Source organism: Plecotus auritus (genome assembly GCF_963455305.1).
Source record: "Plecotus auritus genome assembly, chromosome: X".
In the NCBI taxonomy this organism is placed as follows: domain Eukaryota; kingdom Metazoa; phylum Chordata; class Mammalia; order Chiroptera; family Vespertilionidae; genus Plecotus; species Plecotus auritus.
Window position 1 is genome coordinate 142,719,846 of NC_137784.1, and position 72,089 is coordinate 142,791,934.

The 72,089-nt window shown below is 46.9% G+C and overlaps 1 protein-coding gene across 1 annotated transcript; it reads left to right on the plus strand.

The window, feature by feature from the left end:
- Positions 1-47,569: 47,569 nt before the first annotated feature.
- PPP1R2C (PPP1R2 family member C) lies at positions 47,570-48,217 on the plus strand (the record flags this gene model as incomplete). Its single annotated transcript, XM_080653224.1, has 1 exon — positions 47,570-48,217. One exon carries the CDS (start codon positions 47,570-47,572, stop codon positions 48,215-48,217), a length of 648 nt encoding a protein of 215 aa, XP_080509350.1.
- Positions 48,218-72,089: the final 23,872 nt, after the last annotated feature.

Below are 72,089 nucleotides of genomic sequence, written 5' to 3' on the forward strand. Positions count from 1 at the left end.
AAACATTTGGCTACTATGTCTTCAAATACTTTTTCTATCCTCTCCTTCTGAGACTGCTATTATGTATATGTTGGTATGATAGATGGTTTCCTCAGGTCACTGAGGCTCTGTTTATTTTTCTTTATTATTTTCTCTAGACCTGAGAGAATAATACCAATTGACCTATTTCCAAGTTCACCGATTCTTTCTTCTGCCTGCTCAGATCTGATGCTGAGCCACTCTAATGAATTTTTCATTTCAGTGATTTTACTCTTCAACTCCAGAATTTCTACTCCGTTCCTTCTTAAAATTTCTACCTTTTAATCAATATTCTCTATATGATGAGACATCATTTCTTTACTTTCATTTAGTTTTTTAGACATGGTTTCCTTTAGCTCTTTGAACATATTTAAAATAGCTCATTTAGAATCATTACCTAGTAAGTCAAATATTTGGGCTTCCTCAAAAATATTTTCTATGGATTGATTGTTTTTCTTGTGTAACGTTTTGGGTCATGTTTTCTTGTTACTTTGCACATCTTATAATTTATTTTTGTTAAAAACTGGACATTTTAAGTAATATAATGTGGTAATTTTGAAAATCAGATTTACCCTTCCCTAGGGTTTATTGTTTTATTTTTGTTTGTTTTTGATTTTTTTAGTGAATTTTCTGAACTAATTCTGAAAACTCTGTGTCTTTGTCAATATATGGCCATTGAAATCTCTATTTGGTTGCCTGAATAGTCAGCTACTATTTGGATATAGATTTTCTTAAATGCCTGTGACCAGTAAATCTCTCCCAGTCTTTGCTGAGGATCTCTGTGTATGTTTCAGGGTATGCCTTCAACACTTACCAGACAGTTTAAAACTTTGCTTTAGCTTTCACTTTCTACTTGCATAGCATCTCAAGGTCAGCCAGAGGTGAGAGCTTAGACCCTCCTTAGATCCTTTCTGTCCATGTGCACAACCCTGGGTATCCAAACAGGCTTAGGCATTTGCCTGAACTTACAGATTTCTAGGAATGTATCAGAGCTTTGGAAAGCCCTTACAGAATTTCATTCTCCAGTTTTTGCTTTTAAGAGTTTTGGTTAGTCTATTGTTTGCCTCAGTTCTTGTCCACTGCCTCAGGCAGCCATGAAGTTCAGTGATGGTCTGTAATTGCTTTTTGATAAATGTCTTTGGGGGATAAGGCTTTTCACAGTGGGCAAGCTCCAAGTCAGATAAGATACAGACAGCTTGCAAATATGGTTTTCTAGGGAACCACCAGGCACTTCACTAATTGACAATTTTGGGGACTCATGTTTTGAAAGAGCTTCAGCCATGCTTTACTCTTTCCTGTAGCTGCCAATCTTTTTTTATGAATGGATGAAACTTTATTAGCTTATCAGAAAAACACAATTCTCCATCCACACATAAAATAAATCAATCCTGGATAGATCGCCAATCTGAATTTTAAAGCTATATGATTTTTTTTATTTATTTTTATTGTTGGCAGTATTACAGATGTCCCCCATTTCCAACCTTATTTTTTATCATCAATGTGAGTTATTATTTTTGAAGGTCATCATGCTTCTAGAAAGCAGAGAATGAGACCAGGACAAGTTAAATGCCTCAAAATTTGCTGTTCTTACAAAGATTTACCAGCTGTTTTTCTTGAAGAAACATTCCCAGGATGTTGCAATCCTTTAGTAATTATACTCTTCAACTCCAGAATTTCTACTTCGTTCCTTCTTAAAATTTCTACCTTTTAATCAATATTCTCTATATGATGAGACATCATTTCTATACTTTCATTTAGTTCTTTAGACATGGTTTCCTTTAGCTCCTTGAACATATTTAAAATAGCTCATTTAGAGTCATTACCTAGTAAGTCAAATATTTGGGCTTCCTCAAAAATACTTTCTATGGATTGATTGTTTTTCCTGTGTAATGTTTTGTTAATTTCCAGAGTTCTGAAAAGCCAATTCTGATGATTTCTCAAGATTTCTCACTGCTTTTATGGAGAAGAAAAAATTTGGAGGCTTTACTTTGCCATTTTCATTTTAAAACTGGAAATTTGCATAATACCCTTAATCTTCCATTTCTTAACCAGTATCTGTTATCTGAGCAATGATAAACTTAGAAAATTCTTTCATCCTTTTAATTTCCTTTCTTCACTTTTACCACTCAGTTTTAGTTAATTATATTATATTTTTTGTTTACCAATTATGTTTAAATATGCTTATGCTTCTGTGACTTCATTTGCAACTTTAAATTATCTCCTTGGACTCCTAGCAATTACAGATGAAGCAATTAGATATGTGTAATACTTTTTATTTTCTTTTTCCTTCCGCAATCAATTTTGGCTAGTTATATTGTCTTAATTTGTGTTCCCTCAGAGGCAAACAATACAATGGTGACTGAAGCATAGCTTCTTTATTTGTGAAGGGCAAGAAATACTGGTAGGAAAGTAAGGAACTGAAAAGAAAAGACAAAGCAACAAATAAAAGGAGCATTATGCTAGCTATTTCTGTGGGTGGCTGAACCTTAATGTTGTGAAAAATTTCTGGGAAAGATTGTAACACACATAACTCAGGGTTGTTTCTCCAAGGATCAAGGGATCTGAAGTATTTATTCACCAACTCCCATCAATTTTTTTGTTGAGGGCTTCTCCTTGGGAGATTTTAACTCCTTGCTACTTCTTTTACGCTGCCTCCAAGAAAAATACACATATCAGGTAGAACAAATTGAAGTGATAAAGCTGCAATGATACAGATGTGGCGCTGAAAGAATTTCCTTCATATTATATTATTTCTCGATTATTATTTTATGTATTTTTTACATTGTATTTTGTGCTTTCTTCCCCACATGTGTGGCTCAGTTGGTTTGAACATCATCTCATGCACCAGAAGGTCGCAGGTTTGCTTCCTGGTCAGGATGATGCCATTGTAATTAACCCAGTTATTAATGTATTAACAGGAAAGGATCAAAGGGAAGTCCAGCTAATATAGGCATGCCATTTGTCCAGTTTTGTCAGAAAGCTGAGGTTTAACACTCTCCAGGTCTGTTCCCCACAGATCCGAGATGAAGGGACTGTACAAAGAAAGACTAGATGTGTGCCCAGTAAGGACTGAATGACATAGGAAAGGTGATTATTGATTAGTCACACCTGGGAGCAGGTCATTGACCAGAGTGGGCTTGGCCACTAAAAGGGTGTGAAATCTGAGATACCTGAGCTCCTGAACGAAGGGAGTTCTCTCATTGGGCCTCTTTGCTCTCTTGGGACTCTTGTTGCAGGGGGCGTGTTCCCCTACATTTGCCCACATGGCCACATGGACCCCCAAACACAATGGACTAATGGACTGGAACTAGCCTGATGCTTTGCAGGACCCACTCCACCATGGAATGGAAACTCTGGACACTGACTTTGCCTCTCACTCTGCTGAATCCCTAGCTGCACGTTGTCCAGGACTGATTTAAGGGAAATGGGACTTTGCAAATCGAGGGATATAACTCTATGCAAATAAAAGTTACTCATTCTCCTGTGCAAGCCTTAGAAAATTTTTTTTCTCAAAAACAGATCCAGAGACAGAGAAGCATCGATCAGACCGTCAAACCTCAGAGGGAAGGCAGGGGAGGGAGGGGGAAGGGGGAGAGAGCAACCAAAGGACTTGTATGCATGCATATTAGCATAACCAATGGCACAGACACTAGGGGGGTGAGGGCATGAGTGGAGGGGGGTGGGGGGGCAATAGGGGGATGAGGACACATATGTAACACCTTAATTAATAAAGAAAAAAAGGTATCAGAAAAACCACTCCGACTGACAATGGAAAAATTCCACCTGTGCAGTTCTCCAATAAAAGGGCACATGCCTAGGATGTGGGTTTGTTCCCCATCTTGTGGGTTTTGCTCCCTGGTCAGGATGCATACAGGAGGCAACTGATCAATGTATCTCTCACACATCAATGTTTCTCTCTTTCCCTTCTTCTCTTTCTAAAAATCAATTAAAATACCTTTAAAATAATATTAAGGAATTTCTCCCTATGATTTCCTTGTTAATCTCTTTATTGTCTTAAATTTGTTCTCCATTCGTTTTCTCAGGGCATGCTCAAGGCAATGATTTTGCCTCAGTTACTGCAAATTCAAAACTATTTGTTTTTATTCTTTTGTACTTTAAGCATAATTTGATTAAACAGAATATTTTTGGCTCACATTGCTATACATTCACCTAGATTGTGGTAGTTTGTTATGGCAGCCCTGAAAGGCAGCCACAGCCTTTCCTCACCGGTTCCAGATGAGGTTTTAAAGTTAATTTATTTACTTTCTCTTTTGTAGACTGCATACAACATTTACACTGTGTATTATACAAGACTGAGATTCTAATTTCTCTTGGGTAACTTTTACATGCAGCCCCAGGTGGATGACTACATTCCTTGCAAATTTTCAAAGCTGTGGGGTAGAAAGTATAGATGTGCACACACACAATGTGCACAAACATACAAAATCCAGCATAATATCCTCTTATCTATGGTATGGCCTTTTACTAATGTTACCACCTCTGTAGCTATGCTTTCACAAGCTCTTAAGAACAAATTTAGTAAAATTAATAAATCCTATCAAATAAAAGAGTAATATGGTATTGATCATCACTCCATGACGTCCACAGCCAATCATGAGGGAATATGCAAATTAGTGGGACAAAGATGACAGCGGCCACCGGCCAGCTGGAGTGGGCAACAGGCTTGGACTTCCTCCATCGATGGAGGAAGCCAAGCTTCCCACCCACCTGGGCTGGCTGCTGAAGGAGGGGCCTGTGGATGGCAGCCATGGAGCAGGCTGGAACAAGCGGGAGGCTTGAGTTGCCTGGGCCGGCCACCAAGGGAGGGGCCTACAAACAGCCTTCAGCCCCTCACACAGGCTGGCCAGGCACCCCAGTGGGGACCCCCACCATGAAGGGGGTGTGGCCAGCCTGAAAATGGCCCTCAACCCCTTACCCAGGCTGGCCATGACCCTGTGGGGTGAGGGTCCCCACTGGGGGGCGTGGCCAGCCTGCAGACAGCCATCAGCCCCTCACTCAGGCTGGTCAGGCACCCACTGGGAACCCTCACCATGGAGGGGGTGTGGCCAGCCTGAAAACGAACCTTAGTCCTTTACCCAGGCTGGCCAGGCACCCCAGCGGGGACCCCCACCCTGAAGGGGGTGTGGCCAGCCTGAAAACAGCCCTCAGCCCCTCATCCAGGCTGGCCACACACCCCAGTGGGGACCTCCACCCCAAAGGGGGCATGGCTGGCCTGCAAACCACCACAGGCCCCTCGTCCAGGCCACCCTGCCCTCCAAGGGAACCCTCATCCTGATCCGGGACACCCTTTAGGGCAAACCAGCCAGCCCCCACCCATGCACCAGACCTCTATCTATACTAATAAAAGGGTACTATGCTAATTAGACTGAGAGATCTTCCAGGAGACCTGGACATTCTTCTGGACAAAGTCATGGTGGCGAGGCTGAGGTAGAGGTGGTTAGGGGCCAAGAGGGGAGAGCAGTTGTGGGTGATCAGGCCAGGATGGGATGGCAGTTGGAGGTGAGCAGATTGGCAGGGGGAGCCAGTTGGGGGCAAGCAGGCCATCAGTGGGGTCACTTGGGAGTGATCAGGCCATTGGCGGTAAGCAGGCTGGCAAGGGGGAAGTTGGGGGTGAGCAGGCTGCCAGGGGGGTTAGTTGAGGGTGAGCAGGGTGGTGGGTGGGGGCAGTTGGGGGTGAGCAGGCCAGTGGGGGGAGGGCAGTTGGGGGCAAGCAAGCCAGCAGGCAGAGTGGTTAGGGGCAATCAGGCAGGCAGGCAGGTGAGCGGTTAGGAGCCAGTAGTCCCGGATTGTGAGAGGGATGTCCGACTGCCAGTTTAGGCTTGATCCCACAGGATCCCACAGGGATCGGGCCTAAACCAGCAGTCAGATATCCCCCAAGGGGTCCCAGATTAGAGAGGGTGCAGGCCAGGCTGAGGGACACCCTCCCCCCCCCCCCGTGCATGAATTTCGTGCACCGGGCCACTAGTATAGAAAATAAGAGAAATTAAAGTTGAACTGCAAGGAAAATGTTTAAGAAAATATTACTAATGTTGAAACTATAAAATAAGAACTAGAAAATAAATGTAATTAAAATAGAATAAATTTTTAAATAGAGATGATTCTAATAAAGATTAATGTTAAGACTACTAAAAAAGGAAAAAAGGTACAGATTTAAAACAAAAGCCTAAAACTAGTGTGATATACACTAATCAGAAAGAATATATGCATCTCTATGTTCATAGCAATGTTATTTACAATAACCAAGATTTTGAAACAGCCCAAGCCCATCAATTGAAGAGTGGATAAAGAAGCTGTGGTACATCTACACAATGGGATACTACTTGGACATAAAAATGAAAGAAATCTTACCTTTTGTGACAGCATGGATACACTCGAAGAGTATTATGCTGAGTGAAATAAGTTAGTCAGAGAGAGACAAGTACCATATGACTTCAGTCGTATGTGGAATCTAATTGAACAAAATACTAACAAAATAGAAATAGACTCATAGATATAGAGAACAGACCAATTGCTTTCAGAGAGGAGAGGGGTAGGGGGGCTGGGTTGGAAAAGTGAAGGGATTAAGCAACGAAAAAAATCTCAGACACAGACAACAGTGTGGCGATTACCAGAGGGAAAGGGGGTGGGGGAGGTAGACGAGGGTAAAGGGGGATAAATGGTGATGGAAGGAGACTTGACTTGGGGTGATGAACACACAGTACAATATACAGATGATGTATTGTAGCATTGTACACCTGAAACCTTTATAATTTTATTAACCACTGTAACCTCAATAAATTCAATAATTTTTAAAATTTAAAACCAAAAAAGAAAAGAAGTATCTGTCCTAGTAGATCATTGTGATCTGCACCCCTGACACACCACACACAAACCACACCCACACCACACATCACAACACCACACTCATCCTCCCCTACACTCCCCTCCCCTTCCTTCCCCTCCCTTCCCCTCCCCTCCCCTCCCCTCCATTCCATTCCATTCCATTCCATTCCATTCCATTCCATTCCATTCCATTCCATTCCATTCCATTCTCTCTTTACAGTGCTGCCTCCTCTTCAGCACATCCTAGTGCACTGGTCGGCAAACTGCAGCTCGCGAGCCACATGCTCCTCTTGGGCCCCTTGAGTGTGGCTCTTCCACAAAATACCATGGTCTATTTTGAAGAAGTGGCGTTAGAAGAAGTTTAAGTTTAAAAAATGTGGCTCTCAAAAGAAATTTCAATTGTTGTTCTGTTGATATTTGGCTCTGTGGACTAATGAGTTTGCCGACCACTGGGCTAATATATAAAAACACTGGGTCCGTCACATCCACAACGACCGGAGGCTCAACCAACTGGAAGTCAGTCCTGTAGTCAGCGCTGGGTCACCATGCCTGCAGCCATAGCAGTCAGTGCTGGGTCTCCACGGCAACCCAGCGCTGACTGCAGGAGTGACTTCCAGTTGGCTGAGCCTCCGGTCGTTGTGGATATGAGGGACCCAGGGTTTTTACATATTAGCCCAGTGGTCGGCAAACTCATTAGTCCATAGAGCCAAATATCAACAGTACAACGATTGAAATTTCTTTGGAGAGTCACATTTTTTAAACTTAAACTTCTTCTAACGCCATTTCTTCAACATAGACTCACCCAGGCCGTGGTATTTTGTGGAAGAGCCACACTCAAGGGGCCAAAGACCCGCATGTGGCTCGCGAGCTGCAGTTTGCTGACCACTGTATTAAAATAAGGAAATACTCAATACATAACTATATTTCTTATATTTCATTTGACATGATGCCTTTTTGGGAAAGGGACCTCAGTAATGAATGCTAACTTCTCTTGCTTAAGCTGCTGCTACACCAACCAATCATAGAACAGAAAGACTGGTCTAGCTTTAAAAAGTCCTGAGTGTTAGATTGCTGTAAAATAACCTCCAATGCATCATACCAGCCTGAATTCATGGACTTGTGCGGTCTCCTGTAACACTGAATGAAGGTTGGCCTTTTACATTGCTTGGGCCAATAGAACATGACAGAAACAATGCTGCCCAAGCTCTGGACTAAGGCCCTATGAGGTCTTACAGCTTCTTATTTTGCTCTCTTGGAAACCTAATACAATCATGCCGCAGAAAGTCTGAGATGAAAAGCCATGTGGAAAGAGGCCTAGCCCTCCCAGCTATTTTAAACAGAACTCAGATCTCACTAGCCCAGGGGTGGGCAAACTTTTTCACTCGAGGGCCACAATGGGTTCTTAAACTGGACCGGAGGGCCGGAACAAAAGCATGGATGGAGTGTCTGTGTGAACTAATATAAATTCAAAGTAAAGGAGCGGAGGGGAGAGCAAGAGAACCCTCCGCTCTTTCGGCTCCGCGGGCCGGATAGAACAGCCGAACGGGCCGGGTCCGGCCCGCAGGCCGTAGTTTGCCCACGGCTGCACCAGCCCTATCTGCTCAATATAGCTACATAAGTGATTCCAGGCAAAATTAACATAAGAACCAGCCAACCAATCCATGGACTAATGAATGTGATTTGTTGTTTCAAGCCATTACATACTGGAGTGGTTTGTTATGCAGCAGTAGATAACTGATACAGTTATTTTTTAAATATATTTTATTGATTTTTTACAGAGAGGAAGGGAGAGGGATAGAGAGTGAGAAACATTGATGAGAGAGAAACACCGATCAGCTGCCTCCTGCACACCTCCCACTGGGGATGTGCCTGCAACCAAGGTACATGCCCTTGACCGGAATAGAACCCGGGACCCTTCAGTCCGAAGGCCGACGCTCTATCCTCTAAGCCAAACTGGTTAGGGCTGATACAGTTATTTTTTGTGAGGGTTTTAGGTGTTTTGAGCTGGCTTCCCTTACAAGGGTGAACTAAATGCATTTCTACTCACAGACTTCTGCATGGGTCTATAGTTAAAACAAAAGTTGGTACCAAGTTTTTCATTTGCGCCTGCAAGGCAAAGTTTTACAGTGATGAATGGTTCGCAGATCTAGTTATATTAGTATGTACAGAGTCTGAAAGTGCAGCAGAAGACATTACCTGCTTTTTAAAAATATATTTTTATTGATTTCAGAGAGGAAGGGAGAGGGACAGAGAGATAGAAACATCCATGATGAGAGAGAGTCATGGATCGGCTGCCTCCTGCACGCCCCCTACTGGGAATCAAGCCCACAACCAGGCATGTGCCCTGACCGGGAATCAAACCGTGACCTCCTGGTTCATAGGTCGACGCTCAACCACTGAGCCACACAGGCTGGGCATGCCCTGTGTTTTTAGGAGCAGCTGGCAAGATGCCTAGTGAGAAAAAGAGAATACAAACTCTTCTGCAACTCTAGGTAACTCTAGCCATGTTTGATTATTTCATTTTCCAATGGCAATATTCCAGCTGTGCTCCAGTGTCTCTGCAGCTTATGCCTGGGTTCAAATGGAAAGTATTCCTTATTTCTCTTCTTTATCATTTCCTTACCCAAGTTGCTTGGTTTTCCTGCCCAATTGATCATTGACTACGCCTCAGGTGAAGTACTTCTTGCTTAGGGTGTTATTTATCCTATTTATCACACTGAAAGTTAGTGAGAAAAGTCTCATTTTAGAACAGCCATGGGCAAACTACGGCCCGCGGGCCGGATCCGGCCTGTTCGGCTGTTCTATCTGGCCCGTGGAGCCAAAAGAGCGGAGGGTTCTCTTGCTCTCCCCTCCGCTCCTTTACTTTGAATTTATATTAGTTCACACAGACACTCCATCCATGCTTTTGCTCCTGCCCTCCGGTCCAGTTTAAGAACCCATTGTGGCCCTCGAGTCAAAAAGTTTGCCCACCCCTGTTTTAGAAACACAGCCACTGAAATGAGAGCCTCCCCATGTAAAGAAGCAGAATAGTGTAATGGAGAAGCATATAGAATCTGGAGCCAGATGGCTTGGTTTTGAATCCTAGGTCTTTGAATTTTTCCTGGCCTTGGATAGATTATTTACCAATTCTCTGCTTTATCTTTCTTATCTGTCAGATGGGTATAATAATAGTCATACATACCTGAGAGATGTTAAAATGGTAATGTAAGATTGGCACTTAGTTTCTATAGAAATTTCGCTGTTAGTATTATTTTTATTATTATGAAAGAAGCACTGAATATAATAGACAGAGGACAAGGGTTTTAAACCCATATTTTTTTTTTGTTAAATATATTTTATTTATATTTCACAGAGAGGAAGGGAGAGGGATAGAGAGCTAGAAACATCGATGAGAGAGAAACATCGATCAGCTGCCTCCTGTACACCTCCCACTGGGGATGTGCCCGCAACCAAGGTACATGCCCTTGACCGGAATCGAACCCGGGACCTTTCAGTCCGCAGGCCAACGCTCTATCCACTGAGCCAAACTGGTTTCAGCTAAACCCATATTTTTGACAAACTAAACACTTGACCTTGGGTAAAGTACTATGTCTCTGAGGCCTCAGTTTTTTCATCTGTGAAATGAATACTAGTGAGGATTCTTTCATCTCTAAAATTCAATAAATCTATTATCTGTGAAAAGAAAGGCTAACTTTGGCCTCTTAGACCATGACCACTGAGAGTAATATATTTATTCTCCTTGCCCAGAAGTGACCAGAGAAAATTTGAAGCATGGTGTTGTTTTATACATAAATCAATGGCTCATTTTGCTTGGAAATATAGTAGTTTCAATTGTAAACAAGGGTATTTCTCACCTGGGATCTGATGAATAATGAAAGATAGAAACTGAGGATTAAATAACCACCTAGATAAGGAGGAGCCAAATGCTCAAATACTTTTCACTGGTTTTAGGAGGATTTCCTAAAGGATATTCCAAGATCAAGGAAGCCAGTGCATGTACGTAGCTGGGAAGGAAGACCAGAAAACCATGTTTGTTACTGGCCAACAGCAAGATGGAGGAAAAGAGATGTGCTGATGACAACTGATCATCATATTTATAAAAATTCATGCACTGGAAGGGGGTCCCTCAGCCTGGCCTGCCCCCTCTCAGTCAGGGAGCCCCCAGGGGCAGGAGGCAACCCGGTGATCAGGGGAAGGTGACGCCCCCATCACACCTCTGCTGCTGCCACTGCCGGCAGTGCAAGCCTTGGGCGACGCTGGTTACCTGATAGATGTGCTGATGACAACTACGGCCCGCGGGCCACATGCGGCCTGCCGAGGACATTAAGCAGTAATGGCTGAGTAGAGTCAAATTATTGTCATTTAGTGTTTGATCATCGCTAAAAAAATGATACTACTTTTCTTCCTGGAAAGTTTTTCACATTTATCTTTGTGCCTCATAGGCAACATTGTGAAATAGATATTTGCATTTAGCCTTTTGTCATCTTGTCATACTTGTAACCTAAGGTTAAGATAATATTATTGCTATATAACCAAGATCATTATTTTCCTTTCCTTCTTTAAATTACCCCCTCCCCCCACCTTCCCCCAAGTTCAGAGATCAGATTCATTTCAAGTATTACATATCTATTTTTAGAACTTTTGTTACAAACTAACCCCCCATTTGTAGGAGCCATGGTTCTTGATAAGCTTCCAATAATATACAAAGAAACCATCAGACACATACACTCTTATGAAAGGTCTTAAAAGGCCTCGTTTTACCTTACTATAGGACTATTAAAAGTCATACAAGATGCATGTTAGTTTTGACCAGAAAAAAGTATTACTACAGAATAGAAATAATCAAAAGAATGATCGTCTTTCACCATTCTTCTTCTTCTATAACCCAAAACACCCCAAAGCCTTTCTTTTGCTAAAAAATGGCAAATGACCACAAGCTATTGTCTTCTCCCTCAAGAAATTCTATTCAAATAATAACAAAACTATTGAAGCAGGATGAACCTTTAACAATAAAAATGTGGAATTCCGTTCATTATCAGATAAAGGATGTCAACATATTTCTAAAATACAAAAAGAGAATAGAAAAATAGCACATGAAGTAAAGAGGAGAAAACTGAGCCCAAGACTTTCTACACAGGGATGGGATACAGGGTAAGGAAGGAGGAATAACTGACTTAGAAAAGCCAAAATTGGAGTTTAGCATGGAAGCTGCAGTCATGATAGGTGCAGGAGTAAGAAGTGATGATAAAAGCAAGAACTATACATGTAATGGTTGGTTACCTCAGTCTCTCCCCAACAAATGCATTAAAACAGCATACAATATGTTGCACATTCCCCATTTTTCAAAATATAAAGAAAGGCTCTCCAAGTAAAAGAAATCAAAATATCTGGGCTACATTATGGCATCTATGATTGATTAGGGTGGCTCAGAAGACAGCCTTCCAATTTTGAAGTTTGGGAAATCTTGGCATAACAGTCACCTCCCTGACTGCACCCCATCTGATAATTTTAGAAGAAGATGAAAACTTAAAAGAAAATCAGTGTTCACAAAGAGATTTGTGGCAGTTTTGCATACATGAAACAAGAAGAGGATACAAGGGTAAAAGGAATGATCCACAATCAACAAATATGTCTTTGAAATTAAAAATATGATTACTGCAATATCAAGTTTAATAAAAAATTGTTGAGGTTCAGAAATAGCCTGTCAAAGAAAGACAAAGATCGCATGATTTCACTTATATATGGAATCTAATGAACAAAATAGATCCAGAGACATGGACCAGACTGATGATTCTCAGAGGGAGGGGGGATGCAGGAAGAAATTTACCAAAGAGCTTATATGCATACTAGAGGCCAAGTGCACGAAAATTTGTGCACTTTGGGGAGTCCCTTAGCCTGGCCTGCACCCTCTCGCAGTCTGGGACCCCTTGGGGGATGTCCACCTGCTGGCTTAGGCCCACTCCCCTGGGGATCGTGCCTAGTAGTCAGACATCCCTCTGGCAGCCCAGGGCATCTGCAGTTGGACATCCTTAAAGGCTCCCTCCACCTCCGCTGTGCTCGCAGCCATCAGCTAGGCTTGGGGCTGAGTGGAGCTACCCCTGTGGGAGCGCACTGACCACCAGGGGGAAGCTCCTACATTGAGTGTCTGCCCTCTGTGCTGGCCTGGTGGTCAGTCTGCATCATAGCGACCAGTCATTCCCACTTGTTCTGCTATTACGGTCAATTTGCATATTACCCTTTTATTATATAGGACTAGTGGCCCAGTGCATGAAAATTTGTGCCCAGGGAAGGGGGTGTCCCTCAGCCTGGCCTGCACCCTCTCCAAACTGGGACCCCTTGAAGGATGTCCTACTGCTGGTTTACAGGGATTGGGCTTAAACCCGCAGTCGGACATCCCTCTCACAATCCAGGACTGCTGGCTCCTAACCGCTCACCTGCCTGCCTGCCTGATTGCCCCTAACCACTCTGCCTGCCGGCCTGCTCGCCCCCAATTGCCCCCCATGCCAGTGTGCTTGCCCCCAACTGCCCCCCCTGCTGGCCTGCTTGCCCCCCACTGCCCCCTGTGCTGGCCTGTTTGCCCCCACCTCCCCTCCCCACTGGCCTGCTTGCCCCCAACTGCCCCCCTGCTGGCCTGCTCACTCTAAACTGTGCCCCCCCTCCTGCTGTCTTGATCACCCACAACTGACCCCCACTGATGGCCTGCTCACCCTCAACTGGCCTCCCTGCTGGTCTGCTCACTCCCAACTGCTTCCCCCCACTGGCCTGATCACCTACAACGGCCCCCCCACCAGCCTGATCACCCCAAACTGCTGTCCCATCCTGGCCTGATCACCCACAACTTCCCTCCCCTCTTGGCCTCTAACTGCCTCTACCTTGGCCCCACCATCATGGCTTTGTCCAGAAGAACATCCAGAAGGTCTCCTGGAAGGTCTCCCAGTCTAATTAGCATATTACCCTTTTATTAGTATAAATAGAGGCCTGGTGCACTGGTGGGAGCTGGCTGGTTTGCCCTGAAGGGTGTCCCGGATCAGGGTGGGAGTTCCCGTGGGGTGTGGGGCAGCCTGGGCAAGGGGCCTGTGGTGGTTTGCAGGCTGGCCATGCCCCCATGGGGTGAGGGTCCCCACTGGGGGGGCATGGCTAGCCTGGGTGATGGGCTAAGGACTGTTTTCAAGCTGGACACACCCCCTTCAGGGTGGAGGTGGTCACTGGAGTGCCTGGCCAGCCTGGGTGAGGGGCTGATGGTTGTTTGCAGGCTGGCCAGGCCCCCAGTGGGGACTCTTACTCCATGGGGGCGTGGCCAGCCTGGGTAAGGGGCTGAGGGCTGTTTTCAGGCTGGCCATGCCCCCCCGGTGAACCAGGCTCCCAGCCCCTTTTTTTTTCCCAGCCCCTCCTTGAGCGGATGCCAGGGAGGGCTGGAAGCCTGGGTCGCCCCGGCAACCCAGACCCTCAACTACTCCTTCAGCGGTGGCCAGGGCGGGCTGGACGCTTGGTTTCCTCCATCGCCAGGAGCAACCTAAGCCTCCTGCTCACTCCAGCTTTGTGGCCACTACCATCTTTGTTGGGTTAATTTGCATAGTTGCTCCTGATTGGCTGGTGGGTGTAGTGGACAGATGGTCAATTTGCATGCATCTCTTTTATTAGTGTAGATATTCATAACCCATGGACACAGACAGTGAAGTGCAGTGAATGCCTGGGGCAGGTGGGAGCCAAGCAGAGTAGGAAAAGAAGGGGGAAAATAAGGGGATATCTATAATATCCTCAACAATAAAAATAAATTAAAAAAATTAAAAAGTATTTACCTTTTCAAGGCTTTATGTTTTGCCAATGTCCTTAGTAGATTGTTATGTAATTTGTACAATTTTCAATTTAAATAATATGCTATGTATCAATTATATCTATATACTAGTAATGCTGGAAAATAAAAATAAATTAAGAAAAGAAATTTTCCCAGAACATTAACCAAAAGACAAAGTGCATACAATTATGAAAAAATATTAAATATATAGAGAAACAGTTTCTTAAGTTTCAGAAATATATACCAAAGAAACTGCAAAGAAGAAATTTAGTGACTAAATAAGAAACTTTCCAAAACCTGAGGAGAGAGATGATTCTTTAATTAGAAGGTCCACCACGTGAGATTTAAAAACACTGTAATATTTGAATACACTGATTATAAAGAAAACAGCTCTAAAACTTTCCAGAGAGATAAAGAAAATAGTAATTTCTATGGGCTTGAGAATCATCTTAACACTAACATATTGGATGTCAGAGGAGAAAGGACCAGTCTTTTAAAAAATACCATTAAGTAGTGATTTCCAAGTAGAATCCTATTTCAGCCAAGTTATCCTATATAATAAAGTGGTAATATACAAATTGACCAACATTCCAACACACAAGATGGCCGCCCCCATGTGGACACAAGATAGCCACCACAAGATAGCCGGAAGGGGAGGGCAGTTGTGGGCGATCAGGCCAGCAGGGGAGGATAGTAGGGGGGGGCCCAGGCCTGCAGGGGAGGGCAGTTGGGGGGGACCCAGGCCTGCAGGGGAGGACAGTTGGGGGGAACCATGCCTGCAGGGGAGGGCAGTTGGAGGTGACCAGGCCAGCAGGGGAGAGCAGTTAGGGGAGACCAGGCTGGCAGGGGAGGGTAGTTAGGGGTGACCAGGCTGGCAGGGGAGGGCAGTTAGGGGTGACCGGGACAGCAGGGGAGGGCATTTGGGGGCGACCAGGCCTGCAGGGGAGGACAGTTAGAGGTGAACAGGCTGGCAGGGAAGGGCAGTTAGGGGCTATTGGGCCGGCAGGGGAGCAGTTAGGCATCAATCAGGCTGGCAGGGGAATGGTTAGGGGGTGATCAGACTGGCAGGCAGAAGCTGCTAGGGGCAATCAGGAAGGCAGGCAGGCGAGTGGTTGGGAGCCAGCAGTCCTGGATTGTGAGAGGGATGTCCGACTGTCAGTTTAGACCTGATCTCCGTGGGATCGGGCCTTAACAGGCAGTTGGACATCCTTTGAGGGGTCCCAGATTGGAGAGGGTGCAGGCTGGGCTAAGGGACACCCCCCCACCGTGCATGAATTTCATGCACCAGGCCTCAAGTCATAATATAATGATTAATAATTAGCATAGCAAAAACAGATTTTATCATATTTTACAAATGACATAATATGAATAAAGCCAAAATCCTTCTTGTTCGTTGCATCCAATCACAGAACTGCCACTCATCCCCAACTTCCCTACCCTGCCAGCCTGATCTTGCCCCCAACTGCCCTCCCCTGCTGGCCTGATCACCCCTAACTGCCACTACCTGAGTCCCCACCCCCATGGCTTTGTCTGCAAGGAAGTCGAAGAGAGAGAGACAAGGGCTGATCAGCAGATCACACCCTGCTCTTCTCTCTTGGCCTTGCCAGCAGCCTGGGTTGGCTGCTGAATAGCCTCTCCTCTCTCTCTCTCCGATAGGTCAGCAGTTCAACCTGCTTGCCAGCCCCCACCCACCTGAGCCTGCTGTGTACGCAGCCTGACATTTGGTCATCCCTCTGATTGTTTTGGACATTATGGACCTTGGCTCTTTATATATATAGACTAGAGGCCTGGTGCATGTAAATTCTTGCACTTAGGGGGTTCCCTCAGCCTGGCCTGCACCCGCTCACAATCTGGGACCCCTCGGGTATGGTCCCTAGGCCTAGCCTGAGACCAGGTTCTATTGGAGCTTTCCTTCGCCAGGCTAAAGGCAGCTGGCCCCACCCCCGCCAAAGCCACTGCATACCATCGGTGTAGCACTGCCACCCATCCCCTGCCAGGGGTGGCCTCCCTCTGCAGGAGACAGGCTGGAATGCAACGAATTAGCTGGCCTGGGCCTCCCTCTTTCTTTCCTGGGGGATGGGGCCAGACCTGCGAGGGGCCGTCTGCCTACCTGATCACCCCAAACTGCTTGCCTACCTACCTGATAACCCCTAACCATGGGTCTGCCTACCTGATCGCCACTAACCACTCTGCTTGCCTGCCTGATTTCCCCTAACCATTTGCTTCGGAGAGGGGCCAGTCCAGTGAGGGGCTGTCTGCCTACCTGATCACCACTAACCACTGACCTGCCTGCCTTATTGCCCCTAACTGCTTGCTTGGAGGTGGGGACCACCAAGCCAGGGGCTGTCTACCTACCTGATCTGCCCTAAACACTTGCGTACCTACTTGATCACTCCTAACCACTTTCCTGCCTACCAGATTTCCCCTAAACACTTGCCTACCTAGCTGATCACCCCTAACCTCCGTTCTACCTACCTGATCACCCCTAACAACTGCTTGCCTGCCTGATTGCCCCTATCCTTTTGCTTGGGGGTGGGGCCAGCCCGGTGAGGGGCCATCTGCCTACCTGATCACCCCTAACTGATGGTCTGCCTACCTGATCACCCCTAACCGATGGGCTGCCTACCTGGCCACACCTAATCACTCTACCTGCCTGCCTGATTGCCCCTAACCCCTTGCTTGGGAGTGGGGCCAGCCCAGCGAGGGGCTGTCTACCTACCTGATCTCCCCTAACCACTTGCCTGCCTACCTGATCACCCCTAACCACTGCTCTGCCTACCTGACCAATGCTAACCAATCTGGCTGTCTGCCTGATTGCCCCTAAGGCTTGTGTGGGGGCAGGGCCAGTGCTCTGAGGGGCCATTTGCCTACCTGATCTCCATAAACCACTTGCCTGCCTACCTGATCACCCCTAACCACTGGTCTGCCTATATGATCACACCTAACCCCTTGGCCTGCCTGCCTGAATGCCCCTAACCACTTGCTTGGGGGCAGGGCCAGCCCAGCAAGGGATGGTCTGCTTACCTGATCACCCCTAACCACTTGCTTGCCTAACTGATCACTTCTAACAGCTGGTCTGCCAACCTGATAATCCCTAACCACTGGTCTGCCTACCTGATCACCCCTAACCACACTGCCTGCCATCCTGATTGCCCCTAACCGCTTCCTTGGGGGCAGGGCCAGCCTGACGAGGGGCTGTCTGCCTACCTGATCTCTCCTAACCACTGGTCTGCCTACCTGATCACCCCTAACCACACTGCCTGCCATCCTGATTGCCCCTAACCGCTTCCTTGGGGGCAGGGCCAGCCTGACGAGGGGCTGTCTGCCTACCTGATCTCTCCTAACCACTTGCCTGCCTACCTGATCACTCCTAACCACTGGTCTGCCAACCTGATCACCTCTAACCACTCAGCCTGCCTGCCTGATTACCCTTAACGCTTGCTTGGGGTTGGGGCCAGCCTGGCAAGGGGCCATCTGTCTACCTGATCTCCCCTAACTGCTAGTCTGCTACCTGATCACCCCTAACAACTGTGACAGCCTGCCTGATTGCCCCTATATGCTTCCTTGTGGGTGGGTCCAGCCATTAGAGGGGCTGACTATCTACCTGATCACCCTTAACCAATGGTCTGCCTACCTGATCGCCCCTAACTACTGGTCTGCCTATCTGATCACCTCTAACCACTCTGCTTGCCTGCCTTATTGCCCCTAACCACTTGCTTGGGGGCGGTGCCAGCCTGGCTAGGGGCCATCTATCTACCTGATCACCCTTAACCGCTGGTCTGCCTACCTGATCACCCCTAACTACTCTGCCTGCTCGCCTGATGACCCCTAATGGCTTGCTTGGAGTCAGGGCCAGCCCTATAAGGGGCTGTCTGCCTACCTGATCTCACCTACCATTTTGCCTACCTAACTGATTTCCCCTAACCGCTGGTCTACCTACCTGATCATCCCTAACCGCTGGTCTGCATACCTGATCACCCCAAAACACTCTGCCTGCCTGCCTGATTGCCCCTATCCACTTGCTTGGGGGTGGGGACAACCTGAAGGGGGGCGGTCTGCCTACCTGATCAACCCTAACTGCTGGTCTTTCTACCTGATCACCCCTAACCACTTGTCTGCCTACCTGATCACCCCTAACCGCAGGTCTGCCTACCAGATCACCCCTAACCCCTCTGCTTGCCTGCCTGATTGCCACTATCCAGTTGCTTGGGGGAGAGGCCAGCTCATCGAGGGGCTGTGTGCCTACCTGATCTCCCATAACCACTTGCCTGTCTACCTAATCACCCCTAACCACTGGGCTGCCTACCTGATCACCCCTAGCCACTGGTCTGCCTACCTGATCAACCCTAATCACTCTGCATCCCTGTCTGATTGCCCCTAACTGCTTGCTTGGGGGCGGGACCAGCCCAGAGAGGGGCTGTCTGCCTACCTGATCTCCCCTAACCACTTGCCTGCCTACCTGATCACCACTAACCACTACTCTGCCAACCTTCTCATCGCTAACCCCATGGCTTGCCTGCCTTATTGCCCCTAACAGCTTGCTTGGTGGCAGGGCCAGCCGGGCAAGGGGCCATCTGCCTACCTGATCACCACTAACCGCTGGTCTGCCTACCTGATCACTCCTAACCACTCAGCCTGCCTGCCTGATTACCCCTAATGCTTGCTTGGGATGGGGCCAGCCTGGCAAGGGGCCATCTGTCTACCTGATCTCCCCTAACTGCTAGTCTGCTACCTGATCACCCCTAACCACTGTGACTGCCTGCCTGATTGCCCCTATCGGCTTCTTTGTGGGCAGGTCCAGCCCTGCGAGGGGCCAACTATCTACCTGATCACCACTGACATCTGGTCTGCCTACCTGCTCACACCTAACCGCTGGTCTGCCTACCAGATCACCCCAAACTATTCTACCTGCCTGGCCTATTGCCCCTAACGGCTTGCTTGGGGTCAGGGCCAGCCAAGCGAAGGGCCATTTGCCTACCTGATCACCCCTAACTACTGGTCTGCCTACCTGATCTCCCTTAACCACTTGCCTGCCTACCTGATCACCCCTAAATGCTGGCCTGCCTACAGATCTCCCCTAACTACTTGCCTGACTTCCTGATCAACCCTAACCACTGGTCTACCTACCTGATCACTCCTAACTATTCTGCCTGCCTGTCTGATTGCCCCTAAGGCTTGCTTGGGCACAGGAGCAGCCCAGTACAGGGCCATTTGCCTACCTGATCTCCCCTAACTGCTTACCTGCCTACCTGATCACCCCTAACAACTCTGCCTGCCTACCTGATTGCCCCTATCTGCTTGCTTGGGAGTGGGGCCAGTTTGATGAGGGGCCGTCTGCCTACCTGATCATCCCTAACTGCTGGTCTGCCTACCTGATCACCCCTAACGACTCTGCCTGCCTGCCTGATTGCCCCTATCTGCTTGCTTGGGAGTGGGGCCAGTTTGATGAGGGGCCATCTGCCTACCTGATCACCCCTAACTGCTGGTCTGCCTACCTGATCACCCCTTACTGCTGGTCTGCCTATCTGATCATCTCTTACCACTCTGCTTGTCTGCCTGATTGGCCCTATCCACTTGCTTGGGGGTGGGGCCGTCTGCCTATCTGATCACCCCTAACTGCTGGTCTGCCTACCTGATCACCCCTAACTACTGGCCCACCTACTTGATCTCCCCTAACCACTTGCCTGCCTACCTGAACACCCCTAATAGCTGCTCTGCCTAACTGATCTCCTCCAACCACTGAGCTGCCTACCTGATCACCCCTAATCACTCTGCCTGCCTGCCTGATTGCCCCTAACCACTTGTTTGGGGGCGGGGCCAGCCCAGGGAAGGGCTGTCTGCCTACTTGATTTTCTCTTACTGCTAGCCTGCCTACTTGATAACCCGTAAGCACTGGCCTGCCTACCTGATATCCCCTAACAACTTGCCTGCCTAGATGATCACCCCTAACTGCTGGCCGGCCAACCTGATCTCCCATACCCAATTCCCTCCCTTTCTGATCACCCCTAACTGCTGGTCTACCTACCTTATTACCCCTAACCACTCTGCCTGCCTGCCTGATTGCCCATAATGCTTGCTTGGGGGCGAGGGTCTCTCTGCCCATGTGTTCTCCCCTAACCGCTTTCCTGCCTACCTGATCACCCCTAACCAGTGGTCTGCCTATCTGATAACCCCTAACCCTTCTGCCTGCCTGCTTGATTGCCCCTTTTCTCCTTACTTGATGGTGGTGCCAGCACTTACTTCTGGCTGGTCAGCCTCTGGTTGTTACTGGTCGTTACAACCCAGTGTTTTTATATATTAGGATGGTTTTAGGTGTTTTTCTGTATAAATAAAGCAGAAATAAGTAATTTATGTTTTTTCTTGTTTTAACATAAATAGTTTGCATTTTCCATTTAAGAGCATATTTCTTTTCTTTTTATGAAGGCAGACAGTGACCTACATCATTGTATTTTTAACCACTGTGTCATATTCCCAAATATCAATGCACAATGACTTATTTTACCACTCATCAGTGAATAGTTAGATGCTTCCCATTTTTTTTCCTTTTATAAACAATGCAACAGTGAACATCCTTGTATAAGCCTTCCAGTGATGGAGCCTCTAATTTTCTAAAAAAACAAACAAACAAACAAAAAAAAAACCCAAAAAACAAAAACAAACACTGCTATTTATTTATTTAGTTATGTCTATGATAAATGTTCCCAGAGGCCTCCTTTCCCTGTTTTAGCTTTCTGTAATTGTGACAAGTTCTGTTATGTCACTCAGGGTTCATGATCTTTTCTTTCCTTCTGTGTTGCAGTAAGATTAAGGGGCTTTCTGACAGAAACCTCTAAACTATCATTTTTACGATTCATTTTTACCTAAGACATTAAGTAATACTAAGTAGTATTATGGAATTATGATTTCCCATCTTGAGGGACAATGGTAGGACTAAATTCCTTAAGATACCGTTCTTAACAAATACTTACAGGTAAAAATCAAGCTGCTAAATCTTTACCTTTTATGTCTGTTAGCTTTGAGATATTGAGCAATTTGAGCTCTAAGGGTAAATTAGCTGTGCTAGCCATTACAACTAAGAATAAGTCAGCATTTAGATCCTAAAAATCTATTTTTAAGAATTCTGAAATATCCATAATCCTCTTTGAATTATATCCCTTTTGGGAATCTCTTTTATAGTATTTCCTTTCTGGGTTTAGTGCTTTCTCTTGAAAGAAAGTCACAAATAAGAAATGTGCTCAGATGCCTAAATATTCTATCAATGATTTAGGGGAAGAGCAAGAGTCAGTAGCATTTTTTGGAGCCTTAGATGTATTTGCAGGCATTGTGTAGTTTAATCTTTACCACAAATATTAAAAGCATATATTGCTTTCATTTCATAAAATGTATAAATAAAGCATAAAAAGAAAAAAATACTTTCTCCTAGTCTTACAATTTGTAAGTGATATGAAGGACCTCAATGTATCACATGATTTCACTTGGTGCAATGAACACAATCTCAGTTCAAATCCTAAATAGACCTCTCTTTCACAGTCTACTCTTAAAGAAATCATTTTCTGTTTCCTAGATCTCCATTCCCTCCTTTGTGAAATAAAGATTAGCATAAATTATTCTACAGCCCTAAATTCATATAAATCATTTATTGAATACCTGTTAAATATTAGTGCTGATACTAAGTAATGTTAGTGCTAAGTGTAAATTTATTCTATAAAGGATTAGTAAATGAAAGTTTAAAGTGTTCAATCATAATTCCAAGAAAATAACTATAAAACTAATGTCTTAAAAAGGGACTAAATCCTATCTAATAAAGAGGGAATATGCAAATTGACCATCACATTATCACAAAGATGGAAGTACCCATAGACACAAGATGGCGGCGCCCAATCCCCTCAGCCCGGCTGGAGTCCCCCAGTCCTTTCAGCCCTGCCAGGGGGGTAGCAGGCATGTGGTGCACCTGGAACCACACTCAGGTGGGTCCGGCTGCTCCTTGCTCCTGCCGCTGGAGTCCCACAGTCCTTTCAGCCCAGTTGAGGGGGCAAGAGGCGCATGGTGTGGCCAGACCCACTCTCAGCCTCCCAGCTGCCCATGGCCAGCCTGAGGTGCAGGCAAGCCTCCGATGTCAGCTGCCCAGCTGATGCCCGAGGTGCAGGCAAGCCTCGGATGGCGGCCGCCCAGCTGCCCAGGGCTGCCCAAGCCTCAGGTAACTAGGGCCGGCCAAGGCTTGCACTGCCAGCAGTGGCAGCAGCAGAGGTGTGATGAGGATGTTGCCTTACCCTGATCGCTGGGCTCCTGGACTGTGAGAGGAGGCAGGCCGGGCTGAGGGACCCCCCATCCAGTACATGAATTTTCATGTACTGGGCCTGTAGTGTGGTTAATAATCCTTCAAAAATATGCTGAATAGTATTCACTCATTAGAAGATATTTTCTAAGTTTCTACTATAGGTCAATAGAGTCTGTTAAGCACACAGTATACAAAAATAAATGCAGATATTGCCCTCTTAAAGCTGAAAGTCTAATATAAGAGAGAGACTATAGTAGGTTGAATAATGGCCCCCAAGAAATCCATGTCCTAATCCCTGGAATCTATGGATATTTGACCTTACATGACTAAAGAGACTTTATAGGTGGATTATATTAAGGATTCTGAGATGGAGAGATTATCCTGGATTACCTGAGTGAGCCCAATATGATCACATGTCCAATAAAAGGGAAGCGGAGGGAGATACCACTACAGGAAAAGATTACAAATGTAACAACTGAAGCAAGATTCTACTGCTGGTTTTGAAGATGGAGGTTTGGGCCTTGAACCAAAAATTGAGGCTCTAGAACAGGGGTGGGCAAACTTTTTGACTCGAGGGCCACCATGGGTTCTTAAACTGGACCAGAGGGCCGGAACAAAAGCATGGATGGAGTGTTTGTGTGAACTAATATAAATTCAAAGTAAACATCATTACCTAAAAGGGTACGGTCTTTTTTTTTTAATTTCAATAGTTTTATTCATTTCAAACATTTTAACAAGAAGAATGTAAACACTAATTATTATAATCTGAAACTTCAAAAAATGGAGGAATCATAGCACAATAACATACCTTCTATTGAAGATGGCAAAGGCAAAATAAAATTGTCTAATAAAGGAAAGGTACAAAAGCCTTTCCAATTAAACTTGAATATAATAAAATAATTTAAAACTAAAACAAATAGAAAAGAACAAAATGTGTAAACAGTAAATTAAACATTTTCTTTAGTGCAACTTCCAAATTATGCCTGGGACGTAGATGTAGATGGCAATGTAGACTGGGTTGAAAGGTTTTTGGTCTTTAAAACATCAACTTCAGTGGGAACGGTGTTGTTGGTCTCCTTTTTAGCTAATGCTCTGATACTGTGCTCTCCAGGGGCGTGTCTCCCTCCATCACCACGATAACGTGTCTCCGCATTCCCAGGGTGATGTCGGGGGACGCGTCCGCGGGCATTCCAAGGAGCCTCTGGAAGATGGAGAGGTTGTTCCTTCTACTGAATGGGGATATAAATCCGCCCACTCAGAAGAAGGAGCTGCGGCCGTGTTTCCCGACGTTGCCATGTTAACACTGCTGCTGGTGAAGGAGCGGGCGGGGGGGGGGGGGGAGAGCAAGAGAACCCTCTGCTCTTTGGGCTACACGGGCCGGAGAGAACAGCCGAACGGGCCCGATCCGGCCCGCGGGCCGTAGTTTGCCCACGGCTGCTCTAGAAGAAAATACAAGGAGACTGATACTCCCCTACAGATATGCAGAGAGTGGAGCCCTACAGCCACCTTAATTTTGGCTCAGTAACACTGATTTCCTACTTCTAACCTCCAGAACTGGGAGAAAATACATGTACATTATTTCAAGCCACCAAGTTAATGGCCATTTGTTAAAACAGCAATAGGAAACTAATACCTTATTCAAATAAGTTCACAAATAGTAAATATCTGGTAGGGATCTCCATTCCCATTGTGTAACACGCCCATGGATATTTAAGAGCTATAGCCCCTCTCTTGATATCTTGTGATCTTTCTCTCTCCACCAGTTAAGTTTTAACCAAGAAATTCTGTATAAAAATTTGATCTAACAAAGATAGAAATAGAGTATCACTATTTTGTAATCTCAAGATGTGTTTAGTCATTGTTACTGGCTGCTGTGCATATTCTGTGAGGCACCTGCTACTTTTTTATTAAATCCCCCTTCTTCAGGAAGTAGCTAGTTTGGACTATTGTTTGCAACTAAGAATCCTGAATTCTGTACTAATAATCACAAAATTTTGAAGCTGGTAACACACTTAGAGATCAATTCCTCCAATGACTTTTTAGCCCCAATAACCCATTCTTTTATTTTCCCATTTAATAAGTTTTTACTAGAAAACTAAATTATGCTTGACTTTTCCACCCTTTTTATAAATAAAAGATATAAAACTGCTAATTAATCTGAGATAATGGAATTCTAAGACAAAGCCAAAAAATTGATAGTGTGTTTGCTGTCCACAAATATAATATGGATAAAATGTCAGATTTTCATCAACCTTTATGAAATATTAAAAATAAAGTGAATCTATTATTAATTTTTGGTTCTAGTTTAAAAGACCCTGCTATATATTTCTCCTCATTTTAATGATGATCCAAGTACAGCCTAAAATCACAAACTAAGCAAACGCAGAGCTTGAATGAGTAATAATACACTTTAAGTAATAACACATTCTATAAGGCCTCCAGGAGAGACATATCACGTCTCTGATGTATCACCATATGATTTATCCAAATATTTATTTAGTACCTTCTTTCATGCCAGTAGGAAAATATAGATAGAAAGTGAGAAAACAAAGATGAAGATAATTTTGGGTGGTGATGAGTCCAGGATTAAATCATCATCATCATCATCATCATCATCATCATCATCATCTTCATCACCATAACCATCATTCTCAGAAGGGTAAGAATGCTTGAAAAGAGAAGGTGCTAATTTAGTGTGTGTAGCAAGGAAGACCTCACTGCGGAAGTGACCTGGGGGCTGAGACCTGAAAGGCTTGCATTGAAAAATATTAGGGACAGAGCTCTCTAAACAGAGACAACAGCAATTGTGAAGTCCGAAAGGCTAAAACAAATTGCATTTAAAGGCAAAGCAAGACATACGTCTTAGTGCAGTAACTTCTTCAGGTCAGTTGCAGTTGCTATTACATATATACATATTAATTTAATGGCAGTTGAACACTGAGATTGCACAGCATAATAGATGGCAATGGTTATGAGGAGCTGAAATAACCTGTCAATTAAAGAATATGTGTTTCAGAAGTACTTAACCAAGAAACCATTATGACTCGGAATGGGCTTGTTAATGTGGAACAGAAAAATCAATTCTTGACAACTCTTCTCAGGCCAATGAGAGGGCAAAAGATTTCTTCAGCACCACTCTGGACTGATCTGACCAAAGAGGTTTATGGCTAGATTGCAAGAAAGTGTAATTTAAAAAATTTAAAATTAAAAATAATATTCCTTCTCTTGAATTCTTCTCTTTCAAGTTTTCTGGCACTCAAGTTTTAGCTATAACAAAACTTTAAAAGCAAACTATAGTGCTGGCAAAATGACACTGGGAAGGTGAATCCACATGTTGGCTAGATCTTTCTTCAATAGAGAAGTATAAAGTATTTACAGTAATATAAACACAAATACAAACATACTCTTGCTTAGAATGTACATTTTATAATTATCCTAATATACAAAAACCCAGGGTCCATAATGACTGACTGAAGACTCGACCAAACACCACAAGTCGGTCCTGAAATCAGTGCTGGGTTGTTGTGGCGACCCAGCACTGACTGCCACCGGTGCAGGCACGGCAACACAGCACTGACTACCAAGGGGGCTGTGGCTCAGGCCCGGAGAGAGGCCCAAAGATTAGAGCCAGGGTCTGATCCACAGCCTCCATCTTGATCAGCTATTGCCTCTCTCTTTATCTCTGGGCTTCACCAGCAGCTGCACCTCTGTTTCTGCCCGGGCCTCTGTGGGGGCTACTGATCAGCCCAGCCTCTCTGATGAGGCCCAGAGATAGGCCTGGAAACACTGACTGGCATAGAAAATGACCTATAAGAACAAAATCTGGGTGAACTGTGAGGAGCCAATGGCTGCGTAGGAGGTGGAGCTTTTGATGCTGACTGCCATAGAAACTGACCAATGAGAACCAAATTGGCCGGCAGGGGAGGGAAGTTGGGGGTGAGATCAGGCCTGCAGGGGAAGGCAGTTAGGGGTGGTCAGGCAGTTAGGGGTGATCAGGCAGGCAGGCAGAGGCAGTTAGGGGCGATCAGGCAGGCAGGCAGGTGAGAGATTAGGAGCCAGCAGTCCCAGATTGTGAGAGGGATGTCCCTGGGATTGGGCCTAAACTGGCATCTGGACATCCCCCAAAGGGTCCCCGATTGGAGAGGGTGCAGGCTGGGCTGAGGGAACCCCCGCCTGTGCACGAATTTCATTCACTGGGCCACTAGTCTATCCTATCAAATAAAAGAGTAATATGCAAATTAACCATCACTCCATTATACCCACAAGCCACACCCACCAGCCAATCAGGAGCTAGTATGCAAATTAACCCAACCAAGATGGATGCGGCCAGGGAGAGAGTAGGAGGGAGGCTTGGGTTTCCCCGGCGATGGAGGAAGCCAAGCTTTCTGCCTTCCCTGGCCGGCCCAGGCTTCCACTCCAGGCTACAAAGTTTCAATGATAGAAGATAAATAAATCCCAGCAAAAATGACAGCAGCCATGGAGCTGGAGAGAGCAGGAGGCTAGGGTTGCCCCTGGTGATGGAGGAAGCCAAGCTTCTGCAGCCCTGGCCTGCCTTGGCCTTCACTTAAGGCTACAAAGTTTCAATTATAGAAGATAAATAAACCCCAGATACCAGGGCCTCCACTTGGGTCGCCAGGCAGCATGGCTGGCCTGCAAACCACCACAGGCCCCTCACCCAGGCCGCCCTATGCCCCAAGGGAACCCCCACCCTGATCCGGGACACCCTTCAGGGCAAACCAGCTGGCCCCCACCCATGCACCAGGCCTCTATCCTATCTAATAAAAGAGTAATATTCAGACTGACCATCACTCCAACACACAAGATGGCTGCCCCCATGTGGTCAAAGATCCTGCCCCCATGTGGACACAAGATGGCCACCACAAGATGGCCAGCAGGGGAGGGCAGTTGGGAGGGACCAGGCCTGCAAGGGAGGGCAGTAGGGGGCGATCAAGCCTGCAGGGGAGGGCAGTTAAGGGTGACCAGGCCGGCAGAGGAGGGAAGTTGGGGGCAACTGGGCCTGCAGGGAAGGGCAGTTGGGGGGTACCAGGCCTGCAGGGGAGGGCAGTTAGGGGCAAACAGGCTGGAAGGGGAGCAGTTAGGCATCAATCAGGCTGGCAGAGGAGTGGTTAGGGGGTGGTCAGGCTGGCAGGCAGAAGTGGTTAGGGGCAATCAGGAAGGCAGGCAGGCGAGCAGTTGGGAGCAAGCAGTCCTGGATTGTGAGAGGGATGTCCGACTGCCCATTTAGGCCCGGTGGGATTGGGCCTAAATGGGCAGTCGGACATCCCTTGAGGGGTCCCAGATTGGAGAGGGTGCAGGCTGGGCTGAGGGACACCCCCATGCACAAATTTCATGCACCGGGCCTCTAGTATATATATTAAAGCCTAATATGCTCTGTCCGACCATTCAACCTTTCAACTAGTCACTATGATGCACACTGACTACCTAGGGCAGATGTTCTGACTAGTAGGTTAGCTTGCTGCTGGTGTCCGGACCATATCAACTGAATGAGATAGGCCAGACAGGCCCTGGATCCGTCCTACGGTCCCTCCCCAGCCCTAATCATGCACCCGTGGGGTCCTCGGCCTGGCCTATGCCCTTTCACAATCCGGGACCCCTCAGGGGATGTTGGAGAACCAGTTTCAGTCTGATCCCCACATATCAGGCTAAGAGACCCCACCAGTGCATGAATCCATGCACCGGGCCTCTAGTTAGTAATAATACTATTTAACCTTATTGAGCATTTATTGCATGCCAGGCATTGAGCTAATATTTCACACATTATCTTAGTTGAACCTTTATACAACTCTGTCAGGAAGATATTAGCATTTATTCTGTTTATACACAGGAACACCAAGGTTCAGAGTGGTTAAGTAATTTGTTTAGCTTGGCAAAGAAAGATTCTAAGTTACAGAAATGAGGATATAATCTGGACTTTTCTATCCTTACTGTGTTTACTTTATTAGATTGGAAAACCATTTGTCACAACTCATTGCCCCTTCATTAACTCCAAGAAGCATCAAAATGAGATCACCTGATGTGACCCATGCTGCATAAGGCAATGGTTTGAAAATAGGCCTTTTATTAAACTGCCAAAGTTTACAGTATTTTTTCAACAGATCTCTTCTGGCTTATCTGGCAAAATGATTTGCATCTTGAAAGGTGTAGAATTGCATACAAACAAGTTCAAAGCTTGAGTGAATCTTTAAAACTAACTGCTTTGAAGCAAGGAGTCTTTGTTCTTGTCTTTGCATAACAACTTCAAAATTCTAAATGTCCTAGATCATCTGTAAACCACCTGACTTGATTTTTTACTCCAGATGAAGCCAAAGACCATGGAAGGGTGCATTTAAGGGTTATCAGCACAGTAAAAGATATGCCCAAGCTTCATTTTCTTCTGATCCACAAAATGAATATCCAGATTTCCCTTACTTGGAAATTGAGCATGATAATTACTGAGTGGCTATAACAGTTTTGTCCCAGCATCCTAAGGCATACTATTGTGCTAAAGATGAAGGTTCACATTATATTGGTATTTCATTCACCCTGCCCTAACACCTTAATTGTATTGCCATCTCTATACATGACCCCTAGATCCTGGGATAGATATTTGTTCAATGATTGAATACATGCTTTCTGAAGTTTAGAAAGAACTTGGAGCAAAAGCCTTTATATAAGCACACACACACAAATATACACATACTCACACATATCCTATCTAATAAAAGAGTAATATGCAGATTGACCATCACTCCAACACACAAGATGGCTGCCCCATGTGGTCAAAGATCCTGCCCCCATGTGGACACAAGATGGCTGCCACAAGATGGCCAGCAAGGGAGGGCAGTTGGGAGGGACCAGGCCTGCAAGGGATGGCAGTTGGGGGTGACCAGGCTGGCAAGGGAGAGCAGTTGTGGGGGGGGGGGACCAGGCCTGCAGGGGAGAACAGTTGGGAGGGACCAGGCCTGCAGGGGAGGGCAGTTAGGGGTGACTAGGCTGGCAGGGGAGGGCAATTAGGGGCAATCGGGCTGGCAGGGGAGCAGTTAGACATCAATCAGGCTGGCAGGGGAGTGGTTAGGGAGTGATTAGGCAGGCAGGCAGAAGTGGTTAGGGGCAATCAGGCAGCCAGGCAGGCGAGCGGTTGGAAGCCAGCAGTCCTGGATTGTGAGAGGGATGTCCCAGATTGGAGAGGGTGCGGGCTGGGCTGAGGGACACATTTCCCCCCCACATACACGAATTTCGTGCACCAGGCCTCTAGTATATAATTCTTTATGAGAGAAGAGAATATCAATAAATCACATGGTATAATTTAATCAATTATATAGTGTTCTATAGATTTATTTTAACTTGACTAATTTTCTTAAGGTAATCTTAGTGCATTAAAAAGGAAAATAAAATGCATATTTATTTTATCACATTACTAGGATCAAGAAGAACAATTTTGTTATGTGACCAGCCATTAAACAAAATTTAGACACAGACATGTCAACTAATGGTCATTAGTTCCAATTCAATGCCAGCAGGAATTCCCCAATTGGGGTGTGGTGAAGAAGGCAACTTTATTTGGTGCAAACAGCTCAATTGTGATACAGCATAGCTGTGGAGCAGCTCAATAGTATTACTGCTCCGTTGTGAAGCAGCATAGCTGTGTAACAGACTGCTGCAAGGCAGTCCTGGGGTAAGGTGGCTCTCTAGCTACACAGCTCTGCTCTGGTCTGTTCCACCTGCTCCTGACTGGTCCACTCTGCTCTGCACTGGTCTGCTCTGCTCTGCTCCAGCAAGAAGTCTTTGATGTTTCAGTTCTAGCAGGGGATACACAGTCTTCAGTGGAAAGGGAAGGTGAGCTTCCCAAGCCAGGAGCTGACTTATATAGATAGAAGTCCGGCTCCTGGTCTCTATTTCCAAAGGTATAACCAAGTCTATGTGTAATTCCCTGGCAGGAATCTACCTTTTTCTCTTCCACAATGATAGCATGTCAAAAGCTGAATGTCAAGACGAGTAATGTTATGGGGATAACCTAAAATTACTCTCATAAATATAGACATAATTAGAGGCAGAAATAGAGATAGAAATATGCAATAGATATAACTGCTTATATAGTTACAGTGTAAAACATCCTTGGTGATTTACCTAGCATTGGTTAAAAAAATAATCTGTGACATGCCCTGCTGGTGTTTCTCAGTGTTTGAGCATTGACCTACGAACCAGGAAGTCACAGTTGGATTCATAGTCAGGGCACATGCCTGGGTTGTGGGCTCAATCCCCATTGTGCGGTATGCAGGAGATAGCTGATCCATGATTCTCTCTCATCACTGATGTTTTTTTCTCTCTCTCCCTTCCTCTCTCTGAAGTCAATTATCTATCTATCTATCATCTATCTATCTATCTATCTATCTATCTATCTATCTATCTATCTATCTATATAAAGAGGTAATATGCAAATTAGCCAGGACACCTTAAGACGTCACGACCAGCTCAGGAGGAGGCTGCATCATGACTGGCTCAGGAGGAGCTTCACACGCAGATGGGCGGGAGGGGACTGCGTGCTGCCCCCAGCCCCAGCGGACACATAGCAGGGGTGGGGGTGTGCTCCAAGAGGCCATGGTGCAGCTCAGAGCACGCCCCGGGTGGGTGGTGGTGGCTGCCGGAGTGAAGCATGAAGCAGCTCAGGTCTCGGCTGCCTGGTGGCAACTGGAGTGAAGCAGCCTGGGTCCTGGGTGCCAGAGAGAAGTCGGTGCATTCAGCCAGGGGAAGGAAGGCCTATTCTTGCATGAATCTTCATGCATCGGGCCTCTAGTCTATATATATCACCTGTGACATAATTATAAAAAAATAGAATGTCTTAAAACTATAGGTAAAAACAAAAACACAACAACAACAACAAAGAAAACTGGTCTTAGTTCTTGGTACTCAAAAGATGCTTTACAGACCAGCAGCACTGGTTTACGTGCGAGCGTGTTAGACCTGCAGAATCTCAGGACCGTTCTCCAGACATGCTGAATCAAAATCTGCATTATTACAATATCCCCAGATGATTCACAAGCACAGTAAAGTTTGAGAAGCACTGGCCTAGATAAATGTTGAGTTCCTTCCAACTTAGTGATTGTGGGAATCTAGGTAAAAATGACAGGGTCAGATATGATGTCAGCACCTGCAACATAAACTAACTAATCCTATATCTCTGCTTCCATTCCTCCAAAATTTCAGATGACTTTCATACTTCAAGCATAGCCATGCTACCAAAGGAGATAAGCTATTTTCTGGAGAACAGCTGCTACTCAGCATTAAGTTACTGACAGATTGTTTCCACACAAAATTGTAATTCATAACTCAGGCATCTGCTCTAACTTTCAGGAATCCAAGCTTCAGTTGTGACAGTTTTGAGTTTGTGATTCATCTTCATACCCATCCTCATCCCCATGACTGTTGGCACATATCAAAGATCTACTGGGAAATTAAACCATAAAAACAAAATGGTACTATAATTTGAAAGACAAGACTGCTTTGAAACTTTTCATTATGTCGACAAAAAAGAAAAATGGTATTTGTAAGTATTCAGTACTTCATGGTCGTTTTCTAATACATTACTTCAAGTCTGCAGTGCGATACCCAATATTAATTTTGCAGCAATGTTGAACCATCCCCCATGCAGTTGGAAATCCACCTATAAATTTCGACTCCCAAAAACTTAACTACTGATAACCTATTGTTGACCTACGAATAACATAAACAGTTGATGAACATGTTTTGTACATTATGTGTATTATATACTGTATTCTTACAATAAAGTAAGCTAGAGAAAAGAAATGTTATTAAGAAAATCATAAGGAAGAGGACATTTGTTTACAGTATTTCTTGAAAACAATTCATATACTAGTATAATGGACCCATACAGTTCAAGGATCAATTGTAAATGTTTGTAATACTAATTATTTTCATCTTGAATTAGAAAACCACCTAGAGCCCTAGCTGGTTTTGCTCAGTGGATAGAACATCTGCCTCTGGTCTGAAGAGTCCTGGGTTCAATTCCAGTCAAGGGCACATGCCTAGGTTGCAGGCTCCATTCCCAGTGTGGGGCGTGCAGGGGGCAGCTGATTAATGAATTTTCTCTCATCATTGATGTTTCTATCTCTTTCTCCCTTCCCCTTCCTCTCTAAAATCAATAAAAATATATTATAAAATACACACACCTAGAAATGCCTTTCTCTACTATAGGTTCCTTGATGAATAGACAATGTGAGGAACTTTTCTCTTTGTGAGACTATTAGGTTACTAATGAAAGAAGCCACTAAAAAGTAATAAATCTCATGATATATTGAATCCCACTTCCCTGGTGTCTCTTTGCTTGTGTTTGTTTTTCTCTAAAGGAAATTTTCAAGATGCCTTTGTAAATGTTACTGGCCTAAGCCTAAATTCATAAACCTGATTCCTCTATTTTTCTTTGGCTCTTGTCTTCTCTTTGGTCCTTCACTGTTTTGTTTTAGAGCCCATGCATCTCAGAAGGGAAAACATCATCTTAATAAATGTCATAAGTGGCCCAAGAGTTATTTCTCATTAGGTGATGCCAGGTCCTGTCATACTCAATACTTTTCCATGAAAAAGAAAAATGAAAAAAAGGGTGCTTTATTTCTGAAATATTTGAAAGTATAATGGTATGGAGAAATGAGAAATGGAATAATTCAGGGCACAACTGACCATAATAAGAGCTAAACAAACAATAAAGACAGAGATATATTGCCTGAGCCATGAAGCAATATTCCCTTTTGTCTTTTTTAAGTACGTATTTCTCAAAAAAACCTGATGGTGAAATATATAATTTTGAACACAGTTATCTAAAGTGACCATTTTACCATGGGATGGAGGCTAATCTCTTTGATGAGTTATGACCATCCACTGAAGGAGGATTTTCTATTAGAGTTAAGCAGCCATCAGCTGGAATGGCCCTAAGCAGTGACTGTCTAATGTATGTGCCTGTATTGATCCTTGACATTTACTAATGAGAGCACTTACCAAACCCTACTGTGTGCACTAGGAACTAAAGGGGGCATAGAGGACATTGAAAACATGATCTCTACATGTGAGGTACTTTACATCTAGTGAGGTTGGCTGTCAGATGAAGCATGTTTGGACACATGTGGCAAGCCTTACCTACCGGGGATTATCTGTGAGATGACATTTCAGGGGGTGCCAAGAAAGTTGCACTGTCCAAAAGAATATGACCTGCAACCACTACCAGATGCCAAAAGTAACATCAACCCACTATCTCATTTAATATACTAGAGGCCCGGTGTACGAACTTCATGTACAGGGGGGTGTCCCTCAGCCCGCCCTGCACCCTCTCACAATCCAGAACCACTGGCTCCTAACCACTCACCTGTCTGCCTGCCTAATGCCCCAAAACTGCCTTCCCCTGCTGGCCTGGTAACCTCCAATGGCCCTCCCCTGCCAGCCTGGTTGCCCGCAACTGCCCTCCCCTGCTGGCCTGGTCAGCCCCAACTACCCTCCCCTGCCTGACTGATCACCCCTAACTGCCCCCCCACCAGCCTGGTCACCCCCAAATGCCCCCCAGTGGCCTGGTCGCCCCTTAGTGCCCCCCCACTAACCTGTTTGCCCCTTACTGCACCCCCTGCCAGCGTGATGGCCCCCAACTGCCCCCTCCGCCAGCCGGGTCACTCCTCACTGCCTCCCTCTGCCAGCCTGGTTGCCCCTCACTGCCCCCCTGCCAGTCTGGTCGCCCCCAAATGCCACCCCTGCAGGCCTGGTAGCCCCATGCAGCCTGCTGCTCAGTCGTTTGGTAACCCCTCATTAACCCCCTGCCGGCCTGGTCACTCCACGCAGTGTGCTTCTCAGTCATTTGGTCACCCCACACTAACCCCACTGCTGGCCTGGTCACACCCAACTACCCCCCCTGCTGGCCTGGTAACCCCACACAGCCTGCTGCTCAGTCGTTTGGTCATCCCTCACTAACCCCCTGCCAGTGTCATCCCTCACTAACCCCCCCCCCCCCCCCCGCTCCAAACAGCCTATTCGGTCGTCCGTTCAGTTGTTTCGGATGTGATGGTCCCATAGCCTTTTATATACACTGAGTGGCCAGATTATTATAATCTCTGAACACATAATAATCTGCCCACTCCGTGTCTATCCTATATAATAAAAGGCTAATATGCAAATTGTCCCCTCGGCCAGGAGTTCGAACAGCAGGCAGGCTGGCCAACCGCCCATACCCCCTCCCCCTGGCTAGGATGGCCAGACCCCACCCATACACGAATTCATGCACCGGGCCTCTAATACACACACACACACACACACACACACACACACACACACAAACACACACACACACTGAGTGGCCAGATTATTATGCGTTCAGAGATCATAATAATCTGGCCACTCAGTGTATATAGACTAGTGGCCCGGTGCACAAAATTCGTGCACGGAGGGGGGGGTGTCCCTCAGCCCGGCCTGCACCCTCTCCAATCTGGGACCCCTTGAAGGATGTCCTGCTGCTGGTTTACAGGAATCAGGCCTAAAACAGCAGTTGGACATCCCTCTCACAATCCGGGACTGCTGGCTCCTAACTGCTCACCTGCCTGCCTACCTGATTGCCCCTAACCACTCTGCCTGCTGGCCTGCTTGCCTCCAAATGTGCCCCCTGGCCAGCCTGATCACCCCCAACTGCCCCCCATGCCAGTGTACTTGCACCCAACTGCCCCCCTACTGGCCTGCTCACTCCAAACTGCCTCCCCTGCTGTCCTGATCATGCATAACTGACCCCCACAGATGGCCTGATCACACCCAACTGGCACACCTACTGGTCTGCTCACCCCCAACTGCTCCCCCACAGGCCTGATCACCCACAACTGCTGTCCTATCCTGGCATGATAACCAACAACTGCCCTCTCCTTTTGGCCTCTAACCACCTCTACCTTGGCCCCGCCACCATGGACTTGTCCAGAAGAACTTGTGGAAGATCTCCTGGAAGGTCTCCCAGTCTAATTAGCATATTACCCTTTTATTAGTATAGATAGAGGCCTGGTGCACGGGGGGGAGGGGGGGGGGCGGCTGGCTTGCTTGCACTGAAGGGTATCCCAGATCAGGGTGGAGGTTCCCTTGGAACGTGGTGGTTTGCAGGCAAGCCACGCCCCCATGGGGTGAGGGTCCCCACTGGGGGCAATGGCCAGCCTGAGTGAGGGGCTAAGGGCTGTTTTCAAGCTGGCCAAACCCCCTTCAGGGTGGGGGTTCCACTGGGGTGCCTGGAGAGCCTGGGTGAGGGGCTGATGGCTGTTAGCAGGCTGGCCATGGCCCCCAGTGGGGACCCTCAACCCATGAAGGCATTGCCAGCCTGGGTGAGGGGCTGAGGGCTGTTTTCAGGCTGTCCACGCCCACCCCCCCAGGGACCCAGGCCCCCAGCCACTCCTTGAGCAAGACCAGGGTCGGCTGGAAGCCTGGTTTGCCCTCGACGACCCAGGCCCCCCAGCCACTCCTTGAGCAGAGGCCAGGGAGGGTGGGAAGCTTGGATTTCTCCATTGAAGGGGGCAACCCAAGCATACTGCTCGCTCCAGCTCCATGTCCTCCACCTACTTGTTGTGTTAATTTGCATATTTGCTCCTGATTGGCTGGTGGGTGTAGTGGAGAGATGGTCAATTTGCATGTTTCTCTTTTATTAGTGTAGATGTTCAATCATCTCAAGTAGTCAATGTGAACGTTTAATAAAACAAAGGGTAATGGGCCCCTCCATATCCTATATAATAAAAAGCTAATATGCAAATCAACCAAACAGCGGAACGACCGGTTATTCTGCTTTGATGTGTACTGACCACCAGTGGATAGACACTCAATGCAGGAGCTGCCCCTGGTGGTCTTTGCACTCCCATAGGGGGAGCCCCATTCTGCCAGAAGCTGGGCTTATGGCTGGCGAGCACAGTGGCAGTGGCGAGAGCCTCTCCTGCCTCCATGATAGCACTAAGGATGTCCGACTGATGGCTTAGGCCCACTCCCCAGGGAGCAGGCCTAAGCCATCAGTCGGACATCCTTGGAGGGCTCCTGGACTGTGAGAGGGTGCAGGCCAGGCTGAGGGACACCCCCTTTTCCATGAATTTCATGCACCTGGCCTCTAGTATCTACACTAATAAAAGAGAAGCATGCAAATTAACCATCCCTCCGCTACGCCCACCAGCCAATCAGGAGCAAGTATGCAAATTAACCCAACAAAGATAGCAGTGGCCACAGAGCTGGAGGGAGCAGGAAGCCTGGGTTGCCCCTGGCAATGGAGGAAGCCAAGCTTCCTGCTGGCCCTGGCCTCCACTCAAGAAGGGGTTGGGGACCTGGGTCAGGGCAACCCAGGCTTCCAGCCCACCCTGGCCTCCGCTCAAGGAGGGACTGGGGGACCTGGGTTGCCAGGGGCATGGCCAGTCTGAAACAGCCCTCAGTCCCTCACCCAGGCTGGCCATGCTGCCATGGGGTGAGGGTCCCCACTGGGGGGCTTGGCCAGCCTGCAAACAGCCATCAGCCCCTCACCCAGGCTGGCCAGGCACCCCAATGGGCACCCCCACCCTGAATGGGGTGTGGCCAGTTTGAAAACAGCCCTCAGCCCCTCACCCAGGCTGGCCAGGCACCGCAGGGGGACCCCCCACCCTGAAGGGTATGTGGCCAGCCTGAAAACGGCCTTTAGCCCCTTACCCAGGCTGGCCACGCCCCAATGGAGTAAGAGTCCCCGCTGGGGGCATGGCCAGCTTGCAAACAGCCATCAGCCCTTCACCCAGACTGGCCAGGCACCCAAGCGGGGACTCTTACTCCATGGGGGCGTGGCCAGCCTGAGTAAGGGGCTGAAGGCCGTTTTCAGGCTGGCCACACCCCAATAGGGTGAGGGTCCCCGCTGGGGGGTTTGGCCAGCCTGCAAACAGCCATCAGCTCCTTACCCAGGCTGGCCAGATACCCCAGTGGGGACCCCCTCCCTGAAGGGGTATTGCCAGCCTGAAAACAACCCTCAGCCCCTCACCCAGGCTGGCCACACCCCCATGGAGTAAGAATCCCCACTGGGGTCATGGCCAGCCTGCAAACAGCCATCAGCCCCTCATCCAGGCTGGACAGGCATCCCAGCGGGAACCCTCACCCTGAAGGGGGTGTGTCCAGCTTGGAAATAGCCCTCAGCCTCTCACCCTGGCTGGCCATGCCCTCCCAGCAGGGACCCTCATCTCATGGGGGCATGGCCAGCCTGCAAACCACCACAGGCCCCTCGCCCAGGCCACCCCACCCCCCAGGAGAACCCCCACCCTGATCCGGGACCCCTTCAGGGCAAACCAGCTGCCCCCCCCCCCCCCCCCCGTGCACCAGGCCTCTATCTATACTAATAAAAGGGTAACATGCTAATTAGACTGGGAGACCTTCCAGGAGATCTTCCATAAGTTTTTCTGGACAAGTCCATGGTGGCAGGGCCGAGTTAGAGGTGGTTAGGGGCCAAGAGGAGAGGGCAGTTGTTGGTTATCATGCCAGGATAGGACAGCAGTTGTGGGTGATCAGGCCTGTGGGGGGGCAGTTGGGGGTGAGCAGACCAGTAGGTGTGCCAGTTGGGTGTGATCAGGCCATCAGTGGGGGTCAGTTATGCATGATCAGGACAGCAGGGGAGGCAGTTTGGAGTGAACAGGCCAGTAGGGGGGCAGTTGGGTGCAAGCACACTGGCACGGGGGGCAGTTTGGGGTGATCAGGCTGGCCAGGGGGCACATTTGGGGCAAGCAGGCCAGCAGGCAGAGTGGTTAGGGGCAATCAGGTAGGCAGGCAGGTGAGCATTTAGGAGCCAGCAGTCCCGGATTGCGAGAGGGATGTCTGATTGCCACTTTAGGCCCAATCCCTGTAAACTGGCAGTAGGAGGGGTCCCAGATTGGAGAGGGTGCAGGCCGGGCTGAGGGACACCCCCCCTCCGTGCACGAATTTTGTGCACCAGGCCACTAGTCTATATAATAAAGAGCCAGGTTGTAACGACCGTTACAACCGAAGTCTCGACCAGACCAGAAGTCAGTGCTGTGTTGCCATGGCGACCCAGCACTGACTGGGGCTACTGCTGGCACCCTGTCCAGCACTGACTGCCTAGGGGGCTGTGGATCAGGCCCAGAGAGAGGCCTGCAGAGAGAGACGCAAGGTCTGGTCCATAGCCTCTGTGGCAGCCATTGATCAGCACTTGCCTCTCTTTCTCTCCCAGCCTGACCAACAGCCATGCCTCCATTTCTCTCCAGGCCCCCACCAGGGCTGCTGATCAGCCCTGCCTTTCTGATCAGGCCCCGTTGATAGGCCCAGAGACACTGACTGGCATAGAAACTGACCAATTTGAACCAAATCTGGGTGAATGTAAGGAGCAAATGGCTGCCTAGGAGGCGAAGCTTTTGACGCTGACTAGCATAGAAACTGACCAATCAGAACCAAATTGGCTGTCAAAGGAGGGCAATTGGGGGTGATCAGGCAGGCAGAGGCAGTTAGGGGCAATCAGGCCAGCAGCAAAGGGCAGTTAGGGGTGAGATCAGATTGGCAGGGGCGTGCCATTGGGGGCAAGATTAGGCTGGCAGGGGAGGGTAGTTGGAGACCACCAGGCTGGTAGGGGAGGGCAGTTGGGGGTGAGATCAGGCCATCAAGGGAAGGCAGTTAGGGGTGATCAGGCAGACACAGGCAGTTGGGGGTGAGATCAGGCCGGCAGGGGAGGGCAGTTAGGGGCGATCCAGCAGTTAGGAAGAGGCAGTTAGGGGTGATCATGCAGGCAGGCAGAGAGGTTAAGGCGGGGGTGGGCAAACTTTTTGAATCGAGGGCCACAATGGGTTCTTAAACTGGACCGGAGGGCCGGAACAAAAACATAGATGGAATGTTTGTGTAAACTAATATAAATTCAAAGTAAAGGAGCGGAGGGGAGAGCAAGAGAACTGGATAGAACAGCCGGATCCGGCCCGCGGGCCGTAGTTTGCCCAAGGCTGGGTTAAGGGCAATCAGGCAGACAGGTAGAGGCAGTTAAGGGAGATCAGGCAGGCAGGCAGAGAGGTTAGGGGCAATCAGGCAGGCAGGCAGAGGGGTTAGGGGCAATCAGGCAGGCAGGCAGGTGATTGGTTAGGAGCCAGTAGTCCCAGATTGTGAGATCCTGTGGGATCAGGCCTAAACCGGCGGTCGGACACCCCTGAGGGGTCCCTGATTGGAGTGGGTGCAGGCTGGTCTGAGGGAACCCCCCCCCAAATGCATGAATTCCGTGCACCGAGCCTCTAGTATAGTTATAAAAGGAGTAGCCATCCTACCGCTATAGCAAATTACAGATCAATCCCAAGACTATTTGTCCTCATCATCCATAAGCCATCTTCAGCATCATCTGGGCCTTTCTCACTTTGTGTCTAGTTTGAAAAATACCCATTATACAAACATTTCCTGGCCTCTTCTGGCAGAATAAATTCTCTCCCTCCGAGGTACACTCTTTTTGCCTACTTGGCTTTCCACAGAGTAGAGAGTGCTGTGTCCAGATGTGGACCTGGATTTGTCTGAGTCACCTGCCAGATGGGAAAGGAACCCTGTTCTACTCCAGTGGTTCTCAGTATGGCCTGTGGACCAATAACAACAGCATCACCTAGAAACTTGCTAGAAATGCAAATTTTCAGATTGTGTCTGCCCCAGTCCCACAGAACCAGAAGCACGGGTCAGGGGCTTGGTTCTCTGTAGTTTAACAAGCCTCCAGGGGGTTCTGAGGCACATTGAAGTGTGACAACCACTCTTCTGCTGTCCGGGACTCCCTCCTTTCTGTCCCAGTGTCTGAGTGCCTGCCATGAGCTGTTTTGCTGGCTCTGTTTAAACACAACCAACACATAGGCATGACTAAGATAGAACCGCATTCCACAGCTAGGTTTACTTCTGTTCATTAGAGCTGAAATGTGTTAACCTTACTTACTGGACTGGTTGTTAGAAAGGAAGAAGATTCTGTCGGGTTACATCAGCCAGAATAAATTGCCAGCTGACACTCTGCATGTGGTAGTCACAAATACTATAGATCATTGACTGGAATTTGGTGACAGTTTTCCTGCCCCGCCTCCCTGCAGACAACATCTTGTTAGTGAGTCATGGGGATGCTAACAATATATTTACTGCATCTTTTAAGAAATCTGACGATTCTGTGAGTTATTTTTCTTTTTTGTGTGTGAAACATCATAAAAAAGACTTGCAGTGTTTCATTTCTTTTTCTATTATACTTTCTTGCTGTTTTTATAATGCACTTTCAAAAGTATAGATATATAATAACAACAAAATTTGTTTCTAGGATAGAAGACATCACACATCACCTTATATCTCTGTGTGTGTGTTTTTCTCCCCAGCCATATTTGTACACATGGGAAATAATCCTGTCTATAATGTCATCTTTAAAAAGCTGCCTCAAGGAACCTCAGTGTTGTTGGCAAAATTGAATTTTGCTGCCCTGGATCACATTATTGCTTTTCTAATTTGACTATGGTTCAGCCAGAACTAGAAAAACTGGTCAAGTGGCTTATTGACTCTTTGCCCCCAAAACTTTTTCCCCTTGTGCCTCACGCTGACCTTGCGCCTCATATTTGAACTTGCTATTCAGAGAACACAAGATTCTTCTCTAAAAGTGCTTGTGCAAATAGAGAATAGTGCAGGCCAAAGAGGCAGAAATGAGGAGGGAATTTTATCTAAATTTGTGTGGATGACTGATTTGAATATGAGACACATCCTGGGACCTCTGACTCCCACCACTTCTAGAAGGGTCGTGCAGCAAATAGGAAAGTGCACTTGCTATAGCAGTGCCAGAGGTCCTGGATTTTCAGTGCTGACTGTCCCTGGAAAGCGGCCATACCTTTCTGGTCCTTAGTCTGACCAGCTAAGCCAGTGGTCGGCAAACCGCGGCTCGCGAGCCACATGCGGCTCTTTGGCCCCTTGAGTGTGGCTCTTCCATAAAATACCACGGCCTGGGCGAGTCTATGTTGAAGAAGCGGCGTTAGAAGAAGTTTAAGCTTAAAAAATGTGGCTCTCCAAAGAAATTTCAATCGTTGTCCTGTTGATATTTGGCTCTGTGGACTGATGAGTTTGCCGACCACTGGCCTAAGCAATGAGGAGCTTGGAAATGATGACTTTCAGGATTTCCACCCAAGCCAAAATAATACTTTCTGGAATCCAACCTTATAATATTTACATACAAAAATAGATGATAAGAGCATGCTGCATGTTCTATTTTATTAACAGCTCTTTCCCTGAGCAAGTAGGGTCCAGAGCAAAAAAAAAAAAAATGAACAATATCCTTTCATTTTCCTAACCATGAAACATCATGGTGTTTAGGGAGCAGAAAGAACACTTTCTACTACAAACTCTTCAGCTAATCCCTGCTAGGCCTGTTTTCTGATGTCTTTGACATTGCTTTTTGCATAACTTCTAGCCGTCATTCCCATTCATCCCATTTTCTTCAGTTCATGTTCCAGAAGTAGATGATCCCCTTAGAGCAGCCGTGGGCAAACTACGGCCCGCGGGCCGGATCCGGCTGTTCTATCCGGTTCTCTTGCTCTCCCCTCCGCTCCTTTACTTTGAATTTATATTAGTTCACACAAACACTCCATCCATGCTTTTGTTCCGGCCCTCCGGTCCAGTTAAAGAACCCATGGTGGCCCTCGGGTCAAAAAGTTTGCCCACCCCTGCCTTAGAGTGTGGCAAGTTGATGTTTACTATGTAACATCAGAAATTCTCATTGATAGCCTGTCTCCTTTTGTGACCTGTTCTCAATGAACGTGCTTGTCTGAATCACTACAGTAGAAAACCTCTCTATCCCCATTCTCAAAACAAGTGACCACTAAGAAAAGAGACACTTGTGATAACCAAACACTCATGCCTTTGACAATGACTCTCTCCTGCAGCGCTTTTCAAATTGGCCTCCCTCCTCAGGTCCCTGTGATGCCTCAGGAGCCACCGCTGTGATGCCGGGCAGTGAGAATGCTGGAGTGACCACCGTCACTCAGGCAGACAAACTCCACTGCTTCCTAGCTCCAATTTGAACCACACGGGATCTAGCATAATTCCCTAAGCACTGTGGACAATTCTTGGATGAATGGATGCGTGACTTTAGATACTACATGGGTGAGCTACTATTAATCCCCACTTCGGGCAGCGCAATTAGTCTTAAAATAGCCCAGTGCCTTCTCAGCGTTCTACTTCTCTCTCACTAATAGCACCCAGTGGGACGTCTGGGCTATCTCCCTTGTTTGTGGTAACTCTTGATTTCTTAGGTGTTCCTGCCTTAGGTGGAGTATTTCCTGTTCCTGGTTTGGTTCTCCTTTTGCATAAACTCCTGCATTTATGGCATTTGGAGAATATCTCCAGAGAAGGGAGGCGATTCTCACTGGAAGAAAAGATGCCGCTGAGTGATCTACTGCAGTGATTAATAAGCAGTGCTCTGCAAAATACTCTGATCCTGTGCAAACAGCAGGGAATTCACATGATATTTTAAATAACAGTGGTTTTTAAAAATATACTTTTGTTGATTTCAGAAGGGAAGGGAGAGGGAGAGAGAGAGAGAAACATCCATGATGAGAGAGAATCATGGATCGGCTGCCTGCTGCACGCCCCACACTGGGGATCAAACTTGCAACTCAGGTATGTACCCTGACCGGGGATTGAACCTCAACCTCATGGTTCATAGGTCAACGCTCAACCACTGAGTCATGCAGCTGGGCAACAGTGATGTTTTTAATGTATTTTAAAACTGTGGCCCTGACCAGTTTGGCTCAGCGGATAGAGCATCGGCCTGCGGACTGAAGGGCCCCAGGTTCGATTCCGGTCAGGGGCATGTACCTTAGTTGCGGGCACATACCCAGTGGGAGGTGTGCAGGAGGCATCTGATCGATGTTTCTCTCTCATCGATGTTTCTAACTCTCTATCCCTCTTCCTTCCTCTCTGTAAAAAATCAATAAAATATATATTTAAAAAAATAAAACTGTAGTGATAGGACAATATGCATATTTAGATGGAGTTGCCAAATATTAACTCATTGAAGACAACTGGAAATGTAGCGGATGGCCACTAAACACTTGTTGAAATAAAGAGTTTCTAGGCCTGTATCTACTTTAATATAAAGTGTCATTGACTGGGAAAACTTCAGTCAGCCCTGGGGGACTGTGTGTCCATGATGGAACCTCAGACGTATCTGCTCTGCCCTTGTCCTAGGGTAATAATAAGTGAACCATGTAAAGAGGAATATTAGAAAGACTGATGATCATTTCTAACTTTGAGGCTTGTAGTAATGTTGACTAAATTAAGAATTTTTAGTGTGATGACAAGAACTCAAAATTTGGTGTGTTTTTTTCTTAGGGCAACTTTCATTAAGCAGGTAATTAGCAAATGGTGGGTGAAAAGGGATTATTTTTAAGTTACATTCACCTGAAATCTGTAGTGCTTGGTGATTTCATTCTTTAAATGGCTTTATTTATAGCCCAGGCAATAGATCAGAATCACACTGCTCCTGCTATTGTGCTGCTGAATAATAAGTTTCAGCATACTCCAGAATTACTGGATCACTGACTGATTATATATTGAACAGCTTGTATATTCAGATCACAGTGTGTAGGGGTGGGTGTTATATACACACAAAAGCAAAATCCCAATGCACTGGAACCAGCGTGTCCATTAACATCCTGTTTGCAGCTAAGCATGCACAGGCCCACTATGCCTACCAGCCAGAGAGACAAATTGCGTTTGTGCCGGTCTGCACTGCCTTTCAGTTAGTCTTTGTAGAGGGTGGCCTGGAGTATTTCAGAATAATGAAGGTTGTTTTTATTTCCCTCACATACCGGAGGTTTTGCTTATAGCCTTGAATATCAGCTTTTGAATCCTTGAAAGCCCTCACCACACAATACAGCTTTTCTCAAAGAATATGGTATTAGGAAATTCTTTTTCTGAGGTGAATAACACAGTTTTAAAGTGATTGCAGTTCCTGAAATTAGTAGGACTTTGGACAATACAGGACAACTTGAACCGAAGGTGCTTAAGACCCTTGTAAAAGTTTTAGGGTTCTTTCACGGTTTTGCTTTTGTGTTCTAAAGTGCAAAAAGACCTTGAGGGAGAGAAGAGGTGCTGGGGAGCACAAGAGACTTGGTTGGAAAGTTGTCAGGAGGACATTCTGAGAAAAGGGAAGTGTGTGGAAGGCCGCCTGCCCTGTTTATCGGAATTCCGACTTAGGGGCGACTTAGGGGAGTGTCGAAGGTGGTGGTGCCCCTGATTATTCCTTGACCTTTCCAAACCAGCCTGTGCACGTGCAGACCCCCGGCCGGGTGTTGACTGGAATCCTTACGCTTAATCCCTGGATGCCCTTGCCTAGAGACAATGTAAACACGTGTGTCCTCGCAAGACTACTCACCCTGCTGATTGTATCTAAAGATGAAAATTCCAGTAAAGGCCTAACGAGGCGGGCCATAGAGGCTGCCCTGGCCACTAGAAGCCAGGGGCCCCCGAGCCCTCTCTTTCACAGTCCAACTGTGTCTGAGTAACCTGTTCATCTGTCCTTCAGGGGCTGCGGGTCAGCCCCGGCAAAGAGGAAGCAAAATGTTATCAGAAGGAGCAAGAGTCTTGTGAATACTACCTGGAGGGGGAAACGTGAAACTGGATCTTAATTTCCTTTTTGTTCTTTAGAAGAATGTCCTTGTGAAATATGAGGTCGGAGAAGGACAAAATGTTCCAAAGTCACTCCTTGTAACAGCCCCCACATTCCACATGTGAGCTGTTCGTCCCAGGTGACTGACTGGATAAATTGTAACTAACTGTGAAGGCTCTGGAGCTCCGTTTTTCTCCAGTAGCACTTCTCATTCTTCCAGTTCCTTCTCTTCTATCATTAATTGTTCATTTAATAAATATTTTTGTAATACCTACTATGTGCCAGGTCCAGCATCAGGTTGTGAAGGTACGAACCTGGAGATAAAGATATACAAAAGAGACACCTTCCTGTATCTCTTAGAGTTTACCATCTAATGTACACAGATGATATAATTATAACCTCTATGAGTGCTGCCATCCAACTTCTTATCCACTCTGCAGCCAGAGTGGTCTTTTAAAAACACCCATCCAATCTTGTCACATCTCTCTTTTAATGTGTTTACTGGCTGCCTGTTTTCTTCAACATAGAGATGAAAATCCAGAAGAGGCCAGAAAGCTGATCCCTTATCTGTTGGAGGCCTCCCTCCCCGCCATTCTCCCCACTCTGCCTCCAACTTTCTGTTCTGGACTTTCTGTTCCAGGATCAGCCACCTTCCTTCCTGTCCCAGAGAGTTGTTCTAGTTTCTTCCCAACAGTCTGGAATGCCCCTTCAGATTTCTCTTTGGCAGCGCTCAGTTGTCAGAAGAAGGGATTATATGAGGAGAAGTTCAAAGGTTGTGGCTGTAGTCCCCACAAGAGATGATGGAGACTTGAAGCAAGGTAGTGGTAGAAGAGACAAAATTGGAGAGTTTCTTGAAACATTTATGTCAATACCTGAGGGCTGGATTGGAGAGTGAACAATATGAAAGCACCCAGATCCCCAGCCAGTGTGTCTGGACACTGGGGCCATTCAGTAAAAGGCAGGCAGAGCAGGAGAAGGGTCAAGGGGTTGTGTGTGGGGGGCGGGGGATGGGAAGAAAGGAAGGTATGGATGGCAACAGGAGGGAGAAGGAGAAGTTAACTGCCTTCTAGTTCCAATACCACCAATTTTTCCAACTAAGTATTGGCTGTGACATTTTTGACAGTGACCCACACTGAGAAATCCATTTTGCATAGCCTCCCCATGCAGTGTATATAGAAATTCGCAAGACAATGTCGCCCTATTTCTTGTGCAACTCATGAATACTTCCTATCTTACTCCCTTAAAAAAGAACAAAAAGCGGACGAGTCCTCATGGGTCGCGGGGCGGTGACGTTGCCATGGGTCGCTGGGTAGTAACGTCTGCATGGGCCTCGGGGCAGTAAAGTCTGCATGGGTCGTGGGGTGGTAATGTCGGCGTGGGCTGCGGGCTGGTAACGTGGGCGTGGGCCGCAGGACAGTGACGTGGGCATGGGCAGTGGGACGGTGACATCGGCATGGGCCGCGGGGCAGTAACGTCGGCATGGGCCGCGGGACAGTGACGTCAGCGTGGGCCGCGGGGCGGTAACGTGGGCGTGGGCCGCGGGGCAGTGACGCCGGAGTGGGCCGCGGGGCAGTGACGTGGGCGTGGGCAGCGGGACAGTGACGTCGGCATGGGCTGCGGGGTTAGTAAAGTCACCGTGGGCCGCGGGACATTGACGTCAGCGTGGGCCGCGGGGCGGTAACATGGGCATGGGCTGCGGGGCAGTGACGTCGGCGTGGGCTGCGGGGCGGTAACGTGGGCGTGGGCCGCGGGGCAGTGACGCCGGCGTGGGCCGCGGGGCGGTAACCTGGGCGTGGGCCGCGGGACAGTGACGTCGGCGTGGGCCGCGGGACAGTGACGTCGGCGTGCGTCGCAGGGCGATGCCGGCAGCAGCGGGCCGTGGCAGTGCCCTTTGTGACGCAGGCGCAGTGAGGTGGCCGGTGCCCTGGAGACCTGGCCCAAACAAACCCCGCTTCAGTGTCAGCTGGAAGCGCTCCTGGAAGCTGCCGCGGCCCACCTTTCGGCAAGTACCCCTTCGCTCGCCCAGCCCAACATGTCTGCTTCCAGTGGTTCCCAGAGGCCCATCAAGGGGATCCTGAAAAACAAAGGCTCCTCGGCTGCGTCTGCTGCGTCGGCTTCCTCGGTCGTGGCCCCCGCCCAGCAGTCCCGCGGACTCAACCAACTACAGGCAAGGAAGTCGAAGAAATGGGACGAGTCGAACATCCGTGCCACCTGCCGGGCCGCCTACAGAGACTATGATTTGAAGAACATCAACGAGCCCAGCACGCCCCACGTCAGGATCCAAGATGGCTGCGAGGACTTGGCGCGGGAGTTCGAGAGCAAGGACCAGGCCAGAGGCACCACCGGCCACATCTTAGGGAAATTAGCCGCTGCTGATGCCACCGAGCCGAACTGTCGCCTAGGGGAGCTGGAGGGCAAGGAGGCCCACAGCAGCAAAATATTCCTGGACAAAATCGAAAGACAGCGGCAGTTCGAGTTGAGACGGAAGCTGCATTACACCGAAGGACTGAACATCAAGTTAGGCAGAGAACTAATTGCCAAAGAACTGCAATATTTGGAAATCGACGATGAAGACGAAGAAAACCCACCTGTTGCCAGTGAAGAGAAGACTGCTGCAGGAGAAGCAGAGGGTGATGGTCCTGCAAGTGAAGAGCTGCAGACTCCAGCAAGCTACCTGTAGAAAACCGCTGGCCATCATGCAACGGTTGTCACGCCCTCTTAGGACAATAGACTGCTTCTAGTTACATAGAACTGTGCTTCCAGTAATGAAATGCTAGCAGTTAACTTGTACTGTGATAATTAAATAGCAAACTTAGAATGTAATCAATAAAGTGGGAAATGCCTGCTTAATATGCTTGTGTCTGGAATTTTTTTTAATAAAGATTGCGATATCCGTCCAAAACCACATTACTTTTATAAAACTTGATTAATGTGTGTATTATATAGCTTTGTATGTGTTAAAGGTTTAAAGGGGGACTAATTTATATTCACTTATGGATGTACTAGGGGCCCAATGCACAAAATTCCTGCAAGAGTAGCCCTTCCTTCCCCCGGCTGCTGGCACCAGTTTCCCTCTGGCACCCAGGACCTGGGCTTCCCTCTCAGCCCTGGCTTCATCCAGAAGGCCATTTGGAAGGATGGCCGGAAGGACGGCCGGAAGGACATCTGGTCTAATTAGCATATTATGCTTTTATTATTATAGATTAGCCTTTATAGAGAAGGTTTTGTTACCAAACCAAAATGCAATTGCTTATATAGTATGATAAATATTCAAAGTAAGACCATTATACTAGTGAAATAAGTCAGAGAAAGATAAATATCACATGATCTCACTCATTTGTGGATTATAATGAACAACATAAACCAATGAATAAAAACAGATCTAGAGACAGAGAAGCATCGATCAGACTGTCAAACCTCAGAGGGAAGGTAGGGGAGGGCGGGGGTAAGGGGGAGAGATCAACCAAAGGACTTGTATGCATGCATAGAAGCCTAACTAATGGACACAGACACGGGGGGGGGGGTGAGGGCATGAGTTGGGGGAATGAGGGACAATGAGGGGATAAGGACACATTTGTAATACCTTAATAAAGAAAAAAAATGGGGAAAAAAAACAAAGTGAAAAACACTTGTTTCAGGATGACTCACCTGTTTTGAGAGAGAATATGAGTTATTGTTGCATTTCCTTAGCCTAGTATCTTTAATTTTATCTTAATTTTCTTTCAGTGTTTATAAGGACATGACTGAACTTTCTATTATCAAAAATAGTCCCTTTCCATGAATTATTAGGTTAAAATTGCACCGGTGTACACTATATGGGAAGATTTGATTCCCGTCTATATATATAAAAAGCCAGTGACCGGACAACATAATGATGGGAACATCTGCTTGCTATGAGGCCCACTGCGGCAGCAAACTGGCTTGATTGGGGGTGGGGCCGGCCTGCCAACCTCCTGAGGCCCTTCCCCCTTGCCGGCCCCGCCCCTGATGGGCCCCCACCACCCCATCGGCCCACAGCCCCTCCCCCCAGCTGGCCCCACCACTGATAGCCCCCCCACCCCAATGGGGGGCGGAGCCGGCCAGCCAACCTCCTGCAGTCCCTCCTCCTGGCCGGCCCCACCACAGATCAGCCCCCCCACCCTGATTAGTGGTGGGGCTCTTCCCCCTGCCTGGGCCTGTCCCCAAGTGGCCCCCCTATCCCATTGGCCCTCGGTTCCTACGCCCAACCAGCTCTGCCCCCGATTGGTCCCCCCCACTCTGATCAGGGGCAAGGCCAGCAGCTACCGTCCGCAGCGGCCTCTCCCTCCTGATCGACCCACACACATACCAATCAGGGGCAGGGCCTGCTGGCCAACCTCCCATGGCCCCTCCCCCCAGCCACTGACCCCTGATAGGCCCCCACCCCATTTGGGGGTGGGGCTGGCCGGCCCACCGCCCATAGTCCCTCCCCACAGCTGGTACCACCCTCAATCGGCCCCTACCACCCCAATCAAGGGTGGGGCCCACTGGCCAATCGCCCTCAAGCCCTCCCCCTGGCCATCCTGGCCCCGATTGGGCCCTGATCAGGGCCAGGCCGGACAGCCAACCTCCTGCTGTCTCCTCCTCCCAACAGGCCCAGACCCCACCCATGCACGAATTTGTGCACTAGGCCTCTAGTATTTTTAAAAGTTTCATGTTATCTCAGTAATTTGTTCTCACACCTGTCTTAACTTCTATCTTTTCTTTCCTCAGACTTCCCCACCCATAGACACACAATCCTTTATGGAGTATCATATTATCAAGACATTACAAATTCTTCCTTCTCAAATTTTCTATCATTTGTTGTAACAATGTCACTTTTATTTCAACCATCATGGCCTATTCAATCTTCTACTATGTACAGAAAATAGACTGAACAGCAGAAGTGCTAGAGTCAGGAAGTAGAATTCAACTGCTAAATTTCTATACATTTTTGGTTTATAGCTTGCTAAATAATTTACTATTATTAGTTTATCATTTGACCTAATTCACTTTTAGAAAACAACTGAGATTTTATTTCATGACAGAATCCTGTGCAACTGGTGGCATGATTATAGTTCCTGAATGTACACTGACAGAAGTAAGCCCAGAGGTTTTTGTGTATTTTTTATTTTTAATTTAAAATTTTACTGATACAATTATAGATTCACATGAAGCTGTGAGAAATAATACAGAGAGATCCTGTGTATCCTTTACCCAGTTTCCTCAATAGTAACATATTCAAAAACTATACTACAGTGCCACAACCAAGATACAGAACATTCCATCACCACAAGGATCCCTCATGTTGCCCTTTTATAGCCACATCTGTTCTCCATTTTTAGAATTTTGTCATGTCCAGAATGTTATATAAATGAAATCATTGTATGTAATCTTTTGGGATGCACGATAGTTTGTTTAGCCATTCTCTTGTTGAAAGACATCTGGACTAGTTCCAGGTTTGGGTATTACAAACGAAGCTGCTATGAACATTCATGTACAGGTTTTTGTGTGAACACTAAGTTTTCACTTTCCTGGGACAAATGCCCAGGACTGCAATTGCTGGCTCATATGGTAGTTGCAGTTCCTTAAGAAACTGCCAAACTGTTTTCCAGAGTGGCTGTACCATTTTACATTCCCATCAGCAATGTATGAGCATTCCACTTTTTCTGCATCCTCACCAATATTTGGTATTTTCAGCATTTTTTTTGGTCATTTTTATAAATGTGTACTGTGGTCTTAATTTGCATTTCACTAATGGCTAATGGTGTTGAACATCTTTTCATTTGCTTATTTACAATCTGTATATCCTCTTCAGTGAAATATCTTTTGCCCATTTTTAGTTTAATTATTTGTTTTTTAACTGTTGAATTTTGAGAGTTCTTTGATTTGCAAATATTTTCTAACAATCTTTAGCTTATCTTCTTAGAAAGATGTTGCAGAGCAAAATTTTTTAGTTTTGATGTGGTTCAATTTATAAATTTTTCCTTTTATGCATGGTACTTTTGATACTCTAGTCAAATGTAATCCAGAAAGATATTTTTATCCAAATCATGATTTGCCTAATAAGTGACATGTTATTGGGTATATAGAAAATGGACCTGTATTATTTAAGCACTAGAGACCCAGTGCACAAAATTTGTGCTTGGGTAGGGTCCCTACCAGCTGCCTGCTGCTGGCTGGCACCTCCCTTCCCCAGCTTCTGGCTGCCAGCTGGGGCCTCCCTTCATTCCGTGCTACCCCATGGTGGTCAGTGCACATCATAGCAAGCAATCAAACTCCCAGTCTCTCGGTCGAACTCCCGAGGGGACACTTTGCATATTAGGCTTTTATATCTACACTAATAAAAGAGAAAGATGCAAATTGACTGTACCTCCATGATGCCCCAGCCAATCAGGAGTGAGTATGCAAATTCACCCCCCAAAATGGAGGGTTAATTTGCATATACAGGCACTGAGCAAAGACTGAAGGCTCCACCCAAGCGAAGACTGAAGACTGAAGACTGAAGGCTCTGCTATAGCTGGAGCCAAGCCTGAAAGCTGAAGGTTAGGCTCCACTGAAGGCTGAAGGCTTGGCTTTGCTGCAGCTCGGGTCCTGGGTGCCGAAGGAAAACCGGTGCCGGCAGCCAGGGGAAGGAAGGCCTATTGCACAAATCTTCGTGCAACGGGCCTCTAGTATATAGATAATTTTCTTTTAGATAAATCTAAGAATGTTTAGTTCATGTTTCAACTCTTTATCAGTAAACTCCTTTGATGTCATCATTTGTTTACGTATTTTTCAGTATGAAATTCAGCAAGGTTGGCTGTTTAAAACCTGAGACATATAATGGTATAAATTGGTTAAGTACGAATAACTTCCACTGGAAGGTTAAGGCAAATGTATTTACCCCTGGACTTTGAAATTGCTTATACTCTTTTTCTACATTAGTATACTACATGATATGTTGTATTAAGGTGCAATGATATGAAAAGAATGAGAATGAAGAGTCACTAAATTGGTTCCGTTAAATTGTAACCTGAAGTTTGACAAACTCTGCCCACAAAGGATCTTAATATTTTCAGTTAAAGGATTTTGTTCTTCGTGTGTAAATATAACCTAGGCAGAACACTGTAGGAGCTTATCAGCCATTCACACCTTAGAATAAATGAAGAACAGGGCATGACATATTAATTGGGAAAAGAGCAAGCCAAATTCAGGGGTGGCTATAAAAATAAAAGAAAGAAGTACCCAGAAGTGAAGAGTTTGGAAGAGAGGGAGAAAATAATGAGAAAAAAAAAAAAAAGAATGGAGCATTAAATTCATTACCTTTATTTGTTGCATAACTTGCCCAAATCCATAGCTGCTAGTTGATAAAATCAGGATTCAAACCCAGGCTGGTCTGGCTTACCCAGACATAGTCATTTCCCTATTATAAAACACTGGCTCTATTCAAGTTTAATTAATTAATTAATTTATTTATTTATTTATTTATTTATTTTTAATATATTTTATTGATTTTCCACAGAGTGGAAGGGAGAGGGACAGAGAGCTAGAAACATCGATGAGAGAGGAACATCGATCATCTGCCTCCTGCACACCCCCCACCGGGGATGCGCCTGCAACCAAGGCACATGCCCTTGACTGGAATCGAACCCGGGACCCCCGAGTCCACAGGCTGACGCTCTATCCATTGAGCCAAACTGGCCAGGGCTCTATTCAAGTTTTAATGGGATTGGAGGTCCCTCCTCTCACCCCCTCTTAAACACACAAGTCTACTCTGGCAATATAGCAGTGGGTTAGTTTTCTATACAGCTGTGAAGTATGAGTGGTCTAAGGAAACCTTCAATCTTGGAGCTGCCCCCACCCTCTGCCACACTGCCCCAAACTCCAAGTCTTCTTCTCATCCCCTACTCTGAGGCTGTGCTCAGAAAGGAACCTGGTCATCTACTCATACAAAGATGTTACTGGATGAAAGTAACATATTTGTCAACTGCATTTCCATTTCCAACAAGTGAACAAACATTTCCCAAGCATGGCCTCTATCAGGGCCACTAGCTGGTGCTAGGGAGAGAAAGATGAATGAAAAAGAGCCTCTGCATCCAAAGAGGTCTGAGTCTAGTTGGGGACACTGAGATGGTTCTGAAATGATCACCTATAAACCCTTCGAGGGAAGAGGATGTCTGTATTTTAAAAAGGACAAGAGCCCTTGTTTAGGTTACATAAGTACTTGAAAACAAAGAAGTGGTTTCAAGAAACCTGTGGAGCAAGTATCAGGCTTCACAGGAAATCTGTTCTTTTCTGACTGCCTTTTGTCTGAAGGAAGGGACAGAGGGAACTAGCCCTTGAGATCTCAGCTCACACGTGGCTAAGGTTACAGAAAAAGCACCACAGAAGTGGAAAAGCGTAGAAGATTGACAAGTGGCGAGGTAAACAGAAAGAGATGTGGACATCAGAGGGAATAACAAATGCTTCTGTATTGAGTCAAGGATGTTGACTTGGACAATCCTTTCCCAAAAGATGATGCTCAGAGTTTTTATCTTATTTGAATGAGGAATTGTAGATACTTCAAATCAGAAACGAGGCAGTTATGTAAAATATAAACTATAAAATATACTTTGTTTTATTGAATCGTTAGAGGCCTGATGCATGAAATTCGTGCCAGGGGTTCGGCCCCCACCACCATGGCAGCCGCCTCTGCCTTGGCCCCCTCTGCTGCAGCTTCGTCCAGAAGGTCGTCCGGAAGGACGTCTGGAAGGATGTCTGGTCTAATTAGCTTATTACGCTTTTATTAGTATAGATCAGCTGTGGGCAAACTACGGCCCGCGGGCCGGATCCGGCTGTTCTATCCGGTTCTCTTGCTCTCCCCTCCGCTCCTTTACTTTGAATTTATATTAGTTCACACAAACACTCCATCCATGCTTTTGTTCCGGCCCTCCGGTCCAGTTTAAGAACCCATGGTGGCCCTCGAGTCAAAAAGTTTGCCCACCCCTGGAGATGCTTTAAGCAGCTACACTGTACTCTTCTGGAACACTGGGACTCATTGTTGAAATCATGGGTCAAGAAAAGTGCTGGTCTGTGTTGTGGGGATAGAGGTGCACACCCCTATACCTTCAATCCTCCGTGGGCAAACTACTGGGGAGGAAGTGTGGAGGAAGCTCGGGACAGTGGCAGGAAGAGAGGCGAGTCAACCTAGAACATAAGAGAAGGAAAAGAGAGAAGGCAGAAAAAAGATGTGAGGCTCAGGTTAGGTAGGGCAATACCGGGAAAGAAACGACAGCATCCAACATTAGTAACCTCTTGCATTTCTCTAATGTTTTGAAATGGTATGTCCATTTCTTGAGTTACTAAGCCAGTTCCTGTCTGTTTCACAAATGTTGTACGAGTCCTGCCACTCCCATGCTGCTCTGGTCTTTGGAGAGGGCACCTGGGCCAGAGGTTGTGGAGTGGGAGCAGAAGTGAGAAATGGGGAGTGATAAATGCAGACAAAATGAGGTGGTCAGAAAGGCGGGGATCACGGAGTGCGATGACGTCATGTGTAGGGCCACACCACTCAGGTGCTACTTCTGTGCACCCCCACTCGTCTCCCTATTTCCTCTGACTTCTTTCCCCCCCCCCCCCCCCGCAGTCTCAAGTGGCTGTCAAATCTCCTGTGTGTTGATGCCTGCTGCCACCATTGTTTACCTAACACAGTACCACGCTTTGATTATTAGGGTTATTAGGGAGAAATATGGGCAGGGAGAGAGATGAGAAACGGAGCCTACAAAACTCAAATGTAGGGAGACTACAACAGGAAATCTTTTATAAGAAACTTGATCAAATTAGCACCACTAGTTTAAAATTGGAAAAGGCAGTCCATCAGCTAAATGATCTAGCATTCTCTCACACTTGGGGGGGCGGGGGCACAGATGAGGCTGAGCTGTGTGCCAGTGCCCACACTGATTCGGCTTCAGCAGCTGGAGCTGCATGTGCGGGGGATTTTAGGGCATTTAAGGATGCAGATTACAAAAAGTCTGGGGAGAACTACAAATTGTGTGTGCATCTGTGGTATGTGTGGCGGGGGTGGGGCAGGGGAAAGCGGCCTTAGGCATTCTTCCTGGCCAGTATAAACACAGTTCTCTAATACAAGGTTATGCATTATTAGCACCTAAAAATATAAAGAATTGTTTTTTATCATTGTGTAGGGAGAGCATTTTTGCACCAGTGAATCTGCCTGTGCATGTTGGGTACTAATATCTAATTTTTCCAGAACCTTCTTTTCCATTTTCTTTTTTTTTTTTTACCCTTGTTTTAAAGCAGACTCTTTGAAAGGTGCATATAAACCCGGTTTCCATAGCAATTGCAAGCATCACTGATAACCCAGAGCTTCTAAGTTATAATATACAGGCTACTCTATTAATGAGTTTCAAACTACATTTTCATGAGACAACGGCTCAGCCACTGATAGATAAGGTCAGACCCCATCTCCAAACTTTAAATTAAATCAAGATAGATCAAAATGCAACAGAAGAAGTGTCCCTTTGGGAGGTGTGCTGTTAAAAAAATATCTATGCTCTTTGTGGAGACAAAACGGTTGCTTTTGTGGTTTGCAATGCCCAGGTGGAAAAACCCTAAAACAGATACAGCTTTTTCTGTGTTGTTAATGAGATGTTGGCATCTCCTTATGCTATTTGGGAGCAATTATTTCCCATGGTGGTTCAGACCCTAAGAAAGCACATAATCCTTCGCCCCAGGAAGAACAGATAGGAGGGCTAATTCTTTCCAGGTGTGGAATAACTCTAGTTTATTTAGAACTTACGAAGTTTCTTTATGTACTAAGCACCAAGGCTCCGTGCCTGCCTTCCAGGAGCTCCCAGATGAGTGCAGAGTCAGCCTTATCACCACGCCATTGCTATACTAGACAAGATTGCATGACAGAAACCCTTGAGGGGCATTTCCCAAGGTTTTTTTTTTTGTTTGTTTGTTTTTTAAATATTTTATTGCTTTTTTACAGAGAGGAAGGGAGAGGGATAGAGAGCTAGAAACATCGATGAGAGAGAAACATCGATCAGCTGCCTCCTGCACACCCCCTACTGGGGATGTGCCCGCAACCAAGGTACATGCCCTTGACCGGGATCGAACCTGGGACCTTTCAGTCCGCAGGCCAACGCTCTATCCACCGAGCCAAACCGGTCAGGGCTGCCCAAGGTTTTGAAAGACCTTCCCATGGAGTTAATTCCTAGGGTAACACTTGGAGAAGAAATGGAATTTAACCAAGTGAGGAGGGGTGGGCACCAGGAGATTGACATTTGAGATGTAGGTAATAAGCCATGTGGCTTTTTCAGCGAACTGTGGGGTCTCTTATAAAGGATTCAGACAGCACACACAGACAAAGGGAGCTCTTAACAGAGGGACAGGATCAAACTCCTGTCTTTGAAACTCTGTACAGCTACAGAGGAGAGCCTGGAACGGAGCAGGGAGGGGAAGACAAAGCTGGGGACAGGAACACAAACATGGTATTGGTCTCAGAAAACGAGTGATTTTTAACGTTCAAATGTTGAACCTCTCACCTCTCACTTACAACAAAGTCGTACCCTGCTCTGCTCAGCGCCATGCAAAACTTGGTCCCCAGAATTACAACATCAGCATCAGCTGGAAGATGGTTAGAAATGCAAGTTCTGCCATGTCGGCATGGTTTGCTGGTTGAGCCTCGACCTATGAGCTGGGAGGTCTTGGTTCGATTCCAGGTCAGGGCACATACCTGGATGTGGGCTCGATCCCCAGTGTGGGGCATGTGGGAGGTGGCCAATCAGTGATTCTCTCTCATCATTGATGTTTCTCTCTCTCTCTTCATCACCCTTCCTCTCCGAAATCAAGAAAATATATATTTTAAAAATAAATGCAAATTCTCGGGCCCCACCCCAGACATACTGAATCAGCATCTTGGGCTAGTGTCCAAGCCAGGGGTGGGCAAACTTTTTGACTCTAGGGCCACAATGGGTTCTTAAACTGGACCGGAGGGCCGGAACAAAATCATGGATGGAGTGTTTGTGTGAACTAATATAAATTCAAAGTAAAGGAGCGGAGGGGAGAGCAAGAGAACCGGATAGAACAGCTGGATCCGGCCCGCTGGCCGTAGTTTGCCCACGGCTGGTCCAAGCAGTCTGTGCTTTAACAAGAACCCATAGACATTTAAGTTTGAGAAGCACTGCTCTCCAATACAGTTAAGGTAGCATAGGTTAATAATATTATAATTTGATATCTGTACATGCTATAATTTGCTTGCTCCAAAAATCTAATTTCTATTGTCACAATATATTTGACACCATCTACCCATTTCACCCTCCCCTAACTCTCATTCCCTCTAGTAACCACTGATCTGTTGTCTGTATCTATGAATTTGTTTTTGTTTTGTTTGTTCATTTGTTTCTTTTTTTGTTTTATATTTCACCTATGAATGAAATCATATGGTTTTTATCCTTTTTCCATCTGACTTATTTCACTCAGCAGAATAAGCTCAAAATATATCCAGGTTCTTGCAAATGGCAACATTTTATCTTTTCTTATGGTTAAGTGGTATTCTATTGTCTATGCATACCACAACTTCTTTTTCCATTTCTCTGTCAATGAACACTTAGGTTGTTTCCATATCTTCTCAATAATACAGCTTTTTTCATCAGCTGAGCTCAATTATCTGGGGGACAGACCTCACTGCTACTGTGAGTGTGTGTGTGTGTGTGTGTGTGTGTGTGTGTGATGTGTATAAAATTTTGCAAAAATTTATCACATTGAATGTCAAGAATGCACACAGATTTGTTGAAAAACTTCCATAGGTATGCTGCCTGATTCAGATCACAGCTCTACTTAATCTGTCTCCCCCTTCCCCATGCAACTATTTCTCTGCTCCCTCCTCCTCACCCTCCTGAACACTTCCTACACACACACACACACACACACACACACACACTCACTCACTCACTAGTGCAGTGGGCATTCCTGCTGCCACCTTCAGAGTCCCAGGAACTTTTCACATCTCCAACTTTGCTTGTGTTAATTGTATTGCCCAGAAAATATGTCTTCTTATTTTTACTGGGTGCTTTACTCAGTCTTCCACACTCAGTGCCAAACACACCTCAAGCTTTTAAGTTAGAATAGTGAGTGCCTGCAGAAGAGTATAGTAATTGATAGTAAAGAATTTAGTGTCAAAAATATCTAGATTTGAATCCAGACTCTATTATATATTAGCTGAGCCACCTGAGGTAAAGCATGTCACTTCTTTGAGTCAAGTTTCCTCACTACCAAATGAGGACAATCTATATAATAAAGAGCCAGGGTCAAAACGACATTTAAGACCCAAGGCTCCACCAGACAGGAAGTCAGTGCTGGGTTGCTATGGCGACCCAGCACTGACTGGGGCCACTGCTGGCGCCCTGTCCAGCACTGACTGCCTAGGGGGCTGTGGATCAGGCCCAGAGAGAGGCCTGCAGAGAGAGAGGCAGGGTCTGATCCGTAGCCTCTGTGGCTGCCGTTGATCAGCACTTGCCTCTCTTTCTCTCCCAGCCTGACCAACAGCCATGCCTCCATTTCTCTCCAGGCCCCCACCAGGGCTGCTGATCAGCCCCGCCTTTCTGATCAGGCCCCATTGATAGGCCCAGAGATGCTGACTGGCATAGAAACTGACCAATCAGAACCAAATCTGGCTGAATGTAAGGAGCCAATGGATACCTAGAAGGCGGAGCTTTTGATGCTGACTGGCATAGAAACTGACCAATCAGAACCAAATAGGAGTAAACTGTGAAGAGCCAATGGTTGCCTAGGAGGCGGAGCTTTTGATGCTGACTGGCATAGAAACTGACCAATCAGAAGCAAATATGGGTCAACTCTGAAGAGCCAATGGTTGCCGAGGAGGCGGAGCTTTTGATGCTGACTGGCATAGAAACTGACCAATCAGAAGCAAATATGGGTCAACTCTGAAGAGCCAATGGTTGCCGAGGAGGCGGAGCTTTTGATGCTGACTGGCATAGAAACTGACCAATCAGAACCAAATATGGGTCAACTGTGAAGAGCCAATGGTTGCCTAGGAGGCGGAGCTTTTGATGCTGACTGGCATAGAAACTGACCAATCAGAAACAAATTGGCTGGCAGAGGAGGGCATTTGGGGTTGAGGTCAGGCCTGCAGGGGAGGGCAGTTAAGGCGGATCAGGTGGGCAGACAGAGGCAGTTAGGGGTGATCAGGCAGGCAGGCAGAGGCAGTTAGGGGTGATCAGGCAGGCAGGCAGAGAGGTTAGGGGCAATCAGGCAGGCAGGCAGGTGAGTGGTTAGCAGCCAGTGGTCCCAGATTGTGAAAGAGGTGTCCAACCACCAGTTTAGGCCCGATTGGAGTGGGTGCAGGCTGGGCTGAGGGAAACCCCCCCCCTCTGCACACGAATTTCATGCACCGGGCCTCTAGTAATAATAATATACTTAATTTATGGTTGTTGGAATTATTAAATAAAAATGTTAGTAAAACATATGGCCTCTAGTAAGTAGTCAATAAATGGTAGCTATTATTATTTTTCTCATCTGCACACATTTTCTCTACGTCTGTTAAGCTGCTGATCATTTCTATAACAGTGCAGGACATTTATTTTTTTTCCCACTGCACTGAGGGCCTTTTGGTAGGGTCTGTGCCTACACATCTGGTGTCTCCCATCAGTGACTTATAGATGTTGTAGAATGGAACTGAGAAGTTGCACTTGAACATTTCTTCCCCCTGTTGAATTGGATTCTATAATTCCCCTACGGTTTATCTACTCAAATTCAGCTTGTACCCTCAAGCTTCAGTGCTGCGAGTTGCGAGGGGCACAGGTGAAGACAAAGTGAAAAGGTGACAGTCTGAAAAGGCAAAACTTGAGTGGCAGCTCTTCAAGTAACCTTCTCTTTGAAGATGTCCTTGGTATTTTTATCTTCATTAAGTTTGCAAAATCAGAAATGATATGGAAGGACAGCAAGCAGGATTTAAGATGTAAAGCCATTCTACATTTTAATTTTAAAATGCATTGAAACCTCTAGGACACAGCCAAGTTTATCAAACAAAGGAATTAATTTGTCTCATGAATCCAAACCACAGGTAAAAAACATATTCAGTTATGTATAGTAATACATGACCCTTTATATTCTCAGTATGTTTCTACTTCTTTTTTCTCCTGAATCCTCTTTATTACTATCAACTTTGATAGCAACATAAATTTTTAGACATGAGAAGGGCCATGATGACCTTTCAGTCCAACAGCTTCACCTTGCAGGTAAGGTTCTCTGTCTCATAAGCAGCAGAAACTGAAAGATCACCCAGGGTTTATAAAGCCAAGGGGAGGGGATATTTGTATATAGCCACACAATTTCTGTCTTTATATATGAACAGCATAAATGGAAGACAGATTGAAGTGTGTTTTCAAGTTGATTCAAGAACTACTCTTGTTTAGAACTCAGAAAAGCCTTCCGGGAGAGTCTGTCCTTTCTTAGAAAGCCAATGCCCTCTCAGGCTGACACATTGCCTTTTCCAGCTATGTGGGGAAGCACCTTGCTCCTCTGGGAGCAACTGAGAGAATAAAGACAATCCAGAAAAAATAAGATCAGTGGTGCACCTGGGACAACCCACTACCCAGGCACTCATAGTCTTCTCGCTGCCACTGTACCCTCCACTTCTGCAGTTGTGAGATGCAGAACTATCCCTGGGGTTGTAGTGAGGACTTCATTGAGTAATGCACGGAGAGGGCTTAGAACAGTGTCAGGCTGTTGGCGATATTTAGTATTCTTGCTGTTGTTAACACTGTCTTGAATCTTTCCATGGGGCTCTAGGTTTAATCAAAGCTAGCTGAGACCCTACGTTTAGATCTGACATTGAACAAGGGCAAACTCTGCTGCTTGCAGATAGGCAGAACACATTATAGGAGCTATCACACTCTTCAAATCACAAGCTAGGCTTAGTGTTTGAACTGAGACTTGGCTTCCCTAAAATTAGACCTTGTGGTGAACACTGTAACCCACCATCCAGACTCCCACTGCAGGATTAGAACTTCTGAGAGTGCCCTCAGCAGACAGCTTTCAAATGTCAGTTCTCTCCTCTCCAGAACTGTCTCAGCTGAAGAGAAACATTGGGCTCAAGACCAACCCTCCTTCCTGAGGTGGCCCAAACTCAATGACTGATCAACGTGGAGGTCTAGGGGCCTGTCCATTTGGACCCAAATCAGGGCAACTCTAAAAGGCCATTCCAGCTTCAGAGATCCATATGGAGTTGGCTTAGACTTACCATTAAAACTTCATCAGACCTGGACTTCTCCCTCTACCCATTTCTTCTTCCTTCCCCTCCCTACTATCAGTGTTATTCCCAAGTATCCCTCTAATAACTTCCTCTATGGGAATCTGCAATTCGGAGTCTGTTTCACAGAAAAGGCAACATATGAAGGTCCTGTAGCATAAAGAAATGCTGAACTGAGTATGATCTAAGGTCAAACCCAAGCCTTTCAGCCTGGTCATCAGAAATGTACCATTTGCAGTCCACTATAGCTGCTGAAATAGCAGAGGCATGTCTGGCTACTTGCTTTTTCTTGGCAGGGCAGCATACAAAGCTAGTGATTGAGAGTAGTTGGCAGTGAGAAATAAAGAAGGAACAGAGCACCCACCTTAAGCATTGCCACACTTAGGTAACTGCTTTGACAGCACCCTCCTACCCCAAATTTGTGGCATGAGAGTTGGGAAGAGCCAAGGCTGAACTTACCCAGACAGCTTTGTTGGAGATTTAATCAGCCTTTTGTTCAAGTCCCCCAGAACCCCTAAATCTCTTTTTATCAAGAACAACTTAGGGATTTCTCACCCATTGGTTCATAAGACTCTGAGTAGTAATGACTCTCATTGTGGACACTGGATAATGACAATATCAAGTCCAACCATCAACAAATACATAACAGCTACATTCTTTAAAATCCAGCCAACATACCTAAAAATGTGGATGACCATGTAATCTGTTAGAAAATACATGCTATTATCATTATGAGGTGGAAGCTGTCCATGTTAACTTTGAAATTCACAAAAGGTTTATTATAATTTGAATGCTATATATAGTTTTGGTATATCAACTCTATGACTTTAATCTGTGCCCTTCTGAGGCCCTGTGATAAGGAAGAAAAAATTATTTTCTAATTTTCTGTATACCTCTTTTATTACTAAAAATTATCTTCTGTCTGTGACATTGGATTTTGAAAAAATATGGTGGAGAAAAATAAAAGTAATGTACATGCTACTTAGCATTACTTATTTTCATGCAATGCCATTAATATCTCTGGTGTACTGAAACCTGTTTACCTCCCATCTGTTTTCTTCCTGTCACAAACAAAACTTCTATGACTTGACGGCTTTTGATTCCACTTCTCTGAAGCTTCAGAAGAATGAATGCAAACATACATAATCCCTATATCTGGACTGATAGCCAGCCATATGCACTATACTGCCAAACTGGTTATTAAAAAATTAAACTGCTTTCTTACACCTTATACCAAACAGTTGTTGCCCTTAAAACCCCTCCTCAGCCCCCACCTTAGGTTCTGCCTTTGCAGTTCACCCACATTAAGTTTTGATAGGTCAGTTTCTATGCCAGTCAGCATCAAAAGCTCCGCCTCCTAGGCATCTCCTCCTGCTGAAAAAGGCTTTTCCCTTCCATTTAAGCAATACTATCCTATATAATCTATCTATACTAATAAAAGGGTAATATGTTAATTAGATCAGGTCGACCGGCCATCTTCCGGACATCCAACTTCCTTCCGGACAAAGCCATGGTGGTGGGGGCTGAGGAAGAGGCAGTTAGGGGCGATCAGGCTGGCAAGAAAGGGAAGTTGGGGGTGAAATCAGGCCAGCAGGGGTTTAGGGGCAATCAGGCTGGCAGGGTAGTGGTTAGGGGTGATCAGGCAGGCAGGCAGAGTGGTTAGGGGTGATCAGGCAGGCAGGCAGGTGAGCGGTTAGGAGCCAGTGGTCTCAGATTGTGAGAGGGATGTCCGATTGCTGGTTTAGGCCTGGTCCCTGTGGCATTCAGACATCCCCCAAGAGGTCCCCGATTGGAGAGGGTGCATGCTGGGCTGAGGGAACGCCTCCCCCATGCACGAGTTTCATGCACCAGGCCTCTAGTATATCTATAATAGAACTAAAAGGGTGACAAATGGCCAAGGAGTGACCAGAGATTTTGACAAATTTCTGAAATACTGAAAAACATAAAGTGTTATTTTTACAGATGAAATAGTGCTGGATGCACCAGTTCACAACACAGAAGACAGGAAAGAGGCAGCTGAAAAGCCTGTGATGGTGGAAGGATTGTGAGCCAGGAGCTATCACCTACAAAGAGTTGGATTGGGAAGTAAGGTGGAACTCTGATGAATGGAAATACTGTTAAAAAATAGTCCTAAGACCCCTAGATGGTTTTGCTCAGTGGATAGAGCGTCAGCCAGCAGACTGAAGGGTCCCAGGTTCGATTCCGGTCAAGGGCACGTACATTGGTTGCAGGCTCCTCCCCAGCCTGGGCCCTGGTCAGGGCTCATGCAGGAGGCAACCAATCATGTGTTTCTCTCACATCGATGTTTCTCTCTGTCTTTCCCTCTCTCTTCCACTCTCTCTAAAAATCAGTGGAAAATATCCTTGGGCCAGGGTTTAAATAAATAAATAAATAAATAAATAAATAAATAAATAAATAAGAGGTACTCCACCATGTGAAGAGACTACCTCTAATTTCAAATAGCAGAATTGTTCTATAAATGAATTGAGGTCTGGAGTCTTATTGTTTTTCTTAGGTAGTCTGTAGCAAAGGCGTCTTTGTTTTGACTATAGGGGGGAGGGTATTCAACCTGCCTCTCTTATTTTTGTCCCTTCACGCTCTAAAATAAAGCTGCCCCATGAGTGATATGCTTTCTCTTTCAGGTGGTGAAAGATCTACACAACACCAGAGGAAATCAGTACTACCTGCTTAAAAAAATCCACCTGCCGTTGCATTTCTAAGTTCAAATGTACAACACAGGATTACATGGCATTAGAAAAAAGCAACAACTCACCGGAGAAGAACCTCATGTAATAAATTTTTAAAGACTCCAGAGGAAAAGGAGAGAATTCAGGGAATAGAAAATAAGTTTAAAAGAAAGCTATTTAAAATCCTAAAGACATTTGAGAAAATAGTGCACACATAAAATAAGAATAAAATGTTATAAAAAATGAAATCTCAGAGGGAAGGTGGGTGAGTGGAAAGAGATCAACCAAAGAACTTGCATGTATATATGCATAACCCATGGACACGGACAATAGGGGGCTGAAGGCCTGGGGCTGGGAGCAGGGGGGAGGGGTCAATGGGGGGAGGGGGGAGGGGGATATATGTAATACTTTCAACAATAAAGATTTTTTAAAGGAAAATGTTCTTAAAATTTAAAAATATAATTCAATAAATACACTTGAGAACAGAGAGAAAAGAAAAAGAAAATTAAAAGATATAGATCACACATATGAGGTTGAATATCTTTCTAATCAGAGTTCCAGAAAGATGGAGCAATAAATGGAGGGAAGGAAATAACCAAAGAAATAAAAGAAGAAAACTTCCCAGATTTTAATAAAGTCATATTTTCAACTATAGGAGGCCAATGAATGTCCAGCAGAATAAGTGCAGAAAAAATCATACTGAGACATACAAAAATGTCATAATAAAGTAATAACGGCATGATGCTAAAAGCTTCTGGGCGTGAGAGGTCAGTGGAAAATAGAAAAAAAAAACCATAATGACACTTACTATTACAAAGACAGCATGCCAGAAGACAATGAGGCAATGTCTCAAAGTTCTGAAGGAACGTTTTTGCAACATAGCATTTTATATACAGGAAAGTTTTTAACAAGGCTAGAAGACCAAAAAAAAAAAAAAAGACATTTTGCACAGGCAAAGACTGAGGAAGTTCAATACCTACGTGTACTTTTAAAAACACATTGAAGTTACTTACGAATGTGGTTCAGTCAAACCACAAACAGGAGGAATCCAAGGATGAGGAAAATAAGGATGACCAGAGCCAAAAAACAGTGAAATTCCAGCATTAAACATCGATATAAATGGGGTATATCAGGAATTTCTTGAAGCATACCGATTCATTTGAACAATAGTACGATTTTGAAGTGGGTGGTCTTGGTGATTAGGTAAAAGCTTATGCTACATTTATTAAGAAGGGGAAATACATTAATTTAAAAACTCAAAGGGTGGAAAAAAGCTATAAAAAGAACATGGTTAAAGTAAGAAAGCAAAATAAAATGTGGTATAAATTTTACCAAATGAGGCAGTAAAGTCAACAAGGGAAGGAGGTTTGAGAGTGTTTTGGAGGAGAGGTTAGGAACTATGAAATACCGGTGTTCTAACAAGTGCTAGTACATTTTATTTTATATTCCCAATAAAATATTAGGAACTTAATGACCACAGATAAAAATAGGCTGTTACTAACTGTACCTCATGGACATTGACAAAGTCTCTTCAAAGAAATGACATATTATAAAATACATTTAGCATTAAAGCCACTTCAATGATATAGAAGAAATTCTAAGATCATGCATTGATCAAAGGTTATCATGATCCTGAATATCTTATCCTGATGAGACATGAAAGCACTGGGTAATTTATCTAGGACATAAAAGACAAGAAAGATGTATTTATTTTATGGAACACACACACACACACACACACACACGGATGGTTACTGAGGAACAGCATTCAAGACTATCAATGTTTTCTAAACAATGACTAGAGCTCTGCACACTCATACAGGTTCTTCAGCAGCATTTGGAGGTAGAAATTGCACTCTGGAATATTAAACTCAAAGTAATCAGTGGCAGGAGGAATGGAAACTGTCTGCTTCAACTCTTCCCAGGCCCTCACCAATGCTCTACGCCAATTTCCTCACTTCTGCTCTCAGGTAACATAGAATTTTTTGTTTCAAATACCAACCCATGGAGTACTGGAAATGACATAGAAGGAATTCAGGGTTTCAGATTTTGGAGAGGCTGGGAAAACATATAATCCATCCATCTCTACTAACTCATTCTTAACTAGAGCAGCTTCTTTCTTGTCTGGTGTATTTATTACACTTCCCTGTCAGCTTGCATTTGAAGAAAGAGTTTGCTTCTGCAGCCGTGGGCAAACTACGGCCCGCGGGCCGGATCCAGCTGTTCTATCCGGTTCTCTTGCTCTCCCCTCCGCTCCTTTACTTTGAATTTATATTAGTTCACACAAACACTCCATCCATGCTTTTGTTCCGGCCCTCCGGTCCAGTTTAAGAACCCATGGTGGCCCTCGAGTCAAAAAGTTTGCCCACCCCTGTCTAGGGGGAAACAACTGCCATGAAACAGCTGCTAACTCATGAGTTACTAGATTGTGAGTCTATCTCCCATTGAAATCTAGACACATTGATTGACTTTAGAGAAGTGTCTCTGCTGCCTTTGGTCCTTTGAATCACATTGACCTTCCCAGTCCCGTAAACACCCAGTCATGGGCAGCAGCCTTCTGAAGCTGGTACTACACAGGGCCATTTACTTTGACCATTAGAATTTTCTCCTTCTCGAATTCCTCCTCTAGCAAATCCCACTGTTGGTCCCATACACTGATCTCAGGATCCACCTTGGATCTGTGCTATGACATCCCATCAAGTAGCTCTCAATCCACATTGTGCAAATTTCTACTTTGACTTCCATAGTAGAAGTCAAAGATCTAACACTGCCCCACCCAACCTCTTCACTAAGAGGGCAGATCAAACAGAAAGATGAGCTTGCTCTGAAAACTCAGTTTGTGGTAGGCACAGGAATAAAACTAGAGTGAGTTCATAAGGATGTGAGAGTTCTACATGACAGATTTATGCCTGACATAGTCTGGGATACAGGAAGTTGTGCCTGTTGAGCATCCCCAAGGGGCCATGGGCACACCCACACTATTGCATTCCCTAAAAGGCAAACTCTGTCCTACTTATTCAGTGACTCACTCAGCGCATGTTTCTTCTTGGAGTTAACCCAGGAAAAAGAGTCCTCTCAGCAAAACAAAGCTTGCCTGCTTCCTGGTGTGTGGCCTGCTTATTTTATTGTTTGGATTTTTACTTTACAAGTGCAGAGAAGCCTGAGGGCCCTTTTTCTCCATTTTGTTTTGTGTCTCCTTAAAATTGTATCTTGGCTAGAACTGCTCTTTCTCCCTGGATAGTTTTATAACTCCCAAGGTGAACCATGACCCTGAAAGATCAACAAGAATCCCTTGAGGGTAAAGAAGTAGAGTAGCATATACTAAACAAACTTCTGAGCACTGAAACAGTGACCTCAAGAAGAAGGACACACATTCTATCTTGTTTATGAAAAATAGAACCAATAGAGCAGAAGTATTAATACTTCGGGGTAACCTCAAGGCAGAATTTAAACTTAATAGGCTCCTGGAGGCACCGAAGAAGTACAAGTATTTAAAAAATGCTCTGAGTTTGGAAGGGGAATGATAAAAAACATGTCCTCATTCCTCTGAATGCCCCAGTATCCTAACCTTCTACTAGGTCCATGTCAAATTTTAAATATTAGATTTTGCAAGTTTTACTGTGGGTTACCTAGAAAACAGAGTTTTAGTCAAAATCTTATATACCATACTTAAGTGGAGAGAACAAGTCCAAGAAAGTAGGAGGGAAGGGAAAACAAGTAATGAAGTAGGGAAGGCAGAAGAAAAATTATAGGATGTGTTTTCAAGCTAGCCACCACTGCATAACAAGTGTAGGCAATTGCCTGGATTTATGAAGCATTTTCAGAAAGGCCATATGAACTATTGCATCTCAAAACAACCCATCATGGTGGAAGAAAGAAAAACTGGACCATCTGGAAGAGCAGGTTCCTGCATTAGAGAAGGTCTTATAGGGGAGCAAAATTTCCAACTCAAAATGTGTGTCGTTTTGTGGTTTTAGGATAATTATTTTTAAGAGCGGAAGACTCAGAAAGTTTTTATTGTTACCCCCTCCTTAACTGCCTAAAATCCTATGTACTGAAGAGGTAATATGCAAATTGGAAAACACGCCCTTGCACAAGATGGCTGCCCACATGTGGTCAAAGATGGCCACCACAAGATGGCCGGCAGGGGAGGGTAGTTATGAGTGATCAGGCCAGCAGGGGAGGGAAGTTGGGGGGAACCAGGCTGGCAGGGGAGATCAGTTGGGGGCAATCAGGCTGGCAGGGGAGAGCAGTTAGGGGTAACCAGGCCAGCAGGAAAGGGCAGTTAGGGATGACCAGCTCGAAAGGGGAGGGCAGTTGGGGGTGACCAGGCATGCAGGGAAGGGCAGTTGGGGGCAACCAGGCTGGGAGGGGAGATCAGTTAAAGGGCGACCAGGCCGGCAAGGGAGGGAAGTTGGGGGTGACCAGGCTGGCAGGGGAGGGCAGGTGGGGGCGACCAGGCCAGCAGGGGAAGGCATTTAGGGGATACTGGGATGGCAGGGGAGGGCAGTTAGGGGCAACCAGGCCTGCAGGAAGGGTAGTTGGGGGGGGGGGGGCGACCAGGCTGGGAGGGGAGGGCAGTTGGGAGTGAACAGGCCAGCAGGGGAGGGCAGTAGGGCAACCAGTCCTGCAGTGGAGGGCCGTTAGGGGTGTCCAGACCTGCAGGAACAGTAGTTGGGGCGACCAGGCCATGGGGGGGGGGGGAGAGGAGTGCAGTTGGGAGCGAACAGTCCGGCAAGGGAGGGCAGTTGGGGAGTTGGGGTCAACTGGGCCAGCAGTGGAGGGCAGTTGGGGGGGACCAGGCCTGCAGGCGAGGGCAGTAGGGGGCTACCAGGCTGGAAGCAGAGGGCAGTAGGGGTGCCAGGGCCAGCAGGGGAGGGCAGTTGGGGGTGACCAGTGGGTCAGGGGAAGACAGTTGAGGGAAACCAGGCCAGCAGGGGAGGGCAGTGGGGGAGGACCAGGCCAGCAGGGGAGGGCAGTTGAGGGGACCAGGCCTGCAAGGGAGGATAGTTGTGGGGGGGAACAGGCCTGCAGGGAAGGGCAGTTAGGAGCGACCAGTCCAGCAGGGATAGGCAGTTATGGGCAACCAGGCCTTCAGAGGAGGGCAGTTGGGTGTGACCGAGCCAGCAGGGGAGGGCAGTTAGGGGCAACCAGGCCTGTAGGGGAGGATGGCTAGGGTTGACCACACCAGCAAGTAGGATAGTTGGGGGCAAACAGTACAGCAGGGGAGGGCACTTTGTGGATACCGGGCCAGCAGTGGAGGGCAGTTGGGGGCTACCAGGACAGCAGGGGAAGGCAGTTGAGGGGTACCAGTCCTGCAGGGGAGGGCAGTTGGGGGAGACCAGGCCAGCAGGGGAGGGCAGTTATGGGTGACCGGGCCTGCAGGGGAGGGCAGTTGGGGGCAACTAGGCAGGTAGGGGAGTGCAGTTAAGCAGCGACCAGGCCTGTAGTGGAGGGCAATTGGGGGAAGTGAGGCCTGCAGGGGAGGGCAGTGTGGGGGAGAACAGGCCAGCAGGGGAGGGCAGTTAAGGGGCAACCAGGTCGGCAGGGGAGGGCAGTTAGGGGAGACAAGGCCGGTAGGGGAGGGCAATTGGGGCATCCAGGCCTGCAGAGGAAGGCAGTTAGGGTTGACCGGGCTGGCAAGGGAGGGCAGTTGGGGGCAACTGGGCCAGCAGTGGAGGGCAGTTGGGGGTGACCGGGATGGCAGAGGAAGACAGTTAAGGGGGACCAGGACTGCAGGGGAGTGCAGTGGGAGAGGACCAGGCCAGTAGGGGAGGGCAGTTGGGGGTGACCGGGACGGCAGAGGAAGACAGTTGAGGGGGACCAGGACTGCAGGGGAGTGCAGTGGGAGAGGACCAGGCCAGCAGGGGCGGGCAGTTGCGGGGACCAGAACTACAAGGGAGGGCAGTTAAGGGTGACTGGGCCTGAAAGGGAGGGCAGTTAGGGGCGACCAGGACTGCAGGAAGGGTAGTTGGGGGGCAACCAGGCTGGGAGGGGAGGGCAGTTGGGAGTGAACAGGCCAGCAGGAGAGAGCAGTTAAGGGGTTACCAGTCCAGCAGGGGAGGGCAGTTTGTGGTGACCAGGCTGGCAGTGGATGTCAGTTTGGGGCAACCAGGCCTGCAGGAAAGGGCAGTTAAGGGAGACAAGGATGGCAGGAGAGGGCAGTTGGGGCAACCAGGCCTACAGAGGAGGGTAGTTAGGGTTGACTGGGCTGGCAAGGGAGGGCAGTTGGGGGCGACCAGGCCTGTAGGGGAGGGCAGTTGGGAGTGAACAGGTCGGCAGGGGAGAGCAGTTAAGGGGCGACCCAGGCAGCATGGGAGGGCAGGTAGGAGTGACCATGACGGCAAGTAGGACAGTTGGGGGAAACTGGGCCAGCAGTGGAGGGCCATTGGGGGCTACTAGGATGGCTGGGGAAGGCAGTAGAGGGGGACCAGGCCTGCAGAGTGGGCAGTTGGGGGGGGACAAGGCTGGTAAGGGAGGGCTGTTGGGGCCAACCAGGTCTGCAAGCGAGGGTAGTTGGGGCAGGGGGAACAGGCCTGCAGGGGAGGGCAGTTAGGAGTGACTGGTCCAGCAGGGATTGGCAGTTATGGGCCACTGGGCCTGCAGGGGAGGGCAGTTAAGGTGCAACCAGGGCGGCAGGGGAGGGCAGTTAGGGGGAAACAAGGCCTACAGGGGACTGTAGTTTGTTGCAACCAGGACTGCCTGGGAGGGCAGCTGGGGGGCGACTCAGGCCTGCAGGGGAGGGCAGTTGGGGGCATTCAGGCCAGCAGGGGAAGGCAGTTAAGGGGTGACCAGGCCTGCAAGGTAGTGCAGTTTTGGGCTACAGGGCCTGCACTGGAGGGGAGTTGGTGGAAGGGGACCAGGCCTGCAGGGTAGGCCAGTTAGGGGCAACTGGGCCTGCTGGGGAGGCCAGTTTGGGGTGATTGGGCCAGCAGGGGAGGACAGTTGGGATGACCGGTCAGGCAGGGGAGGGCAGTTAAGGGGCAACCAGGCCGGTAGGGGAGGTCTGTTAGGGGTGAACAGGCCATCATGGGGGGGCAGTTAGGGGCGACCAGGCTGGCAGGGGGGCAGTTGGTGGTGAACAGGCTGACAGTGGAGGGCAGTTGCGGAGAACCCGCTGGCAGGGGAGGGCATTTGGAGTTTACCCGGTCAGCAGGGCAGGGTAGTTAGGGGCTATTGGGCCTGAAGTGGGGGGCAGTGGGCAGGGGCACCAGGCCTGCAGGGGACAGCAGTTAGGGGCAACCGGGCCTGCAAGGGAGGCCAGTTTTGGGCAACTGGGCCAGCAGGGGAGGGCAGTTGGGGGAAAACAGGCCAGTAGATGTGGGCAGTTAAGGGGCGACCAGGCCAGCAGTGGAGGGCAGTTTGGTGTACAGGCCAGCAGGGGAGTGCAGTTAGGGGTGACCAGTCTGGCAGGGGAGGGCAGTTAAGGGGTGACCAGGCCTGTAGGGGAGGGCAGTTTTTTGTGACCGGGACTGCCTGGTAGGGAAGCTGGGGGCGACCAGGCCTGCAGGGGAAGCCAGTTGGGGGCATCCAGGCCGGCAGGGGAGGACAGTGAAGGGGAGACCAGGCCTGCAGTGTAGGGCAGTTTTGGGCTACTGGGCCTGCAGGGGAGGGCA